Source organism: Mus caroli, unplaced genomic scaffold, assembly GCF_978045245.1.
Source record: "Mus caroli unplaced genomic scaffold, Mus_caroli_1 scaffold_4, whole genome shotgun sequence".
In the NCBI taxonomy this organism is placed as follows: Eukaryota; Metazoa; Chordata; class Mammalia; order Rodentia; family Muridae; genus Mus; species Mus caroli.
In genome coordinates, this window is record NW_028227259.1 from 102,343,746 (window position 1) to 102,415,834 (window position 72,089).

The 72,089-nt window shown below is 42.2% G+C and overlaps 1 protein-coding gene across 1 annotated transcript; it reads left to right on the plus strand.

Annotated features, from left to right (window-relative positions):
- Positions 1–26,341: 26,341 nt before the first annotated feature.
- Positions 26,342–47,092, plus strand: Fgf5 (fibroblast growth factor 5). The gene is made up of 3 exons (XM_021163856.2): positions 26,342–26,690; positions 33,877–33,980; positions 46,751–47,092. The coding sequence occupies exons 1-3, from the start codon at positions 26,342–26,344 to the stop codon at positions 47,090–47,092; spliced, it is 795 nt and encodes a 264-aa protein (XP_021019515.1).
- The last annotated feature ends 24,997 nt before the right edge of the window (positions 47,093–72,089 follow it).

Sequence of the window (72,089 nt, forward strand, 5' to 3'; positions counted from 1 at the left end):
TTTAAAATGTTGATCCTGCCAATCCATGAGCATGGGAGATCTTTCCATCTTCTGAGATCTTCTATAATTTCTTTCTTCAGAGACTTGAAGTTTTTATTATACAGATCTTTCACTTCCTTAGTTAGAGTCACGCCAAGATATTTTATATTATTTGTGACTATTGAGAAGGGTGTTGTTTCCCTAATTTCTTTCTCAGCCTGTTTATTCTTTGTGTAGAGAAAGGCCATTGATTTGTTTGAGTTAATTTTATATCCAGCTACTTCACCGAAGCTGTTTATCAGGCTTAGGAGTTCTCTGGTGGAATTTTTAGGGTCACTTATATATACTATCATATCATCTGCAAAAAGTGATATTTTGACTTCATCTTTTCCAATTTGTATCCCTTTGATCTCCTTTCGTTGTCGAATTGCTCTGGCTAGGACTTCAAGTACAATGTTGAATAGGTATGGAGAAAGTGGACAGCCTTGTCTAGTCCCTGATTTTAGAGGGATTGCTTCAAGCTTCTCACCATTTACTTTGATGTTGGTTACTGGTTTGCTGTAGAATGCTTTTATCATGTTTAGGTATGGGCCTTGAATTCCTGATCTTTCCAAGACTTTTATCATGAATGGGTGTTGGATCTTGTCAAATGCTTTTTCCGCATCTAACGAGATGACCATGTGATTTTTGTCTTTGAGTTTGTTTATATACTGGATTACGTTGATGGATTTCCGTATATTGAACCATCCCTGCATCCCTGGGATGAAACCTACTTGGTCAGGATGGATGATTGTTTTGATGTGTTCTTGGATTCGGTTAGCAAGAACTTTATTGAGGATTTTTGCATCAATATTCATAAGGGATATTGGTCTGAAGTTTTCTATCTTTGTTGGGTCTTTTTGTGGTTTAGGTATCAGAGTAATTGTGGCTTCATAGAATGAGTTGGGTAGAGTACCTTCTGTTTCTATTTTGTGGAATAGTTTGTGAAGAACTGGGATTAGATCTTCTTTGAAGGTCTGATAGAACTCTGCACTAAACCCGTCTGGTCCTGGGCTTTTTTTAGTTGGGAGACTATCAATGACTGCTTCTATTTCTTTGGGGGATATAGGGCTGTTTAGATCATTAACCTGATCTTGATTCAACTTTGGTACCTGGTATCTGTCTAGGAACTTCTCCATTTCATCCAGGTTCTCCAGTTTTGTTGAGTATAGCCTTTGGTAGAAGGATCTGATGGTGTTTTGGATGTCTTCAGGATCTGTTGTTATGTCTCCTTTTTCATTTCTGATTTTGTTAATTAGGATGCTTTCCCTGTGCCCTCTAGTGAGTCTGGCTAAGGGTTTATCTATCTTGTTGATTTTCTCAAAGAACCAGCTCCTTGATTGGTTGATTCTTTGAATAGTTCTTCTTGTTTCCACTTGGTTGATTTCGCCCCTGAGTTTGATTATTTCCTGCCGTCTACTCCTCTTGGGTGAATTTGCTTCCTTTTGTTCTAGTGCTTTTAGGTATGTTGTCAAGCTGCTAATGTGTGCTCTCTCTAGTTTCCTTTTGGAGGCACTCAGAGCTATGAGTTTTCCTCTTAGAAATGCTTTCATTGCGTCCCATAAGTTTGGGTATGTTGTGGCTTCATTTTCTTTTTTTTTTTTTTTTGAGAAAGCTTTTTTTTTAAAGATATATTTATTTATTTATTATATGTAAGTACACTGTATCTGTCTTCAGACACTCCAGAAGAGGGTGCCAGATCTCGTTACGGATGTTTGTGAGCCACCATGTGGTTGCTGGGATTTGAACTCTGGACCTTCGGAAGAGCAGTTGGGTGCTCTTACCCACTGAGCAATCTCACCAGCCCGTGGCTTCATTTTCATTGAACTCTAAAAAGTCCTTAAGTGGATCAAGGAACTTCACATAAAACCAGAGACACTGAAACTTATAGAGGAGAAAGTGGGGAAAAGTCTTGAAGATATGGGCACAGGGGAAAAATTCTTGAATAGAACAGTAATGGCTTGTGCTGTAAGATCGAGAATTGACAAGTGGGACCTCATGAAACTGCAAAGCTTCTGCAAGGCAAAAGACACCATCAATAAGACAAAAAAACCACCAACAGATTGGGAAAGGATCTTCACCTATCCTAAATCAGATAAGGGACTAATATCCAATATATATAAAGAACTCAAGAAGGTGGACTCCAGAAAGTCAAATAACCCCATTAAAAAATGGGGCTCAGAACTGAACAAAGAATTCTCACCTGAGGAATACCGAATGGCAGAGAAGCACCTGAAAAAATGTTCAACATCCTTAATCATCAGGGAAATGCAAATCAAAACAACCCTGAGATTCCACCTCACACCAGTCAGAATGGCTAAGATCAAAAATTCAGGTGACAGCAGATGCTGGCGAGGATGTGGAGAAAGAGGAACACTCCTCCATTGTTGGTGGGATTGCAAGCTTGTACAACCACTCTGGAAATCAGTCTGGCGGTTCCTCAGAAAATTGGACATAGTACTACCGGAGGATCCAGCAATACCTCTCCTGGGCATATATCCAGAAGATGTCCCAACCGGTAAAAAGGACACATGCTCCACTATGTTCATAGCAGCCCTATTTATAATAGCCAGAAGCTGGAAAGAACCCAGATGTCCCTCAACAGAGGAATGGATACAGAAATTATGGTACATTTACACAATGGAGTACTACTCAGCTATTAAAAAGAATGAATTTATGAAATTCATAGCCAAATGGATGGAACTGGAGGGCATCATCTTGAGTGAAGTAACACAATCACAAAAGAACTCACACAATATGTATTCACTGATAAGTGGATATTAGCCCAAAACTTAGGATACCCAAGATATAAGATACAATTTGCTAAACCTATGAAACTCAAGAAGAATGAAGACCAAAGTGTGGACACTGTGCACCTTCTTAGAATTGGGAACAAAACACCCAGGGAAGGAGTTACAGAGACAAAGTTCGTAGCTGTGATGAAAGGATGGACCATTTAGAGACTGCTGTATCCAGGGATCCATCCCATAATCAGCTTCTAAACGCTGACACCATTGCATACACTAGCAAGATTTTGCTGAAAGGACCCAAATATAGCTGTCTCTTGTGAGATGATGCCGGGGCCTAACAAACACAGGAGTGGATGTTCACAGTCAGCTATTGGATGTATCACAGGGCTCCCAATGGAGAAGCTAGAGAAAGTAACCCAGGAGCTAAAGGGATCTGCAACCCTATGTTGGAACAACATGATGTACTAACCAGAACCCCGGAGCTCTTGTCTCTAGTGGCATATGTATGGAAAGATGGCCTAGTCGGCCATCAATGGAAAGAGAGGCCCATTGGACTTGCAAACTTTATATGCCCCAATATAGGGGAATGCCAGGGCCAAAAGAATGGGAATGCGTGGGTAGGGAAGTGGGGGGCGCTATGGGGGACTTTTGGGATAGCATTGGAAATGTAATTGAGGAAAATATGTAATAAAAATATTAAAAATTTAAAAAAAAGTCCTTAATTTCTTTCTTCATTCCTTCCTTGACCAAGGTATCATTGAGAAGAGTGTTGTTCAGTTTCCACGTGAAGTTGGGCTTTCTATTATTTATTTTGTTATTGAAGATCAGCCTTAGTCCATGGTGATCTGATAGGATGCATGGGACAATTTCAATATTTTTGTATCTGTTGAGGCCTGTTTTGTGACCAATTATGTGGTCAATTTTGGAGAAGGTACCATGAGGTGCTGAAAAGAAGGTATATCCTTTTGTTTTAGGATAGAATGTTCTGTAGATATCTGCCAGATCCATTTGATTCATAATTTCTGTTAGTTTCACTGTGTCCCTGTTTAGTTTCTGTTTCCATGATCTGTCCATTGGTGAAAGTGGTGTGTTGAAGTCTCCCACTATTATTGTATGAGGTGCAATGTGTGCTTTGAGATTTACTAAAGTTTCTTTAATGAATGTGGCTGCCTTTGTATTTGGAGCATAGATATTCAGGATTGATAGTTCCTCTTGGAGGATTTTACCTTTGATGAGTATGACTGTCTATTTTAATGACTTTGGGTTGGAAGTCAATCTTATCAGATATTAGAATGGCTACTCCAGCTTGTTTCTTCATACCATTTGCTTGGAAAATTGTTTTCCAGCTTTTCATTCTGAGGTAGTGTCTATCTTTTTCTCTGAGATGAGTTTCCTGTAAGCAGCAAAATGTTGTGTCTTGTTTGTGTAGCCAGTTTGTTAGTCTATGTCTTTTTATCGGGGAGTTGAGTCCATTGATATTAAGAGATATTAAGGAAAAGTAATTGTTGTTTCCTGTTATTTTTGTTGTTAAAGTTGGCATTCTGTTCTTGTGGCTGTCTTCTTTTAGGTTTGTTGAGGGATTACCTTCTTGTTGTTTCTAGGGCGTGGTTCCTGTCCTTGTATTGGTTTTTTTCTGTTATTATCCTTTGAAGGGCTGGATTCGTGGAGAGATAATGTGTGAATTTGGTTTTGTCATGGAATACTTTGGTTTCTCCATCTATGTTAATTGAGAGTTTGGCTGGGTATAGTAGCCTGGGCTGGAGTTTGTGTTCTTTTAGTGTCTGTATAACATCCGTCCAGGATCTTCTGGCTTTCATAGTCTCTGGTGAGAAATCTGGTGTAATTCTGATAGGCTTGCCTTTATATGTTACTTGGCCTTTTTCTCTTACTGCTTTTAGTATTCTGTCATTATTTAGAGCATTTGTTGTTCTGATTATTATGTGTCGGGAGGTATTTCTTTTCTGGTCCAGTCTATTTGGAGTTCTGTAGGCTTCTTGTATGTTCATGGGCATCTCTTTCTTTAGATTTGGGAAGTTTTCTTCTATAATTTTGTTGAAGATGTTTGCTGGTCCTTTGAGTTGAAAATCTTCATTCTCATCCACTCCTATTATCCGTAGGTTTGGTCTTCTCATTGTGTCCTGTATTTCTTGGATGTTTTGAGTTAGGATCTTTTTGCATTTTACATTTTCCTTGATTGTTGTGCCGATGTTCTCTATGGAATCTTCTGCACCTGAGATTCTCTCTTCCATCTCTTGTATTCTGTTGCTGATGCTCGTATCTATGGTTCCAGATTTCTTTCCTAGGGTTTCTATCTCCAGTGTTGCCTCATTTTGGGTTTTCTTTATTGTGTCTACTTCCCTTTTTAGGTCTAGTATGGTTTTGTTCACTTCCATCATCTGTTTGGATGTGTTTTCCTGTTTTTCTGTAAGGACTTCTACCTGTTTGATTATGTTATCCTGTTTTTCTTTAAGGATTTGTAACTCTTTAGCAGTGTTCTCCTGCAATTCTTTAAGGGATTTTTGTGCTTCCTCTTTACTGTCTTCTACCTGTTTACCAGTGTTCCTTTTTATTTCTTTAAGTGTGTTATTAAAGTCCTTCTTGAAGTCCTCTACCATCATCAGGAGATATGCTTTTAGATCCGTGTCTAGCTTTTCCGGTGTGTTGGGGTGCCCTGGACTGGGCAAAGTGGGAGTGCTGGGTTCTGCTGATGGTGAGTGGTCTTGGTTTCTGTTAGTAAGATTATTACGTTTACCTTTCGCCATCTGGTAATCTCTGGGGTTAGTTGTTGTCGTTGTCACTGTTTAAAGATTGGAGCAGAAGCTGTGTTCCACTCACCAGCAGTCTCAAAATCCTGTGGCGGGGGTCCTGGGTAGCTGGCGGGTGTCAGCCGACCCTGCGCTCTAGCTACCCTGGTGTTGGTCCGGCCGGAAGTGGCCTGTGGTCCTACTCAGGCCGTTTTTCTGCTTCCCTAACTAATGCAGTCTCCATATTATACATTGTTATGGTTACAATTTTGATAATAATATACCCACCTTATTATGATAAATAAGAAGAAACTCAAACAATCAAATTGCTGACTTTTATTAGGGTTAGGTATTAGAATGTGGGAGTTTTTGCCCTCCCTTTAAACCATATTATTTGAATAAAACTTTAACATTTATCTTGTTCGAACAAACTACTTTCAAGTTACCGACTCTTTAGTATCAAAGAGACTAAATACTTCAGCGGATAAATTGTGTCTTCGAGCTTCGGATCAGGAAGAAATGTGGTTAAGTTTAGCACGATGTGGTTAATGAAGTGATTGCTGAACTAAGATGACCCATGATGGGAAGCCAAGTGTGGAGACCCATTCTCACACTGTGAATTCAAATGCGTTAATAAAGCCTTCATTAATACCTCCTGGTTCTCACTACTCCAGAGTCCCTGGAAATGCCGTGCGATGGGTACCACATTAGCATCTGTGGCTGTATCACTTCTCCTGGAGGGAGTATAGAAAAGCTCAAGATGGGCTCGTACCATCAGCATGCAGTTACAGAGTGTGACACTTGTGCCAGGTGGTGGAATGACATGAACCAAATGGGAGAGAAGACTGGGTGGTGCTTTGCTGCACCTCACTCTGAAGGTTGTAGTCTATCCACCATGTCCCAACAGCTTTCCCGAGCTCAGCACAAAATGGAGGACTCCCCTTTTTTCATATGGTTTCCTCTTCTCCACCTGATCTGGGGAGCCTGGCCCCTAGCAATCTACCTAAGGATTATCAGGAAATCCTTGGCGAAATTACAGGTCCAACTTCCTGGAATGCTTCTCCTTGAAAACGAGGTTTGCCCATAACCTTTAAACCTCAGCCAGTGAAACTTCACGCTAAGAACCCCTCCCCACTCTCCAAGGGCCATATATGCAGCCTTTGATTCACCCCAATGAAGTGCATGAACACAAGTTGTTTTGTTGACTATCTTCTAGGAGAGCTGTTTTCTTGTTTTTCTTTTTCTTTCCAAGACAGGGTTTCTCTGTGTAGCCCTGGCTGTCCTGGAACTCATTCTGTAGACCAAGCTGGCCTTGAACTCAGAAATCCACCTGCCTCTGCCTCCCAAGTGCTGCGATTAAATGCCACCACTACCGGGTTATAGAGAGAGCTGTTTTCTTAAAGAGCTGTAACACTGAAATCCTGGGAGGAGACACCCCCTACTGGCATTCACTGACAGACCAGGATCCTGTGGACCCACCAGCCCAGACTTTGCTTTATCCTTTTTCACCCCCCCCCCCCCGTGGTGTGTGTGGGGTGGGGGATCTGTTCCATCCTTTTCCACCCGGTGTGCAGCAGCACCTGGACAACTCAAGGAAAGAAGCAAAACAAAACTACACAGAGAAACCCTGTCTCGAAAAACCAAACCAAACCAAACCAAAACAAAACAAAACAAAACAAAACTGGAACCACGCCCGGCGTGGTGGCGCATGCCTTTAATCCCAGCACTTGAGAGGCAGGCGGATTTCTGACTTCGAGGCCAGCCTGGTCTATAAAGTGAGTTCCAAGACAGCCAGGGCTACACAGAGAAACCCTGTCAGCCTGGTCTACAAAGTGAGTTCCAAGACAGCCAGGGCTACACAGAGAAACCCTGTCTCGAAAAACCAAAAAAAAAAAAAAAAAAAAACCAAAACAAAAACAAAACCCAAAGGGCGGGGCGTGGAAACTGGAACCACAGTGCTGCTGGGAGAAACAATGGAAAAATCTTGAAAGATGAAAGCAAGTAAGTGGTGGGTGGATTGAGAAAGGCATTATAGCCAAAGAGATGGTGTGAAGTCAAGAAGATGAGACAGATTTTGACCTGGGGTGCACGAATCTGTGCTTAGTTTACTATGAATGAAGCCATGAATAAGAGAAAAAAGCAAAGGTCAACCCGTGGAAGTATTTTTAGCCTGGATCTCCGAAACGAATTTGTGTTTTATGTGCTGAACATCACAGGAAGTCACTGAGATGATCTTAAGTAGGAGAATGACATAATCGGGTTTGCAATGTGATAACCCCGGTGACATTAAGACAAATGTATTGAGGAGGAGCAAAGCTGGAGTGTGAGAGCAGTGGCAATCAGCTAGGCTGGTGCTGTGGGTGATGGGAAGGGGCAGTACAGGTGGCCACTCCAGAAAAGTGGGAAAATTGTAAGGGGTAGTGTTAAGGTTTTGAGAACTCTCTCTTCTTCTGTGCATAGTAATCATATCTTATAATCCAGCAATCCCAGTTGCACAGTCAAAATAATCGAAAGTATGGCCTTAAAGAGGTATGGCATCCAAGGTCATTTTGATTCTGCTGATAGCAGCCAGGAGATGAGAGGATTCCAAGGATCACCAGTGCTCACTCTATGAACATAGCGAGGTGGTGCAAGAAGCAAGGAGGTCACACCATACAATAAATGATGGGAGAACTTTGAGGACTTAGGCTAAATGCAAGCCAGTCACAAAAGACGCAAACACTATACCGTTGTATTTAGCGAGACATCTCCAACAGTTGAGTGTGCAGAAACATTAAGTATCAGTGTTGAGTGCAGGCTGTGTGGGGGTGGGGGTGGAAGTCATTTAGCTGGTATGAAGTTTCAGTTTTCTAAAAAAGTTCTAGAGGGATGTTTAAAAACAATATAAATATGCTCATCACAACTGAACTGTACACAAAAACAGGGAAGGTGTACTGGTTAGTGCACTGGTTAGTGTTGTTGTCTTATTGTCAACTTGACACAACCTAGAGTTGTTTGAGAAGAGGGAACCTCAGGTGAGAAAATACCTCCATCAGATTGGCCTGTAGACAAGTCTGTAGGGCATTTCCTTGATTAGCAATTGGTGTAGGAGAGCCCAGCCTACTATGGGTAGTGCCATCCCTAGGCAGGTGGTCCTGGTGTCTATGAGAAAGGTAGATAAATACGTACCCCAAGGAACAAGTCAGTAAGCAGCACTCCTCCTGGTATCTGCTTCAGTTTCTACCTCCATTTTCCTGCCCTGCTTAGGTTCCTGCCTTGACTTCCTGTACTGGCTAGCTTTGTGTCAACTTGACACAGCTGGAGTTATCACAGAGAAAGGAGCTTCAGTTGAGGAAATGCCTCCATGAGATCCAACTGTAAGGCATTTTCTCAATTAGTGATCAAGGGGGAAAGGCCCCTTGTGAGTGGGACCATCTCTGGGCTGGTAGTCTTGAGTTCTATAAGAGAGCAGGCTGAGCAAGCCAGAGGAGGCAAGCCAATAAAGAACATCCCTCCATGGCTTCTCCATCAGCCCCTGCTTTCTGACCTGCTTGAGTTCCAGTCCTGACTTCCTTTGGTGATGAACAGCAATATGGAAGTGTAAGCCGAATAAACCCTTTCCTCTCCAACTTGCTTCTTGGTCATGATGTTTGTGCAGGAATAGAAATCCTGACTAAGACACTTCCCATTAGAAACAGACTATGATTCAGATACATAAACAAAACAAAACAAAACAAAACAAAAATTCCTTTTCCTCCTCCAAGCTGATGCTTATCATGGTCTTTGTCACAGCCAAAGAAAGCAAAGGAGAACAGATGATAAATTTTGTGTTAATTCAAGTATTTTTCCATAATTAAAAAAAGTATACAAAAAGTAAAAATTGTTCATATGAGATGTGGGAGATAGAAAGGTCGGGGAACTATATGTTAATTTAGAGGATCTTGGCTGGGGCAGGAGGTAACTGTATAAACAGAAAGTGAATGGGTATGAGGAAGGACTGGACATGGAGATTACTGTAGATCCTAGGGTCCTTCTCACAATCTCCTGCTTGCCCGAATGCTCTCAGTCCTGCAGGGATCCACGGCTTCCACACTGCTGGCAAGGCCCCCAGTGTAGAAAGTGTACTCACTTCTCTACCCCAAGTGTTTCTCATCAAGTCTGGCGTCATCAAGGAGCACGTGGGTGCATCCTGCTTGTAGGAGGAAGTGGAGTTGATAGGTCATGCTCTGACCTCTCATTCTCCTACGAGTCAGTTATTGAGGTAGTTTCTCTATAGTGCCATGAGGTATGCCCAGGCCATCTGAGTCTTAGATGCTGATTCTGGTAGCCAGCTATATAGTCTCTCTGCCCCTCTTCCCTCACCCTCTCTCCATCTACCTCTCCCTCCTTCCCTCTGTCCTTCCGTCCGTCCCTCCCTCCCTTCTCCCTCCCTCCCTCAGTCCTTCTTCCCCTCCCTCCTCCCTCCCCTTTCCCTCCCTCCCTCCCTCCCTCAATCCCTCTTTCCCATCCTTCCTTCCTTCCTTCCTCCCTCCCTCCCTTCCTTCCTTCCTTCCTTCCTTCCTTCCTTCCTTCCTTCCTTCCTTCCTTCCTTCCTTTCTCTCTCTCTCTCTCTCTGTCTCTCTTTCTCTCTCTCTGTCTCTCTCTCTCTCTCTCTCTCTGTCTCTCTCTCTCTCACACACATACACACACACAGAGAGACACACACACACTCACACACTCATGGTCCTCTCCCTCTCTCTCTGACACTGGGCACTATGGTTCATCTTCTTCTTCCCGTGAATTAGTGGTGACCAGACACAGCTCTGGCTCCTTCTCAGACTCTTCTGTCTTTGCAAGCTTTCCATCTTGTGTGAGAAGTAGAATCTTCTCTGCCTTCCTTGAACTTTTATTCTATCAAAATGCAAAGCAGAGAGGTTTTTGGATAGAAAGCGAACAAACCTAATAGAAACGCGTTTGACTCGGTTGGATTTTCATCTTTCTCTGAGAGTTTGCCCCTGTAGCAGATAGGTGGGTTTCTGTGCTGCTTCACGGAGGTAGGACCCCATCCTGCCCAGGTGTCACATCGTATTTGATGCATGAAGTCAGAAATGGGAGTGAAATCTGGAGAAATCCAGGATCTTTGGCACTTTTCCAAAGGCTAAAGGAAATGAAAGGTGTTTGCAACCTGGGAGAAATATAATCTTAAAAACATGAAATCAAAACTCTGTTCTCAAAGAATGACAGATTTAGAGGATGAAGGGATGACTACTCTGGCCTTGAGTCACAGTGTTCTCCCCTTCACGTGTCAACATCAGATCACCTTTTCTGGTGGTCATCTTTCTGTAAGCACACGAAGCTCTCCTGCCAGGCATCATTGTCATTTGCTTTCCATCTCAGATGTATGTCTAATTTCTCTTGCCTTTCCTTAAAAACAAAACTTCCCCTTTATTAAGCTCAGAGGACTTATTACTCTTTGACTTCAGTTTAAAGAGGATCATTGGACACTGAACATCATTTGAAGGACACGAATTAAAAGATTTTTTTTGTCTTAAATCAGTAGTACTTTAAAGCATGAAAGACACTAAAATCCCTTAGAGATGTTGCTGTAAAAGATGGAGAATATGTAATGTGCTCTCTTACATTAATTCACAAGCAAATAAAGGCACATCCTTCTGGGGATACACAGAAAGCTGCACACCGATAGCCACCCCCCTATATCACTATATATCACTATATCACACTGTTTCTCCCTTTAAGGCAGTTTGACTGAAGCAGTGTCTAATATTGTTGAAGTCTGAGATCAGACATGGATGTGGCTTTTTCTTGTTGTACCTGTTTTTACGTCATTCGTTTTGTATTCTAAGGTCCCAGAGTGATCATCTAACGCCTTTTCACCCCAAGATTTTGTCTTTCACAAGCGAGGAGAAGCTGGTACAGGAAAGGGGGACCAGATCCTCCCAACCACATGAATACTCTTTGGGAGCCACTCCCTTATCCAGGCACCATGGGAATGGTGGAGAAGCTGTTTCAGTTTTAAGCTGGAGTATCCTTCTGAAGTTCACCCTGTCCTTCAGTGTATGGTAATCCTCTTACCCCAACCTCCAAAGTGCTCAAATAGCATATATGAGCCACGACCTGGTCGATGCGTTTCTTAAACATCTTCCCTGCTGACTCAATACAACAATGAGCAAAAGCAGAATCCTGACTCCTGTGAGCTCATGTGGATCTCTGGGCTGCTGTTTATTCGTTTGCAGCATAAGAGTGAAAATTTAGTAGTACATATTTGAGGGCCCTGGTCACAGGCTTGGCCTGTTCCTAAAGATTAAGTGTATAAAGGGTTCATGCTCTTTGAGTCCACTTATCTCTAGAAAACTTGACGAACTCAACCACTTTGCACAAACCCACATATGGGAACAGATGTGCACCACCTCGCGCTTGAGCGCTCCTGCCTGTTGTATGTCCCGTTGCCTCTCCCTGTTGGCCTATCCTGTTGCAAAAACTGTGTGAAACCAAACTTTGTAAACATCTGAGTCTTGGCCATATTTCAACCCCAGACATACTTTTAAAAATTAAGTTATTTGGGGATTTTATACATGCGTGTGATGTGCTTTAATTGAGTATACTACCCCCATCCACGTCCCTCAAATTTCTCCCCATTCATCATACTTTCCGTCCCAACTCCATACACTCTTCTTCTAAACCACCTGAGTCCACCTAGCGCTTTACCAAGTGCAGAGTGTAGGACCATGTCCTGGAACATGGGCTAATTTCTGAGAGGCAACATCCCTGACTCGCCCTTGGTACCATCCATTACCAAAAGCTCCTGAGTTAGAGATACGACTTCATGAGTCCTCCCCAGTTCATGCTAAGATTTTGGAGGACTCGGTTTAGTGTGGGTTATGCGCACGCAGTCACAGCTGTTGAATTCAGCGTGCATTGGTCCTATCCCGCAAAGACTGTTTGCCTGCTGCTGTCCTGGTAGTATCTTTGGCAGCCCTCCTTTAACAGGGCAGCCTCGCTTCGAGTTTAGTGCCCAATATAAACTATGAAAAGTCATCCAACTCCAGGTGAAGGGTCACTAATTAAGAGGTAAGCTCGTACCAAAAATAATAACAGATTTCACATTGACTTCATTCCGTCATGATGGGCTTTGCTGCTAGGTTTCTGTCCTCACCCCTACTCCTGACACCCCCGCCCCCACTCAGACCCCTGCGCCCCTGACTCTCGATTCACACAGATTTTGACAGATCGCTGGATGAAATGTAGTTGAGTGTGATATTAAAAATAAAAAAGGCTGTTTATTTCAGTCCAGTGCTTGAAGAAGACATTAGAGCTAATACTGTTTTGGAGGGAGACGAGCAGTACCTACCACACACTCAGCCTGTTTCTTCACTTAGGTGTGTGGGGGAGACAGCATTATGACGATAGAGCTGTGCAGAAAAAGTTCTGTTTGGACGCAACAAAGGGAAATTTTTTAAAGGCTGGCAACCTTTGAAAATAGAGCACGGGAGGACCTAATCTAGATATGGGATGAGTCTGGAAACGCTTCTTAGAAAGTAGATTTTAAACGGAAATAGTGAAATGAAGAAGCAAAAGGAAACTGGCGCTTGTGGAGGGCTCATTTTAAAACTCAGAAACCCAGATACCTTCCTCTAATCTTCACAGTTTGCGCTTCTCGCGATTTCCGTGAAGGATCAAATCTCATATGGCTTCTCCTCAAATTGCATATTTATCATTTTTAATTTATGATTAGTGCGTGTGTGTGAGTGACTAATGGGGTGAGGGGTGGGAGGCACTGGTGCGGTGCTGTATGCAGGGAGCGCGCAGGTGTCATGGCGCATGCGTAGAGGTTGGGGTAACAACATCCTCCCCCCCCCCCCCCACCTTACATGAGTCCAGAGAATTAAACTGAAGCTGCCATGCTTGAAGCACATGACACGTGCCTTTACCCACCAAGATATCTCCCCGGCCTTACATATCTATAGCAGACTAAAACCACGTTAAAGTCTCAGTTCTAGTGATTGTTATATAACTATGAGTTCATCGGAACTCAGTTAAGTGCACTTCAGAAGATGAGTTTTACCACATATACGTTAAAAAAAAAATCAAATCAAAATGCAAATTAACTGTGCAGCTGGCTACTGCCATCAGGTTCCTCCCTCAGCTTCACCCTGAAAGCAGCAAGGAGATGAATGCAGAACTGTGAGTTTCTTGTACTGTGAGCATTTCCTAAACCCTAATCTACACACACACACACACACACACACACACACACACACGAACACACACAGCAGACAGAGGAATGGAATAGGCCCTCTTGATTTGACTCGCGAATTCCTTTATATTTTTAACCCAAGAAGGTTTCTGTAATATGCCTTCAAAATGTAGGCAGGGAAATTCCCAACGAAAGTATGCTTTGTAACTCACTGATTTGACAAATGGAGTGTCAGTTTAAGGCTTTATTCTGGCACCACATGACAGGTGCCTTTGTTATCTGGAAGAGATACAGCGACCCTCACGGAGAACACATGATGTAGGCAACTGAACATCATCACTTCAGTAACGGGGAAGGCTTGGAAGATTGTTTCCTAACCTCTAAGACTCTGCTATGATCGTTGTTACGTTGGAGGGCTGTCATTTCTACACACGTCATCTGGGGTTATTATCTCTGATATTTATGTCAAAAGAAATCCCTTGCGATTTTTACAACTCCAGTTGAATTACATTTTCTTTACAGAATTGAAGGCATCTCACTTAGAAAGGGCAAACCCTTTTGAAATGTGGTCTAGCACTGCCTGGAAAGGGTTTCCAGTCCCTTCTTGTGCACAGGGTGGTCACTACCAATTCACAAGCGACATCATTTTCACATAAACAGTACAGAGAGACAGGCCTGGGTGCTGTTTCTACTTTACAGAGGAGGAAAATAAGACTTAGAGAGCTTAGGACACTTGCTCCATGTTGGGGAGCCAGGAATTTGGAGAGGAAGACCTACCTTAAGAGTTTGTGTGCTTCCTGCTCCCAGGCTGGGGGAGGAGACATCATAGGACAGCTAGCTCATCCAGCCAGTCTTTTATCATCATCAACATCATCATCACCATCATCATCATCTTTTTACAGTCTAGTCCTTATCCACCTCCTGGCCCTCTCTCCTCTCTCTAACTGTTCCTCATCCCATTCCTCCTCCCCTATCTACAAGAGGATGTTCTTACCTCCACACTCACACCTCATCAGACCTCCCCACTCCCTGGGGCTTGAGGGTTAGGTGCATCTTCTCTCCCTGAGGCCAGACCAGACCGTCCTCTCCTATATATATGTCAGGGGCCTCATATCAGCTGGTGTATGCAGCCTGGTTAATGGCTCAGTGTCTGAGAGATCTCGGGGAACCAGGTTAGTTGAAACTGCTGGTCTTCCTATAGGGTCGCCCCTCCTGCTCAGCTCCTTCCAGCTTTTCCCTAATTCAATCCCAGGGGTCAGCAGCTTCTTTTCATTGGTTGGATGTAAGTATCTGCATCCGACTCTTTCAGCTGCTTGTTAGGCCTCTCAGAGGGCAGCCATGCTAGGTTCCTGTCTGCAATCACACCATAACATCAGTAATAGTATCAGGCCTTGGAGCTTCCCCTTGAGCTGGATCCCAAGTTGGGCTGGTCACTGGACCTCCTTTCCCTCAGGCTCGTCTCCATTTTTTGTCCCTGCATTTCTTTTAGACAGGAACTATAATCTTTATGTGTATGCTGATTTCTTCTTGCTGGAGGATCACATCTTGGGTCCGCTCATGTTAGTAGCAAAGTACAGGCCCCTTCCATTTTCATGGACCAAAGTTTCCTGTGATTTCTTTTAAGGAGTTATAAGCAAAGGTCCCTTAAGGCTTTGCTTGGCTAACAATCCTGGCAGGGATAGCAGTGTATTAAATGTCAGAGAGTTACAAAGGCAGGATATAATTTTTTTCTCCTTATCAATGATCAGAAAGGTAATAGAAATTCTTAATAATAATTTCAAATGTCAGTGGCAAACCAGTGTTTAAGCCAGTCTTTAACACTGACATAGGCCATTCCTTTACTTCTCTTCTTCTCTTCTTTGTTTGTAGCAGTTTGGCGCCACCACCAGCCTTGGCCAGCATGATTCTTCTCCTTAAAACACATTGACCATTCAAATTTCTGACTTGACTACATTCAATTTTTTTTCACCAAAAAGGCCTATTATATTCGGCATACAGTGGAGGGTAACATCTGTCCAAACAAACCCCAGGCCATATCAAATAGCATGGTAAAAAGTCCTAATGTACTTTGCAAATATATCCGAGTGAAATTCTTTAAGCTTCAGATTTGTTTCTTGGTTTCTAATCGATGGAGAGACTGGTGTGGGGATGAATGAAGAACTTCATCTCTAGCAACTTATATGACATGAAGTCATTCAACTCAGTCGTGAGGTTCTCTATTTTTTGAACTACCACGGCACGAGAGTGCTTGCTGTAAAATATTCTAACATGGAGACCTGAAGCAAAAACTCTCTTTTTAAAGAGTAGACAGATGTCTCTCTGGGTCCCCACACACTGCAAACTCCTGCAGCAGATGTGTTCACTTGTGGCTCTTACATAGTTGCAGCAACAGAAGCCGATGCTGTTGAAGACATTGGAAAACACACATGGGTCTTTACGGTCATCACCTTCCTTTCCTTTGGTGGTGTCCTTCGGAACAAAAGCAGCTACAGCCCTCCCATGTTCACTGGAGTTGCCTTTAGCCAATCAACCACCCAGCAGGCTGCACACACTTGTAAGGAGAAGCTACATCATCCCCCCCTGCCGTAAATCAGGATGTTTAAAATCATTAATTTTATTTTATTGTCCGCACTTCTCCAAGTCAAATGAATTTAATTAAGACCTTTTTATCATTAGAATTGTGCTTTTTGTGTATTAGGAAACTTTGTTATTTAAACATACTTAACACAAAAATTATATTTGTGCAGTGATTTCACATTCACAGTAACACTGAGGCTCTCATTTTCTGCTAAAAACAAACAAACAACAACAGCAAAACAAAAACAAAAATGAAGATGGCAAGATAAAAATTATCCCTCAGTTTTACAGAAAAGGAGTGTTAAGTTCTGAGGTTTGATAGATGCTAGTCAGTTGCTATGTGTTCATGTGTTGGGGTAGGCTGTAGGATTGGTTCCTAGTATCAACTCTAGTTTTGAAGCACCATGGGCTTCCATTCTCTGCTCACATTTCTTTGCTTTGATTCTGTGTAGGTAGCACAAATAGCCAGAGCCATCTATCAAACTACACTGTCCCTGTCCTCTGGTACCGAATCCAACTGTGTTTGATGTTCCAGTGGCCTTTCCTCTTCAAGTCTCCTGGGACATAAGTTGAGGCCCCTGAGACTAGGATGTTCTGGCATGACCCAATAGAGTTTGTTTATGTATCCCACATACTTATTGGGTGCCCACAGTGTGTCAGGCATGATTTGTGTACATTGCCTACTTTGGACACAGAAAACATTCCAATCTCCATCGAGCTTACACACTAAGCAACAGATTGAAACAGGCAGCTCTCGCAATACTGAAATTCTCCTGTGGCAGGTTAGAGGATGATATACTGCCACGAAGATTCAAAAGCCTAGCTTCTGGAACAAACTCCTGAGCTTGAACCTCAACCTTCCAAACTACACTAAGTGTGTGTGTGTGTTTCTTAGCTCCTTTGTGCCTCGTATGTGTTAGTGACCTAAAAGGAAACAAGACCATGGTTCCTGTTTCTGAAAAAATTTGTGAGCATCTGACAAATTAGTGTCTGACCAGAATGCTTGCCTTACGGTTACAGTCTTTGTAACTGTGAAACGAGAAAGACCATGGCTGCCTGGGAAGGAATCAGAATGCAGCACAGATTTCACAGAGGGGTTTCTTCTCACAGTCTTGCTCAGAAGTGAGGAGAAAACATCGGAGAAAAGACTTAGAGAGGTAAGGGAGTTAACCAGACGCCTATACTGGAAGCCTCAGCCTCAGCAGAGGAAGCAGCCCTGGTGGCCATCTGGAGATAAGGAGGTGGTTGCCGAGTTGGAAGAACTGAGGGGAAGCCAGGGTGGCCTCAGTGGAGAAAACCTCACTAGGTTGGGGCTTGAAGGTCACTCATGACACTTTTATTTTGGATGAAATGAGAATCGATGGGGAGTTTTAAGAAGGAGAGTGAGTTATAGACTGATGGTAGCTTTATAAAAAGATTACTTAGCTATGATGAGATCAAATTGCAATTGCCCAGAGCCCAAAGCAAAGAGACCTGAGGTTGCAAATATCCACAAACAGTATGGTGGTGCATAAGGTGTGATGGCCACTTTATTCTATCTGGGTACAGGGGGAATTTACGCCCAAGTTACATTTTGTAGATAACAGGATTCTTTATATATTGAATGTGGAACATGCAAGGAAAGAAAACCCAGCAATGAACACAAGAGTAAAATCCTCTAACAATTCTTGTCTTCCCTCCTTTCTGTGTGCAATATTTTTTAACTTACCTTAAATTCCCCTTTGGAGTTAAGTGTAAAGAGCTGTCTGAGAGTAGGAAGGACCATGGTGCACGGAGAGGATCTTGGTGTTCTGAGAGACAATGGGGCAGAGGCAGGAAGCATATCTGCCCGGAGGAGGAAGACTGGCTGGCAGCTCCCCCAGAGAGCATCCTGGAGAACAGTTCCAACTGGAATAGGTGCAGAAGGATCCTTAGGAGACCCAGCTGTGTGGGCAGTCCTTCACAGCAGGAGGCAGGCTCCAGAAATTTCCGTGTGCCAGCATGAATTTCTATACATACTGAGCCCAGGCAAGAAAGGTTTAGGGCCCGATAGTGAGCAGTAGTGCTGAAGTCTCTTAGGAAAAGAAAAACCCGTGAGCTATTTATTTTTGCTTATTCTCACTCCCTAACGTCTGCTCCATTTTGACCCCTTCTTTCTCCATATAAGGATATAAGCTGTTGTCAATATCTAACCTGTCCAGGAAGTACTGATTATTAAGGGATTTATTATGTTTTTTCTAGTGATGTGTAGGACAGCATATTTAACTGTCCCTGGAAGCACCAGTCTAGTGCCACCATTTCTATAGAGAACAAATTTGCTGGGCTTTCCTGTTTATATCATTGCCTCCTTTTTCTCTCATAGCCTTTCTTCTTCTCGTATCAGGTGGGTAATCACCGGCAAAATCGTTCCGACCTGCTAAATTAGAGCCTCCCCTAAAAAGGCGTTCTCCCGGACTCTGAGCACGTTCCTTTGCTCATTAACAGATGTCGCAGCCCCAGGCTGCATTTCTCTGGGGTAGACAGAGGAAGGCCAAGAAACTCATGGACATCTTCTGTTAGAAGTCCGTAAGCTGCCATTTGTTCCTCCCAGGGCCTGGGCAGTTGCTCATCCTTTCTTCTGACAATCGAAAAACGTTTCCAAGACCCCATGACAGCATTGAGTGGGTCTCCTAACAGGTGTTCCTCCGAATAACCAGACAACAGGTGTGAGCCTGGAATGGCCTGCCAAAAGCCAGGGTATCCGGAATATAAAACATAGCTCATTTTTGAAAATGATTACTATAATTAAGCTCTATAGTAATGCAAATGATGACCACACACACACACACACACACACACCAACACAGACACACACACACACCATAATCACCCAAATCCCCTGGCCACTTGGTTAAGGAAGTGATTGAGAACAAATTAGGCAGCGTTACAGTATACTTTCAAATGTTAAAAGTTCTTACTGCGTTGGGGGAGACCTTTAAACAACTATTCAGCATCACTAAAGCACATTTCCCATAAGGACCCTACCCAGGGTTTGCTCTCGATGGTGTAGAGCAGGATACCCATGAGAGCACCACAGTATGTTCGTTCACTCAGGAGTGACTGTTGCCACACCCAAGTCTTACTGTGCAGCCTCTGGTCACCTCAGGAACTGCTTCATTCATAAGCAATACAAATTTTGATCCTTGAGGGGCATGCCTTGTCTGCTCCTTACTTCTTTCCTTCAGAATTGTGCAGGAACCTCTAAGACAGGGCAGCCATAATGATTTACAAAAGGTAATGTGGTCCCCCCCCCGCACCCCCATTTCCCCTCCTCCCTCCCTCTTCCTGCTCTTCTTGAGACAGGAGTTTTGCCATGTTGCCCAGGCCAGCCTCCAACTCCTGGGTTCCATGTGATCCACCTCCTCACTGAACAGGGGAACTGCAGGCAAGCCTTGCTGACTACTGTGCCCAGAACTCCTTCTTTTTCTCCCCCCTCCCAATTCCTCTTCCTCTCCCTCTCCCCATCCCTCATTCTCTTCCTCTTCCTCTCCCTCTTCCTTCCTCATACCCCCTTCCCTTCTCTCTTTCCATTTCCCCTCTGCCCTTCTCTGTCCCCCCCCCCCCCCACCTCCCTGGTCTCTCATCCAGGAGCTAGGCTATGAAGGCTGGAAATCCTTCATTGCTCTAACCCAGCAAGCTACAGGGATGGAAAACAAATGTATCAGACCCAGGCACAAATTATAGCAACATGATTTTCTGGTTGTGTATCTATGGTCATAATAATCAAACTGATTCACATGAGTTAGTGCTGTGTTCTACTTTAGATTTCTTGGTTTGCAAGTGAGAGGAATGGGGGTATTGGGTAGAATTCAATTCCAGCTAGTATATACTATGGGTTATCAATAATTCCCACATCACTTTGAATAAACAGTTTGGACGTTTAAATTAGCTGTTACCTACTTAGGAAAGAGTGGCTTGAAGAAACCAGAAGGACTATCCAAGTAAGCCTTGTAGAGGCTGCAGCAGCAGGATATTTTTCTCCCTCCCTCCTTTCCTTTCCTTTCCTTTCCTTTCCTTTCCTTTCCTTTCCTTTCCTTTCCTTTCCTTTCCTTTCCTCCCCTCCCCTCCCCTCCCCTCCCCTCCCCTCCCCTCCCCTCCCCTCCCCTCCCCTCCCCTCCCCTCCCCTCCCCTCCCCTCCTTTTCTTTTCTCTTCTCTTCTTTTCTTTTCTTTTCTTTTCTTTTCTTTTCTTTTCTTTTCTTTTCTTTTCTTCATTCCTTTTATTGATTGATTGATTGATTGTAGCATCTTTTGGCTAAGCTAAACGTCACCATTTCAACTTCTAAAAGGAAGTATGGAACAACTGTTTCTTGAGTATGTTTTGCCTAAACCAGGTATGAGGTGCACACCTTTAATCCCAGCACTTGAGAGACAGTGCCAGGTAGATCTCTGTAAGTGAGTTCATGGTCAGCCTGGTCTACATAGAGAGTTCTAGGTCAGCGAGGGTTACTTAGCAAGACCCTGTTTCAATAAAGAAACAGATAAATAGTGTGTATTCATTTTTTCCTTGGAAGAACAAAAACTACCATCACACCAAACTTAAACAAATATCCACATGTGCTATTGTTGACAGCATCTTTCAAATTTTGTATACAGTCTCCGGATGGCTGCACAGCTATGTCTTCCTCCTTCCCGATCACCTGAGTGCACACTCGTAGTTTGAGAAGGCATCTTCAGAGTCCCTTCCTGAATGAAGCCTTTCATTCAGGTTGGCTGGTGAATAGACAACATTGTGAGTTTGGCACTCTCCAATCAGCTTAGGGCCTGTCGCTGCTGTTCACATCCAACCTTTTCCATTTGACATGTCCCAGGTGACAACTCAACATTTCTCTTTTTCCTACCCCCTTTCCCCATCTTCCTTAATGCTTTCCTGTTTGCCATCACTTGCCTTTCTGGATACAGAGGGTTAGATGGACCTATCTAAAGAGCAGACCTGATTGTCTTCCTTCTCCTTCTTCACAGATGGAAAAAACCTGTGATCTCTCACCCAGTGTCCCATGGTAACCTGCTGAGACCCGGGACACGGAACTTACCCCATGTGCACATAATATGTTCTTTGACGTGATTAGAAATAGATAGGATAGTGCCTGGAACAACAATCTGTCACATACTGCTATTGTGTATGGATCTTGTACAGGGCTGCAGACGGCTCTATATTGAAGGAGGGAGGGCTTGAGTAAACCGAGAGTTATGACTTTGGCATTCATAATAAATAAATAATCCTCTTGACATCTCATCTTCTACTGCTGACCATCTAATACTTTTAGTCATTTCCCCACTGTTGGATCTTGTGCTCTGAGATCATTTGACAGTGTTTGGGGGGAAATTGGTGCATGAATTTATGCATAAGCTCAAACACGAACAGTTGCTAGGTTAGTTCAAAAGCCTAGGAACTGAGATATACTGAGAAAGATATAGCTGACTTCATTGAGTTCATTCAGATTACAGAAGGTCTCTTTACATCTGATGCCACAAATGCCAAAGAGGGCAGCGACCAATTCCAACCGTCACCCCCTTTGTAGAGAGATCAATGGACTCTGAAGACAAGGGAAGAGATCTAATCCTCTTCTGCTCTCCTTGGCTTTCTTCTTCCACCCAAGGCCCTTCCCACCCTTCTCAACCTGTTCAGCCTGCTCCTGTAGCCATAGGCAATTTGACTGCTGTGCTAGCTGCCAACTTGGTTGGTGGGAAGCCAGGCCTGGAGGTGATTGATGGTCATGGCAACAGCATGGTCTGAGGGCCCTACAGGTCAGCTCCTAACTCTTCCCACAAGACAACCTTGTTGCTTTTTTGTCTTCAGCTGTTTTAACAAGACCATTCGAGACTGGATGGCTTAGAAAACACGTAACTGAGCTACACAGTCCCAGAGTCTGAGAAGTCTGAGATCAAGGTACCTTATGGCTAGGCTCTTACTTTCTTACATGGTGGCAGGGGCAGGGAGGGAACCAGGTCTTTTCTTATCCCTTTTTATAAGAACACTGATTCAGGAGGAATTCATCCCCAGAGCCCACTTACTCCTCAGAGTTCCACTACCATGTACCACTATGCTGGAATTTAGAGTTTCAGTGTGAACTTTGAGACAATATATACATGAAGTCCACAGCAAACTTCTTGAAACTTTGTATGGCATCCCTGAAAACCTGGCTAGCACAACATGGTGTGTATTGTTATGTGGACATAGCCTCTTAGTAAGGAAGAGAGACAGAAATGGTGGGAGCCACATAACACTTTAAAAGCAGAGTTAAGACAGCTTTTGTAGGCAAAAAAGATTCTGACTGTCTCCTCATATCAAGAAGAGGCCTTACCTTCCAATTTTATGAGTCACAGACCCTTGAACATACAAACCTCACCAAGGACTTGCATCGCCAGGAGCAGAGATTTGGCTCAAGTGGGGCTTTGGGGCAGAAGTCTAGGCAAGGTCCTGGCACTGGAGTCTACTTCCAGGTAGGAGAGCCTGTAGGATGGCTTGCACTGCCCTGGGTAATGCACCCTTAGCCATTATCTGCATCTTTGCCCACATCCTGGTCCTAGCATGATGCACACTTAGGAGGGATGCCTCAGCAAAGCTAGGCCTTGACTTACAACCAGTTCAAGGTCATTAACAGTGAACCTGTTCCTTAGGTAAAAGGAAGCCTTCACCTGAACCTCTATCTTCTTAGGCTTCTGAGGTCTATACTGTGTCTTCCTTACAGATGATTTCTGGGGCTAGAAACTAGATCAATGATGTAGCTGATATTCTTCTCAAGTAGGAGCGGATTGGAAGGGTCCAGATTCTATGGTCAAGGAAAAGGGAGTCTGAGGTGTTGGGGCTTCCAAATTTGAGGTTTAAATCAATAAAGTGAGCATGTGAGACTGAAGAAACAGGACGGTAGAAGGCCACCATGATGGGATGGGGCCGAACAGACGGCACACCCCTATCCTGGAGCCTAGGTCATTGGTGGAGTCAATCAGCTGCCGGAGCGTTTTATTGCTCTGTTAGGCAGCAATGAGTACTTGCACTGGCTCTTCTAGAACTACTAGCTTTACAATGCAGACAGCTAAGAGCATAGTTTTTTTTTGTTGTTGTTGTTGTTTTGTTTTGTTTTTTCCCTCCAGGTCTAGCCTCTCAGCTCTGAGAGACTGGGAAGTGGGGAATGAATGACACCATGGTACAGGCTATGGGCACAGGCTTTTAGGAACTGTGTCCAGGGTTCAGTGGCTCATAAATAGCAACTGTGGGACTAACACCAGCAGGGGACTTAGGGTAAATGCCTTTTAGAAAACCACCTGAGAGAATGGAGAGAATGTGGTATAGAGTCACACTCATTTTGGGAGCAGCCAAGACGTTAAAAGGAGAGATTGTCGCCTCCAACAGAGTTTCCTCTGAGCCCAGCTCTGGCTGAGACCAGGTAGTCATGTGTGAGAGAGGATGTGAACACTGCAGGTATGCACAGCACTGGTGTGTGGAGCATTAGGTAAGCTGCAGAGGAAAGCTGGCTGGCTTGGTCACCCAGCTCACTGGCAGGTGACAGGCATGCTGTTATTGTCTCAGTTCCTCTGGCTCAGTTTTTGCAGCCCCCCACCCCTTAAATAAACACAATCCCAGTTTAACAGTCTTTCATAAATATTAAATTAATGGCAATTTCTCTATTTGCTTAGATGCAGCGACGGGGCAGGGTTTTAGACGCACATGTACACACTTCTGCCTTCTGAGAAGAGAGCGAAGTTGCTTTGCCAAATTTAATCACTTTCTCCAAAGCAGCTGGGGTTTGTCTCTTTTTAGTGAGCCCCACCCGAACTCTCGAATGCCAGAAAAAGTTCATCTGGCCAGGCCCTGAACTGAGACAGACTAAAGCCAGAGTAGGTGGTAGCCTTCCTAGGTCACCCTTAGATAAGGAATTGACCTTCAACTTGGTTCTTATGAGAGACGAGAGTAACACAGAGATACTGCCTCGGCTGAAATGGAGCTCAAAGAGTAAAAAGTCAAGAGGATGAGTTTCGATTTTAGAAAACTCCCAGAGTCCTCCGCTTTCCCCCACCCTGCAGCAGGGGGATGATCAGACGCCTAAGGAAGAAGGTACTCCGGCTGCTCCTTCCATAGACTCCTTAGGATTGGAGCTGGTGACCCAAGTTAGTCTTAAGGAGTGGATTGAGTGAGAGTCTTACTGATGTCATCCAGAGACACCAAAAGTGGCCTAAACCATGGAAGACTAAGGGTTTCCTCTTCAGAAGGCACACACAGTAGATCAGCATGCTAACTTTTAAAAAGACTTATTTATTGTTATATGTAAGTACACTGTAACTGTAGCTGTCTTCAGACACCCCAGAAGAGGGCATCAGATCTGATGGTTGTGAGCCACCAGGTGGTTGCTGGGATTTGAACTCAGGAGAACAGTCAGTGCTCCTAACCGCTGAGCCATCTCGTCAGCCCCGAAGTGACTCTTCAAATGGACCTTTTGGAAGGAAACTGGTGTTGTTCTCAGAGTTCAGTGCTGTCCTGTGAGAGATTTGGGCTGTGATGCACACCAGGGGCACCGAGCCTCAGGTCACAATCTTTTGTGTTGGATATTCCTTTTATTCCCTTTGGTGACTTCCTGTGTTGATCAGGTGACTGGCTGTCTGCTGCCTTGTCCCCAATCCACGGAAGATTTGCAATTCTGAAAACAAATCTACATCTGTTTTATAGGTTTTCACGATGAAGATAGGAAGCCTGAAGCAGATACTCAGTAATTAATAAAGTCATGTCTTAACATCTCGCATGATTGATGCAAGTTGACCCCATTGGGCGGCTTCATTGACTTGATTTTAAATGACCAATGAGTGATATATCATAGTGTTGTTTAAAGTTTCAAATATGTTTTCAGACAGAAATATTCCAAGAATGCAAGTCAGGTATATTTCTCAGATAAATAACAGCCACAGCATTACGTACGGGGAAATTCTCCCTTCTCAGGTTTCCCTAGGTTGAGATTCAGGGGCCTGTCATTAATCATTCATTAGGGTCGGTCCTCCAGTCAATGGAAGTTGAAGAGAGCTGTTAGCTAACTCCTCCAGGCAATGGATCATGGGGTCAGAGAGGACAACTGGGCAGTCCCAGTGTTCAGACTCAATTCATCCTTGCCTGGAGTTCAAGTGTGTCTGGTGTGTGTGTGTGTGTGTGTGTGTGTGTGTGTGTGTGTGTGTTCGAGGGCATTCACCTGTTCCAACACAGACATGGGTTTTCCTGAAGAAAAAGCTGGACACGTCGTGCATCGACAGAGTTTCTTAGAGGGCAGCCTGAGACCTGGCATAACAATTCAGGGTGGCTTTCTTATGGAGAAATAAACGCACGCCTTAGTTCTTTAATAAATCAATAACAGCAAGAAACCAGTCTTCTCTCCCACCCTGGGCCACCCCAAAGCCTTCCCAAGTTCTGCTGCCAATCAGTTTTTGGTTCCCTTCGGAAAGTGGTTCCCAGGCTCCAGATGGTAGGGGCCAGCAACCTGGAATGCGGGTGCTGGGTAAAGAGTGAGTTGGCTGGGACACATGTGACCACAGAGAACGGGAACCCATGCCCACGTTGCCGTCCGTCCGTGCCCCTTGCGTGGAGAGCAGCGCGCGCGGAGCCGATTCCGGAGCCGCTGGCTCGGGCAGGGGGTGGGGTGACTGGGTGGCTCATGACAACCGCTGGGTAGCATGACCCGTGCATGGTCGCAGCCAGCGTCCCGGGGGCAGCTTCTGAGGGCGAGACACCTCCTCCCACTCCCGGGATCGCATCTCCCTCCTTCTTCACACCCCCGCCCCCGGGACCGCGGCGCTCCCTCCCCGTACCGGCCGTGAGTACACAAAGCGGCGGGTGAGGGGAAGCTTCGCAGGCGTGCACGGAGCAGTGAGATCACTGGCGTTATAAATATCCCGGTGCCAGCGCCGAGATCCGCTCGGGTGGCCTCTCTCTCTCTCTCCCCCCCTCTCCCTCTCCCTTCCCCGAGGCTATGTCCACCCTGTGCGGCCAGGGAGGCAGCGCCAGAGGCACGCAGCCGCGCGGGGGCTACGGAGCCCGGAGCCAGCCCTGCAAGATGCACTTAGGACCCCCGCGGCCGGAAGAATGAGCCTGTCCTTGCTCTTCCTCATCTTCTGCAGCCACCTGATCCACAGCGCTTGGGCTCACGGGGAGAAGCGTCTCACTCCCGAAGGGCAACCCGCGCCTCCTAGGAACCCGGGAGACTCCAGCGGCAGCCGGGGCAGAAGTAGCGCGACGTTTTCTTCGTCTTCTGCCTCCTCACCAGTCGCAGCTTCTCCGGGCAGCCAAGGAAGCGGCTCGGAACATAGCAGTTTCCAGTGGAGCCCTTCGGGGCGCCGGACCGGCAGCCTATACTGCAGAGTGGGCATCGGTTTCCATCTGCAGATCTATCCGGATGGCAAAGTCAATGGCTCCCACGAAGCCAGTGTGTTAAGTAAGTTGCTCACTCTCCAACAAAACCTGTTCTGGGAGGGACGGTCAGGATTCCTTTGGGCCACGGGCACCTCTAGGAGCCCTAGCGTCTGGGACTCTGCTGGTTCTGGAAAGAGTCCGGTAGGGTTTCGTGGAGATGCGTCTACTCAGAGCAAGCAGACGCACCCTTCTGTCTTGGGTAGTAAGCATGGCTAAGCCCAGGTGAGGTTACCGTGGTGAGACAGGCAGCTCTTTTCCAGAATGCCCGGGCCGAAAAGACTAGCCACCCACTCTAGCTGGAGAGAGAGAAAAAAATAATGATAGAAGTAACAATCTTTCTCCTGGTACAATTTCTTTCTACTTATGAACTAGAACCGCATTTTTCTTTAAGCGTTAAGTATATCTCTATTCCCTGTACATAATTTACGTTAGTTTATGAAAAGACCCCATCTGAGTACTTCCATTCTCCAACTACAAATATCCTATATACCCCATATTATGTTTGTTTATTAATATCTCTATGTAACTCCGCATGCATAGGCATCTTTCACACGAATACATACATATGTAGATACATACATGCATACATAAGCGCGCGCACACACCAACTACACATGTCTACATAGAATATACGTGTACATGCGTTTTGGAAGGGCAAAGTTCTGCTTGCAAGAAAGCAACATGATTTGGAAAACCGGACAGACAGTATTATGACTAAGTCCGGTGCTGAGTTTAACAACATTTAGTAGGCTGAGACCCTGACAATACCTTGTTAGCCTTTGGTTTCCAGGGACAGATGGAGTAAAGTTCTTAATTTTAAAAGAATTACAGACGAGGTTGTAAATGGTTGTAAATTGAGCATAACTTTAAAAAAAAAAAAAAAAAAAAAAAAAAAAAAACAACCACCCAACCTGAAATTTTTCTGAGTTCTCTCTTTCTCCTTTCATCTTCACTTCCACCCCCACCCGCGTTCCCTCCACCCCATCTGCTTCTCTGGACCACCACGTTAATCATTCGCACTCCCCTCGCTGCTCTAAGCTGCTGAGGTAGGAGCGGAGGTTTGGAGCTGTGTGCATGCATGGGACTGTAGTTGTAGTTGTAATCCTGCAAGCAGTTTTCTCACTAGGTTCAGGTCGGGTTTCCAGCAGGGCTCAGTCCTCCAGATAAAAGCCACAGCAGGGACCGCTCAGACTCCCATGGAGAGCGGAAATGGGGCCAGGAGATAGTGCTGCGCAGTCACCTGCCCCCTCTTGTCTTCCTGGTGGCTCTCGGGTACACTTCACTAGACCAGTGTCCCCAGAAACTAGAACACTTTTGTTTACTCAGCTCCAAGAACCTCGGGCTTTATTTGTTGGGCTGACAGTCGGCTGGGGCCTGTGGGGAGGGTTTGGAAATTCAAGCACAGGTGGGATGGCTGACCGACCAGCCTCTTTCAATGAGTTAAGAGGATCAGGCTGGTGAGATCCGGTAGTAGCTTCCCGACAGGTGCTGTTCTGAGCCTGCCTGCCGGCTGCTTGCTTTGTCTTTGGAGAGCAACACTTCAGTCGGCTGAGGTGCAGGTGGAGAAGCAATGCACAACAGAGGGCCCTAGTCTCCCATCCCATTGAGTCTCAGGGCTTCCAATATGGTCCACATTGGACCCCTTCTCTTGACGTTCGAAAGAAACTTTGGTCTTTGTGTATGAAGGGAATAGTCCGTTCTGGTAAGGGTGGATTTTCTGATGCTCCTCGGAGATGTTACTTCTGTTTCAGTATTTCTGCTCACTCTCCTCATTTTGCAGGGTGCAGTTCTACCACAAGACAGCCTTTAGTCTCGACCTCAACAATTTTCTTAGCTCTTGTAGAAAAACTTTCTCTACTTTGTTGCTGTGAATGAGCACCAAGTATATACAACCTTTGCTTGCTCAGGAGAGACCCCAATAGCAGGTAGCTAGCAGTAGGTTGGGATCTCCTGTGCCTGGGGTAGCTTTGGAGTGCTAGGGAGCTCTGGTAACAGAACATTTAAAAAGCCCATTGAAGCTAAATGTGGCTGCAGTACAGGCCTTGCTAGAGGGGGATTTTTCAGAAACATAAATGAAGGAACTCGAGAGCAGATCAACAGATCATTTATCTAACAAAGAAACTAGCCAGCTACATATTATTTCCAAGGGCTAATTTATTTTAATTTAAAATCCTCATTGAAATTATTTAAAATCCTCATTGAAAGGTGGCCACAAACCAGAGGAGATGTATCCTAGACAGGGACTAATAAAACTTTGTAAGTAGCTTTTTCCTAACTCCCAACCTTGCAATTTTAAACAGCCATTCAGAGTTTAATTTGTGTCTTTCAAAAGACTGGCGTGCATGCATGCATGCATTCATTCATTCATTCATTCATGTACCCAATGTAGGATGCCTGCCTCAGAATGCGTGTTTTGGCTACTTATGTGCCATGTTTTCTTTTCCTTTTTTTTTTTTTGCATTTTCTCTGGCTTTGCCTTCCACAGACAGGTTTTTCTCAAAGAAAAGCATAACTTAAATCTCATAGTCACAGTCCTTTTGGTTATCAGTACTTCCCAACATAACTCTATGAATTGATTTTATGTGCAGTGGAAAGGCATGGGATTTGGAAACTTAAAATGGCTCTTTACACTTAGGTAGCCATGGAAGAAAAAGCAGCATCTATTTGCAATTGATTACTATAGTGCACTTTAAAGATATATATATATATATATATATATATACCTTAGACTTTGTATTGCTTAGAATATATGTAGAAACGTGTTTGTCTCTCACAAGAAAGACTGAAATGCATTGGGGGAAATAACCCTCAGTATGAAGGTGCTTTTGTTTGTTTTGTTTTTATGCCACAATGAGACTTTTTTTTTTAGATAAAATGTCGATTTTTACTTGATAATAAATATATTTGCCAATCATGAAGATTTGTTTAGTTTTACTATCAAAATCATGCTCTAGCCACAGATACTGAAACATCCCTTTAGGTGTACTTCAACTAGTCAGGCCCTGGTTTGCCTCACTCAATAGTGGGTACTATGCTTTACAGACAGAATATGGTATCTGGCATCTTGCATATGAACCCTTGTAGGAAGGAAATGCTGGGGAAAGATGAAGAATGGACATGACCAGGGGCTATGAGCTCTAACCCTGAAGAGAAATGAACAGCTGCTTTCCCTTACAAGCTGTCAAGTCTAGCTGCCATACAGTGTTTGACTTGACTTACCTGGAGCCATTAAAACTATAGAATGAGATAGCAGTTCAGAGGAAAAACTTTGGGTGACGGCTATTCAAAGCAGTCACACAAAATAGGAACCTTTCATTCATTCACATTTTGACTAGGAGGGTCCTCAATGTTACACTTTGTTCTGAAAAATCTGATTTGAGTATTCATTTCAGGATCATAGGCTCATCAGACATCACCCCAGGCTGGATAAGCCAGAATTTAATGTGCAGAGAAATTCAAGGGGGAGATTTCATCAATAATTTAATCAGCAAAAGACAGAGCTAAATTGGATCATTCAAGACTGAGATTCGATAACTTGGCAGAGGAGCATGTCGGTTACCATGGATGAGAGTAGAAAGACTTCAGTGTCGCCATGTTTTTCTTTTGGGGAAATTTCAAATGCTTTATTGAAAGCTTCTGAACACATGTAATATCTATGTTCTCTTAGCTTTTATTCTCCAGTCTGTAATAATGTGTCCCCCATCATCAATAGCATCTTCTGATATTAAGAGAGCTAAAGAACAGGAAAGGAAACTATGTATGCTTTTTTCTTACTGAGGTAAACTTATTCATAGTGTGTAATCATCCTCTGAAGTAGGCAGATTAAGGACCAATTGTAGAGACACCCAGAAACTTTGTCTCTTTCAACCTTTACATTTTACTAAGAAAGGCTTCTTCCTTCCATCACTGTCTCTCCTCTCTTCTCCTAATCATAGACACCTTGGGAAAGATGACACACCATCTTTAGTACCTGCATATGAATATATCCTGAGTTCTCCACACCCATCCCCAAACAGGAGACAGACACAATAAATAGTAAGAGCAACTCAAAACACATGAACCTACAAGGGGGTTGTCCCCAAGACAGTGCAACATCAAAGATAGTCACTGGTCCCTACAGGAGTCTACTTGGGTGTCCCCAAGACAGCACAGCATTGCAGTCAGTCACTGGCAGGTCTGTGAGACAATCACCTTCCATAATTTTGCTTAAGGACACTGTCTTAGCATCCACAGGGTGAATAACAAATTATTACCTTAAGTTTATCATCTCCAACTCCTAAAAATTAGAGGACAAATAATACTGACTTCATAAAGTCAGCTTTAGCGAAATGCACTTTGGGGTATATTAATTCACTATTTAACACACATGGATTTACAGTATTTCCTAGAATTCTTTAATGAGTTACTGAGATGTGTGCTCTCTTGGAGAGAGAGAGATGGAAAGCCCATTGTGAGTCATGCAGGATTGTGCTGGTATTCTAGAAAACCAGACTGTGTGAAATCATTAATATTAGTTTAGAAATTATGATTTTAACAATGACTCCAATATTAGGTTAAAAATTACATTAAGATTTAAAAGATTAATTACAAAGTTGCCTTGTGAAAAACAATTCTTATGCACACACATATGCATATACATGCTCACTTACATACATACATGCACACACACACACACACACACATATATATATATATATATATATATATATATATATATACTTATTAAGCTTTTAGGAACACTAAATCTTAAAATTACATAGTCTTTCCATTATAGGGCATTATGTGATTTTTATAATAGAGTTTATCATACAAACAATGCAATGTGTAATAACATTACACTTTTATAGGCATTACTTCATCATCTCCCCATATTTAAAATTAATTGCAATGAAAATGTATATAATCAACACACATAGAATAAAATACGCAGTGTATTGAGATGCAAGTTAATTGAGGCAAAATGAGTTCTTAAAAGAAGGTCTTATGGTCAGAAAACAGTCGTTTAGTTAAACAAGGACCTATTTTTTTAAACCAAATAAATATTTATAAAGCCATTTGATTTCAACATCTCAAAAGGTAGACTGAAAATATAAGAATTTGATCTTTGATACTGCTGAATATTTTCCTTAATGTAGGACCAATCTACATTTATAAAAATGAGCACATCCATAAGAAGAACAGAAAAGTCTTCATGTTCATTGTCTTCCTAATTATTAAGATACAGAAAAATATTGAATTTAAAAAGGATCAGAGAAAATGTTTGTTGGTCTACATTAGTATATGAGTGAACGCACCCTTAGCAATCTAGAGGCATGAGTACCCTGAACAACCATGAAGAGCTCATGGTCCAACCCTATTGTCTTCTCATGCCAATCATCCCACGTAGACGAGCTCTCGCCACGGCCCTTCCGTACTTCTGATCACATATGTGGTGTCTACATGTTCATCCCGAATCAGCTAAATATTTGAACTCAAGCTTTCAATATTATTCTCAAATTCTGATTCAAATATAGCTTTTTGTAAGAAGTGATGGCCATATTTTAATAACAATATATCCTACTATTTTTTATAAGGTTAAATCTCATGTGTGGAGTATATTTTAAATTTTAGAATGTTAAATACACCATGTAATTATACCTATTATACTCTATATAAACTGATGTATGTAACTTTACAAAGTATTCTGTGTGCTTTGCCAGTATCTGGTAAAGTGACGATGCTTCTAAGTTCCTGCATGTGTATCTCAATCAATTTTTATATTAGGCTCTACCTAAATAAAAATTAGAAATATTTGAAAGGAAATGATATGTGGAACAGTAGTGTCTATTAACACTAGTGTCCGTTACATAAGCAAAACCAGCTCTGGGTAAGGTGGGTTTTGTTTTGTTTTGTTTGTTTTTTGTTTTTTATGTTTTGTTTCTTTTCATTCTCCCGAAAAGACACAACAGTAAAGTGGTGCCTGCCATGGTTTTCTTATTCTGGGCTAAGACTGTCCAAAAACAACAATAACAAAACTGTTCCCCAGGTGTTCCCTTTTCTCTGTGAAACTTCTGAGTGTTTAAACACGGAGCTGAGTGAGCACATGGTGAGGACTGCAGATGCTCAGCTTGCGCTGTGCAGTAATAAGTCTTCAACAAACTGATTCACCTGTATGCACTCATCGCCCTCGTTGGCAAATTTAACCATTGTGCACAAGTCCTGTAGGGGAGAATGCTACTTCAAGGACACCTGAGGAAAATGTCACCTCCACAGAAGTATTTCCACAATACCCTAAGCAGGGTACATGCTTGAAACAATTGTGTCCAAGTGTTGAGGTCTGCTCTCTCCTCCTCTGAGTTTTCTTTGTTTTGTTTTCCTCTGTTCTAATGAACTATCTTGCTCTATTTCAGCTCTAATGAAATATACTGTTTCTATATTTTAACAGTATTATGTGTATAACTAACAAGAATATATTCTCCCCACTCATGTTTATATATAAAGTCTTTTGTGACTTTATATATTAGCCAGGCTTTCTAGCTATGTGCAGAGCACACACTGAACCTTTTAAAAACCCTCGAGGAATTGCAGTGAACAGTTTCTTGACTCAGCACATGTGGGTCTTGAAATGATTGCAGGAAATAAAGGGACTATGGCTTGACACACAGACTGTGCATCACACAGTCACAACATCGTAGATCATTACACTTTTCTAGGAAATGACTTAAAGCGCAATATGTCTCAAAACGTAATTCATTAAACAATTCACAGTAGTGTAACTTATATTTTCAGCATCTTAGGTGTGGTTTTTATGGTTTTAAAAGATTGTTTTATGTAAGAAATTATAACTTTCCAGGCTTTTGAATTTTTTTATACTTGTGGAATAGTAACAAATTAGAATTATCTAAAAAATATTTTAAAAGCCTCTCTCAATACCTTCAGGGCTTGAGAAGGATCTATTGTCAAATTTACTAAAAACAACCTGCTATGTGCAAATACAGAATTACCGAGGAAGCAGGGTAAAGTTTCCAAATCTTGAAATAAGTCATTCCGAGTGTACACGCAGTGTTAGCCATTCTTTAACATGTTGGAGGTCACAAAAGGTCATTCTATGTTCTTTCATTTAATCTCAGTAGTAATGACTGAGAACAGTTGACGTAGTAGACATTGAATTCTTCACAGTTCTGTATAGAAGAGTCTGTGTTTTATTTTGGGATTTTTTGTCATCCTAGGTATTTTGGAAATATTTGCTGTGTCTCAGGGGATTGTAGGAATACGAGGAGTTTTCAGCAACAAATTTTTAGCGATGTCAAAAAAAGGAAAACTCCATGCAAGTGTAAGTAGAAACCCCTTTGTGTTTGTTGAAAAGTGCTCCACCGGTTGTACGTCTGTAACAAAGTGAAGAGATTGTTTTTGAAATGAGTGGATAAGATAGACCATTTGCCTAAGGAACTTATTTTACCTGGTAAAAATGATATGTATGTATAACCAATTGTGAATCTGTCTGTGAGTCATTATTGGAACATGTCTCTGTTTTGGAAACAAATAGAACCTTCAAGGCTGTAAATGTACTTGTAAACAGCCTTTGCAAACGGATTGCCATTGTTAGTTTTCTAGAGAGCCCTGGGCGAGACTTGTCACAGGAGTGAGCTATTCCGTGGCCTCACATAAACTTTACATTTGGTGGCATGTGTGTTTAATAGACAGAGGGGTTCTTCATTGATTTTACAGATTACTCATGATATCAATTTGAGGTCTAAGTAATATATGTTTCCATGTAAGGAAGTAAAGGACAAAAGCGACACCCGCCAAGCCTCTCACCTCCCAGAGAGAAACTGTGCTCGAGGAAGCAGGGGCATTTCTGTCTTGTCTTTTTTTTTTTTTTTTTTTTTGTCACTTCAATTATAATTACTTAATACTAATCTTGCATTCAAAAGTTTTCTTCAGAGTGCTTACACATTTTATCATCATTTTAAAAATTATTTGCTTCTTAGCTTTTACCACATCTAGATTCTGTTTGTATTAGTGTATATGTGTCACACTTAAAAGTAACTTTGGGCTTTTTTGTGATGAAAGAGATTTTTCTTAACACGACATAAATTTAAAAGGCAATTACTCCTTAAAGTTAGTCCTTTAATTAATAGGAAATGACTAGTTGAATATTTCTTTTGTAATTTTCAAAGGGTACAGGGAAATCTAACTCGAGGATGAAACCAATTGACACCAGCTTCTAAGCCCTCCTTATTCTACAGATCTTGAAGAACCAACCAGAATTCCACACTTTTCTATATGGAAAGCTCCACAATGTCCTTTCCTTTGCATCCAAAGGGATTAATAACTTCTGGAGAACGCTATATCTATTTGGAGTTTTGTGAGATGGTAGATATAAAGTCCTTAGGACAGCAGTTGGGGCCTTGTGAGTTTTTTTTTTTTTTTTTTTTTTTTTTTTTGGTTTTTCGAGGCAGGGTTTCTCTGTGTAGCCTTGGCTGTCCTGGAACTCACTCTGTAGACCAGGCTGGCCTCGAACTCAGAAATCCGCCTGCCTCTGCCTCCCGAGTGCTGGGATTAAAGGCGTGCACCACCACGCCCGGCTGTGAGTTTTTAATAAACAGTGTGAATTATTAAATGCAGGAAGCTAAACATAATGTAACGTAGCAAACCACCACAATCTGGGATTAATGAAAAGCCTTTGTTAAACTCTTTCATCATTAATTTCAAGAATTATAAGAGCAATTTATTTTGTTTCTGTGTTGTTTTACTCCAGTAAGGACTAACACAATTTTTCTTAAAAAAACAAACAAACAAAAAAACGAAGGCTATAACTGAACAAGTAAAAGTCACATTTCATTCATTTCTGTGGGAAAAATCAGACATCTCTCATTTTGTTAAGGATAACGTTTGATCACTAAAAAGTCACATCCAGGTTGGAAAATAATGACTTTTCATTGTTCTGCTTTAAGGCTCTAAAGCCTTCAAAGCCTCAGTGTCCTAAGATACGAGACAAGTAAAGAGATCACCTCTTAAGGGTTTGTCTGAGGAATGAAAAATTGTAACACTGAAAATGTTCTCATCTGCCGTACTTGTGCATACAAAAATAGATGGAACTCGGGCCAGCGTGAGGATAATTGCCACAGAAAGCAAAGTATTATAAATGGATGCCAATTAGAAGGGTCAAGCTGAGAGGTCAGGATATATGATTCCTCCGTCAAATGCAAGTAACTAGTTTCTAGAAATTTGACCCAAATGTCTAAGGACGACTGGTGGAAATAATGCAGATAATGCAAAAAACAGCCATCTGTTATTCTTCCTCATGCTGGCAGGCCAAAGTTATTTCATGGGATAATGACTTTTAAACAGTACAAAGCAAGTCTTGCTCTTGTCACTCAATGGGCTTCTTAGATACAAAAGTCATTCTTGTGACTTTGAGCTGAACTGGAGATAAAAAAAATTAAGCCCCACAATTGTGCCCAAACCTCCATTCTCTTATCTGAGCTTTTATTAGCACTTCCCCCCCCCCCCGATGGAAACCTAATTAAATTATGAAGTGATTTATTTTTAAAGAAGTCGAGTTTAGAAACAGCATTAATCATAGCAATTATCGGCTTTATGCCCAGCCACTTTGTTTTCCTGTTCTCACTGTACTGGAACACGTTAGAAACACTCTTCTAACTTTCAATGTGTTTACCTGCTTTGGTTTTGACGCTTACAGAATGATTATCACCCAAACTACTAACCCACACTCAGTAACACGTAGTTGGTGAGTTGCTTTATAGTAACAACCTTGCAGTGGCCTTGGAGAGCACCTTTCAGCTTCTTCATCCGAACTGAAAGTGAGTTAGACGTGTAAGGTAGCCAGGTAACTCTCGAGAAAATGATTCCCCTAAGGTGGAGTGTCCATTTCAATCCAGTTCTGATAACAGAGCTTAAGCTGGCCACCAGGCTACGGTGATGTCGTTTCACAGTTCTGCAAAGGACCTTCCACTCACATGACCACATCACCCACTGAGGCACATGACCTCATCACCCACTGAGGCAAGGAAAGAGGCTGGAGAGGGGTAGTTATTTCCCTAAGGTTACATAGTTGTAGGATTGAAAGGAAACTGTGTCCTTTTCAAATTCCACCTTTAGATATCCAAATGGTTTGCAGACATAAGTTAGTTTAAAAGATAGCATTGTGTTTGGGAACAAATTACATTGTTTCCATGTGCTTATAGGAATTATTAAGCTATAGCCTTACACCATATGTCAAAAATGAAGACTATGGCAGACCATTAAGAGCATTTATAGCACGCTGTTAACTAGCAAAGAGGGAAGGAAATTCTAGACCAGATGTGTAAAGTTATAAATTAATTTCCACCGTCTCACCTTCCCTTGGATTCATAACATTTATTTTGGCCCTAGCCTTTCCCCCAAACTCTCCAGTACTTGATTTTAGTCTACAGAGGAGGGGATATGTCTGCCACAGAGCTTTACACAGACATATTCATTCGGTGTGACAATGGGTCACTTAGGGAACCCCTCTGGAGGCTAACTTTCAAACAGAAAAGAACTGCTTGGTTCCCCCAAATCCTCAAGCAGTGACTGCTACTTTTTTTGTGGGTGTGGGCAAAGATAGCAGACTGCAATGGTCTGCCTGGAGCAGCATGAAGGAGGCACGCTGGTGCTGACAGAATTGTCCCGTTTGTCAATGTCACAATAGGAGTTTTACTTGAACCTCCAAGAGTGGACAGGTGGTGTTGAAGCTCTCACCCCATCCCCTCATCCACACTTGAGCACCTCTCCTCAAAACCATTCACAGATTCCAAACACACAAGATAGCCATATTCCACTGTGTGAATTTCCCAGCACACTTGAAAAGAATTTAATTAAAAACATATATTTTTCCATACAACCTATTCTGATGTTGGTTTTTCCTCTCCCACCTCCTCACAAGATCCTCCCCACTTCCCACTTCCACAAATCCATACTCTTTCTCTGTGTGGAGAGAGAGAGAGAGAGTGTGTTTGGGCTGAAAGTTTATGGTCTTTTTGTCAAAATGTGTGAGGAGTTCTGGACAGGAGAAGAGCATGATTGCTTCCTAGAGAGGCAGCAGGGTTAGTCAGGGTATCACTGTGGCTCCCATTCACTGTCTTAAACTGTTCTGGATGAAGGCCCTTGCTGTGTCCTCTCAGGCTTTCAGCCTGTTGCCCTCACGTTTGGGGCCACAGGACCTTTCTGGCTCTTCCGACACAGTTTAGGTGTGAAGAGTGAACACCTCTGGGTATGCAGTTAAGCCCAATTCCGCTCCACACTTGTGTCACGTTATCGAATATTCTGTGTTTTGCTTTTATAGTTGAAATAAACAGGAAAACTATAGTGGCTGCCTGAAGTGGTGGCCCTGTTTTCCATGAGACAGTGTGTACAGAGGTCTTGCTGTAGTGCCTGGAAACTATTATCACTGGCCATTTAAACAAATCTTCCAGAATGTGTTCTCCGGCAGCTGGTGGGTGATCTCCAATGTCTCCTTCTGATTTCAAGGTCAAGCAGCTTCGGCTCCTCGGCTATTTAGATTAGCCTAAATCCTACTCGCCATTAGTCCTTCTTCCTTGGGACATCACTGTTTGCCCACACAACAGCCTCTTATCTGCTAGGTTTTCCTTTTGCCAAGGAATCAAATTTGAAGGCAAGGTTTCCAAGCTCACACCCGCAAAGGGGGGGAGGGGAGTTCCTGTTCTCATGGTCTTCTGGTCCCTTTGGAGTCCTACAGTCCATTTTAGTATGGAAAATTATAAATCTTGGGGAAGTTGGAGGTCATATGTGCTTCAGTGTTTTCATGAAGTATACATGGTAGCTTGTTACATATTGGGAAAAAACAACTATCCAGAGAAAGGCATATGGTCAAATGGTTATTTCCTTATGTCTCTGGGTTTTAGGGGATCATGTTTGGAAGGAAGTCTAATTGCAGAGTTTACGAAACAGGCTTGGAATGTGTGCTGATCAGCCCTGAGTGAGGATTAGAATATTCTCCTTTCCTGGGTTCAGAGGGTGCCAGCTGGCTAGCCAGTCTGGACTGGACATCCAGCACTGGGGGCAGTGAGTGAGGAGCCAACAGCCCCCCAAGCTCAGCATGTTTAGTAAAAGGGGAAACAGAAAGACAGGAGCAACACTTACAATTATCTCCTGGAAACATAACCTATTGCAAGCCCCACTTCCTGTCACAATCACGGGTTCTAGGTATAGAAATGTCATTAGCACAGTAAGAGCTCACTTCTATGTAAAAAGGAAAGAGACTGTGATTTGCCATCCAGAATGAGTTTGCAGTTAATTCCTGTACCAGCCTTTAATTTTTCCTTCTGTCAGGTTGATGAGAAGGACTTTGTTGAAGAAATGTGGGGAAAATGAAGGGACTTGTTGATTCCAATTACAAGTTGTTTAAAGCAAGTATAGCGCGCCATCACTGATGGCTTAGGGGATGGTGCTTAGCAGGTATCAGTCTTTAAGGATGGAAGAAATTCAGAGTAAGTCGTCTATATAAATGTGAGGAGACAAGTCTCAGTCAGGAAATGAGAGCCATGTGCCCAATCTGGTACTTGGAACTGTGGGACTTTAGGTGGACAGTGTCTTTACTCTTTTGACTCAAAGCCAAACAATAGTATCTTGATTATTGCAGGAGGTAAATAATGCAGGCTGATCATGGTATATAGAGTAGTGCAGTTTTACAGGGCTATTAAAGACACCAGAAATCAAGCACCCGTTTCCTTCCCCTGGTCTTCAGATACTCTTTTTACCTTGCCTCCATCACTATTCTCTATCTGCTGGTGATTCAAGTCCAAAACTCCCATCTCCCGCTTACTAAAATAGAATCTCTGGAGATACAGCCAGGGGTATAAGCATCTTAAATCTGCTCTATGATTAATTTTTTAAAAGTTATATTGATGTCCTTTTAAGCTGTTTATTTTGAAGCCATCTGAATATCTGTATAAAAATTTTAAGCCTTCTGAGGTTATGGACAACTAAACTATAAATCTGCTATCTGATTGATTTTTAAGACAATTCCTGGTTGGCATTTGCTGCTGTCTTACTGGAATGGTTATTGTTAAACCCAGTAATCCCTTGACTTCTCAGTAAGAATAATGAAGCAGAGAAGGGTGAGATGTCAAGTGTCAAGCAGGAGCTACGGCCCTGCTGGGATAGCACAGCAGAGCTACCATGGACCTCCATGGGACATACATGGTGAAGGGTAAAGGGCAGCTCCTTTGGGCTTGCATCTCCCTACATCAGGACACAGCTATACACAGCAACACTGGTAAAATAAAGGCAGGAGCCAAGCATTACTGAACATGGGCAGGGGAGCCAGAAGCTGGGATCCATGCAGTCAGAAAACTGCTTAAAGCACACCTTGGCTGATACTTGTTTTTATTGCAGCATAGAGTAACATTTTAATTATTTGGGTTAAGTTAGTTCTTTCTCGAATTTATAACTTTTAGGAGGATGAAGGCAACCAATGAAAACATGGTAAAATAGATAAATAGATGAAACGCCTTATAAGCTCTGTGTGTTAGGTGCCGTCTATCCAAATTTACTTCGGTTGGCACCTTGTTCATGCACTGCATCTTCATCTGTCACTGTACATTCTGAGCACTGATATTTGCGTAGCCCTGGCCGGGAGCTAGAGATCCTTGGATTGAGCTTTCCCAGTGCAGAGATTACAGGTGTTCGGCAAGAACCTTTAACTAGCACCCATAGTTTAGAATGGATTCCACACTGGGAGAACACACAATAAAATCTAAACACTACTTATTTATTTGCTTACTGATTTACTTATTTGTTTCTTTGTTTATAAATTAGCCCACCAGTTGCCTCCTTAGCGCAGTAGGTAGCCCATCAGTCTCATAAATCAGCCCACAAAGTATTAGAGTTCACTGTTTTCAAAGACAACTTGTGGTTATTCATTTTCTGTTTCTTTTCTCTCAATCTCGACCCCTCCCTTGTGATCAAGTGCTAACCCCCCACAGCTACTTCCTGTCTCACTTTTGCTACCACGCTTACCTTCTTTAACTCCCTCCCCCTCTTCTGGTCTCCTTTCTAACATGGCCTGTATCCACTTCTACCTCTCACCCACATTAATTTAAAAAACAAAAACAAACAAAAAAAACACCTAAAGACTCAAGAGAACACATGAAGTTAGTCTTTCTGTGTATTGCCTACCTAGCTTGATATAATACTCTTCCACCAGATGTCTGAAATGTTCCTGAGTTCACTACTCTTTACAGCAGAATAAAATTCTACTTTGTGTAAGTACCACGCTTCCCTCACCCAGTCTTCCCTGGATCATCATCTAGAATGGTTGCATTTCCTTGCTAGTGTGGATAATGCAGCAATGGAGATGTGAATGTCTCTATGGTGGGATACAGTGTGGTGTCTGAAGATGCTCAGGGTCATATAGTAGGTCCAGATAGATTTCCATGGTGGCCACATTGGTTTACAGTCTCAATAGTACATAAACTTTCCTCCTTCCTCCATCTCCACTGTCATCTGCTGCCATTTGATGTCTTGATCTTGCCATTCTGAGATCAAACTCAAAGAAGTTTTAATTTGCAGTTTCCCAATGTGCACTTCCCCAATGGCTAGTGATGTTGAATGCCTAAAAAAAAAAAAAATACATATTGATAACTTGTATTTCCTTTTTGGAGAATTGTCTGCTCATGCCCACGTATTAACTGGCTGTTTGATTTTTCTTGGTGTTTAAGTTTTACAGTTCTTTGTGTATTCTAGATACTAACTCTCTGCAGCATTCTGCAGAATCCCTGATAGCTTTCTTTGCTCAGAGAAATGCTCCAATTTCAAATGAGTCCATCTGTTGATTATTGGGGTATACTATTCCATAGGCTACAGGAGTCCTGTTCAGGAAGCTCTTACCAGGAGCTATAACTTGAAATGCATTCCCTGTTGTTTTCCTCCAGGAGCTTCTGCACTTTGGGTTTTGAGGTGAGGTCTTTAACTCACTTCACGGGTATCTTTGTGCAGGGTGAGAGATGGACTTATAACTTATTTCCTTTGCAGGCAGAGGTCAGTTTTGCCAGCACTGTTTCTTGATCCCTTTATCAAAAATTAGGTAGCCATAGCCTAAAGTACAGCGTTTGGCAATAACAAACTCTTGCTTTCCTTAGCATTGTATGTATCCCCTTCCTCTGTGTAATGATTTGGATATTTAAGCAAGCATGATTTAATTGCTTAAATTTTACTTGTTTTGACAGAAACAGTAAATTACAATAAATTAGTTGGTTTGAATATTTCACTTTAATGTTCAACTCAGGGCCTCTTGATTGTAACTTGTTTAGACTCTTGTAAAATGAAAGAGAAATACACAGATAATTTAATTCATTAAGGAAGACTGGAAGGGCTTATATGCCTATATAGTGTTTCTCTGTAGAAGCTGTAAATGCCCTAACATTTGGCTACACAGTCAGCAACAGTTATCAAATCAATTAAAACATATCTGAAACAAAGATGGTGATAATCCTGTTTTCTACTTTTCTTTCTTTGCTGAGACAAAGTCTCACTGAACTCCTGGCCATTCTCTCGGTTTTACTCTCCTGAGTGCTAAGATTACAGCTGTGTGCCATCCTGTCCAGCAATGATAGTGATCTGAGGCATTGCTGCCCTAGTGAGAGACAGTAGGTGAATGCTAAAGTTATGGCTGATTTCAGTGGCTCATTTAGCATTTGATTTACCTGTCTATATCAGACCTTTGATAATGAAAATACCTATGGCAACTTCACTCTTCCCCTTAAGGAAGTAATGCATGCCTACCATTTAAAAACCATAATCTTTATTGGAAAATGTCCTATAATTTAAAGGAGAATGTAGCATGAAATTCCCTTAGAAACGCTCAGAATGTCATCATCAACTTCCCCCAGCCCCAAGACTCAGGGAAAGATGCAGAAGAGGAGGCAGAAGGGGAGCGTAAGAGCTCGAGGGTATGGAGGATATCAAGGAAACAGGGTCTCCAGACACAACAGGACAGATGCACACATGAACTCACAGAGACTGTCAGCACGCATAGGGCCTGCACAGGTTAAAGCCAGATGGGGCCTCAGAGGTGAGAGGGGATTGGACACAATCTCTCATTCCTAACCCAGAACCTGTCTCCAAATGACAGCTTGCTTGCGAAGAAGAGTCAGTTTTCTCTTGTGGAGTCTCACTGGTGTACAAATCACACTTAAGGACAGGCAGGCCTGATACCCCATAGTAGAGTCACACAAAATGAACTCAGGGATACTTTTGTAGGAATTTTTGTTTGTTTTTTTTTTCTCATATTTCTTGTTTGGACACTTAAGAAACCTCACTGGTATTTTGCTTGTGTCTTATGGTTTTTGATTTTGTGTTTTTTATGGGTTTTGTTTGTATGTGTTCCTTGTGCCTTTCCTTTTTGATAATCCTACTCTCTTTTATTTGCTTGTTTGTTTGAGAGAGAGAGATAGGGGGAGAGAGAGAGGAGGCATGGCGTTGGATGGATGGAAGGTGGGGGTCATGGGAGGAAATAAGGGAGGGAAAGTAATCAAAATTATCATTTGAAAATTTTATTTTCAATAAAATAGTTTTTAAAAATATCACTCTAGAAAGTAATTTTCCAACTTTTTTAAAGAGTCGTTGTATCCACTTTGGTAAATGTATATGTATTGTGTTAGGCCCATGTTTTCTGGTCACTTGGCTCTTGAGATGTTCCACGCTAATCATTGCATTAGAGATACTCTGTTTAGTCACCATTATATCTTTGAGAAGGCATGAATAATGATGGCAGCCGTCAGTCCTTTGAGATGAAGCTAGATTTTCTAATGAGAAAGGCCAGGGAAAGATTTGTTTAAATAGTTCTGGTACATCATAGATGGGGGACATTTTTCAAACAAAATACAAATTAGAAGTCAATTAAGAAAACACAAACAGTCTGATTCTCTTTACTCCGGCTTTCAAGTGGAAGGGATAGTGAGCTGCACACAGCGTACAGGGCATCAGCACGGTGTTATCGCTACATGTGACCTCTGAAGGATGGGCTGCTTCAACAGCCAGCACCTTTGAAGGACTTTCTAATGAACTTCAGAGCATGAAACCTTCAGAGTGGAGAAAGTCTCTAAGTTGAATAGTTTTAGAGGCCGAGTAAGTGGATTTTCACTCTAGGATGGAACTGATACATTTTTTTAAAGATATATTGTATATGCATGCTACTATGAACATGTGCATGTGCATATGTATGTGTCCGACACCTCCTAGGAAAGAGGGCGTGTCTTTACTTACTTAGAAACCAGGGGAGTAAACAAGACTAAACAATGCAGCCCACTTCAAAACCCTACATGCCAGTGTGAGCCCTTGTTATCTGGCAACATTGTTAAGTAAAAAGAGTTTCATTGTTTGAGATGCTAAAGGTTAAAACCAGGTCCTCTCAGATACTCAAGAGTCTAGCACCAACCCGTTTGAGGCTCAGGTCTGTTATTCTGTTATTCAAGAAATGCACCACATCTTTCTTGTCCTTTTGTGGAATCACAAACAGCTGAGATGTTTAAAATTTTTATTTTAAAGTGTAACTGCAAGCCAGGTGTGGCAGACAGCTTTATACCTTTAATCCCAGTATTTGGGAGGCAGAAGCAGGTGGATCTCTGTGAACTTGAGTCCAGCCGGGTCTAAAGAGTGAGTTCCAGGACAGCCAAGGCCATGGAGAGAGCCCCTATCTCAAAAAAACAAAAAACAAAAAACAAAAAAAATAACCCAAAAAGAAAAACATAAGAACAAGCAAACAAACAAATAAACAAAATCTACCCTCTGTCAGAAGATAGTTTCTGGGAGTTTAATTTCTGGGAGTTCGAGGCTAGACTGATCTACATAAAGTTTCTGTCCAGCAAGGGGTATAGAGTAAGACTTTGTCTCACAAAAACCAAACCAAACCAAACCAAACAAACAACAAAACATTGAAATCATAAGTATGTTTATTTAAGTGGGAAAGCCTTTTAAAGAGCTAAATAGCTATAGATAAAGTTAAATTGAATTTATAAAGAAAGTTTCTTTAATAAAAACTGGGAACAAATAATGTACAGCATTATTATAAGGGTCATGACAGCACCCTCTCTGCAGACCCTGGCTGGCAGTTTGGGAATTAAAGACAAGAATATATATATATATATATATATATATATATATATATTCTTCATAGCCATTGCTTTGAGCCTAAGTGTAAAGACTAAGGAGACCGCTGGGTCGTTGTGACATAGGACTTTGATCTCGGCACTCTCGAGGCAGAGGCAGAAGCAGGCAGATCTCTGTAAATTTGAGGTCAGCCTGATATATATATATAGCAAGTTTCAGGATAGCCAAGGGCAAGACTTTAATCCCAGAACTCCAGAGGCGGAGCAGAGGTAGACAGATCTCTTTGAGTTCAAGGCTCTGGCCTACAGAGCAAGTTCCAGGCCAGTCAGAGGCTATACAGAGAAACGTGTCTAGAATCCCTGCCCGCTTCCCCCAAAACACAAACTTGGGGCATCTGTTACACAGAAATAAAAATGTTAAAAAACACTGTAAAGTTGGTTGTGTCTTTGGATTTGCAGAGGTAGAAATTTGTTTATGGGAGTGTTATTAACGGATTTGTGTACTTTTCCTTGAGGGTCGAGACGTTCAGACTTCAGTGTGTGATCTTCATTATGGAGAAAAATTGGGTATTATTAGAAAAAGCAAGGCACAGAACATTTTCTACACAGACGCATACCACAGCGGGGAAAGCCACCCGTTGTTCTCAAACCCAAGAAGTCTTTACAAATGGGACTCTCTGAAATTGTGAGCCTTGTTAGTCTGGACTAGTACAGGAACTCCTAAGCCATTCAAGGTTTGGGGTTCTCTTATGTTTGATGGGAACTATCAATCCCTTTCTTGGGAATATGTGTTTGTTCACATAGTGGCCATGTAGGCAGGGCTTCTGTTCTGCATAGGAGCCAAAGGATAAGAGCTTAAACAGTAGTCCCAGGTCATGGTAGGAAAACCGGAGTTCACCCGCACTGTCCCTCCGTCGTATACCTCCAGATTGCTCAACTTAGCAGACAAGCTCTTTTGGGGCTGGCACCCGCTTGCTTTGTCAGCCCCATCTCTTGTCCTTTCTGCCATACATCCCAAGTAGAAATCACACGGCAGCACTAGTAAGTGTTCCCAGTGTGCGCACACACATTCATGTTCCCCCGGGGGCTCTTTCTCAGCCATACACCATTTTACTACTGTCTCGCGCATGACACAGCCACAATGCTGCGCTCCCACCAACCACCTCTGCGGCTGACATTGTACTCCCTGTCCAGAGAGGTCACATGACCTGTTATCAACAGCTGCACCTTGGTGGACTCTTCCTTTCTGGGCATCCAAGCTAGCTTGACTGTGTGGGTGTGGATAAGACTCAGGTAAAATGTTGCCGATGACTCTTTTCTTCCCGGCATCAGCTGTACTTTCTTTCTTGAACCACATATGTGAAGAGATATTTTTTTTCCTAAAGAACTTTAACACATGCAATATTAATAGAGCCATATGCCACCACTCTCTCAGCATCAAGAATCACACTGATAACACTGAAAATGTATGCCTGTTTGAAAAGAGTCACATGACTCTGATAACTACATCCCTTGTGGGAACGTGGCCCTCTGCTAACACAAATGCTTGTTTGATTGGGCAGTTGTTTCTTAGGAATCAACAGATCTATTTTTTTTTTAATGACTTAGAGGGGAAAATATTAAGTTAAATTTTAGGTACAATTTTTAAAAACAGTAACAGTATTTATACATATTAAAATGAGAGTTCACAACGCTTAAGTAGTTCCAAGAATTTGTGTTAACAATGATACTGTCACCTAAGCTTAATGAATAAAAATTGTGTTGCAGAGGTAACTTAGAAATATATAACCCACCCTGAACGCGCGCGCACACACACACACACACACACACACAGAGCTAACTCTAAAAAGAACATATCTTTATAAAAGGGAACAGAATAAGGGTATCCCAAATTCATCCAACTTTTGGATTTTCAAAACTTAGTATTTATTATATGTTGAAATATTGTCACAGCTTAAATGTTCTCTTTCCTCCTCCCCCCGTCCCCCAGGCCAAATTTACGGATGACTGTAAGTTCAGGGAGAGATTCCAAGAAAACAGCTATAATACCTATGCGTCCGCGATCCACAGAACTGAAAAGACAGGCCGGGAGTGGTACGTGGCCCTGAACAAGAGAGGGAAAGCCAAGAGAGGCTGCAGCCCACGGGTCAAACCTCAGCACGTCTCCACCCACTTCCTACCCAGGTTCAAGCAGTCCGAGCAACCGGAACTTTCCTTCACTGTCACTGTTCCAGAAAAGAAAAAGCCACCGGTGAAACCAAAGGTGCCCCTGTCGCAGCCTCGCAGAAGTCCCAGCCCAGTGAAGTACAGACTCAAGTTTCGCTTTGGATGATGCTCGTCCGCCAGGGCCTTGTGGGAAACAGCTCTCTCTACAGGCGTCATCGGAACCCTGAAGGAAACTCTCGGATACAGCATCCCTCTGCTGTGCCTACACGAGTGGAAGTCAGGTCATTTTGTTCCGCTTTGACTGGAACTAAACTGCTTTCTAAAATTTAAATCGAAACAGAAGTGGGATTCTCTGTAGCAATCCAGGGAGTTCATCTCTTCAGATCACCAAGGTTATAAAGGCTTCGTGATTTGAGGATGGTTAGCATTCTGCAATTTCAGACCAGTTCGATAGCCTGGGACTATGTACTTTTCTCATTTTTACAGATCAACCGGAAAGAACATACATGATACATGTTTATTTTTGTTTTCCAAAGAATATTTTGATGCAGATAAAATATTTTATAAACTTTTGTTTTTTTTTAAGGTACCTCAGCATTGAGCATATTTTCTTACTTTTATTATTTTAATTAACGTGACACAGCAGTTGGTTTATTGCTGTTCATGGATTATAAACATTTTGATAGTTTGTGTGGTAGGCTCTGGATCTCCTGTGCGTTTTTCTCTCTACTACAGCATCGTTTACTTTATTTTAGCTATACCTCAAGTCGTATAAATTTAGTTCTACATTTTAAAATTTTTTTAAAATGTGCTTTCAAAGCCCCAAAAGGCTCAGCTTGGAGGTGTGCATGGTGTATGAAGTTACAGCATTATGTAGAATCTGGCCATATTAGTGGCTGGGCTCACGATCATAAGGAGGAAAATATGAGGATGTTTTGATGGATTTAAAGGCTTTATGTAAAGAAAAGGACAGAGGTCACCGCACACTAAGTGTGCAGCGTCCACAGAGATTTAACTCTGTCTTTTGCTTTTTCTCCTTTTATCTGCCCCCTGCCCTCATTCAAGAACAGCTGAAGGAATAAGTTTTATTCTGTCCATCGAGCATACACTAGGAAACTGGAGTGCTTAAAAATACTTCTATAACTCCCTGTTATCCTTACTGTATGGACCCACAGGGAGTAACTAATCAGGGTGTGTGTGTGTGTGTGTGTGTGTGTGTGTGTGTGTGTAGCTGAAGGAGATGAATCACTAACCAAGTTTTCATGTCTCGTCTCATGGTCAAAAATACTTCTATTATTCAGTCAAATACCCTTTGAGCTTTCTACCCTAAAGGTAGTGACTGGAATGAGTGCATCTGCTCTGCTCTAAGAAAACCTGATGTACCCTAGAAGCATCTGCCCTTGTGACCCAGGAGCTTAATCTGGGGATTTGATGAGCTGAAAATGACACTTCATTCTCAACCCAAATTCCAAACCCTGAACAGAAATCACAGAAAGTTTAGCTTACAAAGAGTTACAAAATGTATGTTCTTGGGTAATCATTTTTATGGAGATCTATGAAGAATAAGTGTTCACCTTATATTCCTAAATGCTGCAATAAAGAGGTGTAGATGACCATAGATGTGTGTCTTTCATAGCGCAAAAGAGTTCACGCGAAGTCTGTGCTTTATCCTCTGGGATATTTGAGGGATACTGGTCAGCTCTTTACTTAAGATGAAGTATGGCTTACTTTGGAACACAAACGGTTAAGGCACATCAAAACTGAGCTTAGTGGCACACACAGAAATTATATTATTTTAATGGGAACAAACTGTACTTGAATATGTTATATATAATATGCTCAGAATTAAAGTCAATAAGGTGACTGAATATCACACTCAACACAAAGTAATGAATTGCTACAAATTTTAATTAGCATATATGTGATAATTCTCCTGATTTAAATGAGACAATGGTGTTCTGCACAAAACAGGTTATGTCAAACGCCTATATAACTGCCACAGGACCCTGTCTACACAGGACCATGGTACAAATCCTATTCTAGTTTATTTAAGTGTCTTTTTAAAAAAAAAAAACTGTGAAGTCTTTATTAAGTTATTAGACTACACAAAGAAACAGATTAGTAATCTTGTTACTAAATGGGGAAGGAACAGATGATAGTTAACATATTAGTATATATCAAATCAGCTGAATACCACTGTGCACTAAGCGTAGCTTATCTTGCACTTTGAGTTTGATTTAATTAACATATGAAGGTTAAGTAAGGAGAGCCACCCAATATGTAGCATATACAAGTCAGGACTCATTAACTTCAGAATTTAAAGCTGCACTAAAATTGAAAATAAAGTAAATTACACTTATCTGAAATTTACTGGCACTGCACGGTTACATTTAATTAATGCACAGTTAAGCAGGAAGCTCCTAAGTTAAGCGAATCATGTACAGATAACATGCATACATACAATTCCGTCTTAGAACAGCTTCCTAAGAGAGACCGTGGCCGTGAGGTTTCTGACTATTTTGAAATAACTAGCCTATGTCACCAGTCAATAACGCTGCCTGATTACGATCTGGTTCACCCCATAGTGTTAATAATTTAGGGAGCCAACTTGTGCCAAACAGACATAAACATCATCAGACAGATACATCAGTTCTGCTAGTTGTTTTATGTTTGGTTTTTTTGTTCACGAAATTCGTTGTCTGAAACACACAGAGACGAGAAACCAATTATGAAGAACTGTGAATATAAAACACCTCTGTCCTTTTAGCTGAATTAGAGTGGCCCTGCCAGTGTGAAGTTGTATAACAATAATAAAAGAGGCGGGCAGTGGTGATGCACGCCTTTAATCCCAGCACTTGGGAGGCAGAGGCAGGCGGATTCTGAGTTCAAGGCCAGCCTGGTCTACAAAGTGAGTTCCAGGACAGCCAGGGCTACAGAGAAACCCTGTCTCCAAAACAAACAAACAAACAAACAAAAAACAATAATAAAAGAAAGATACCAGTGGGAGTCATTTCCAGAAGACACATAGTCTAGGGACAGAGAAGAAAGCACAGATCGGATAGGCAAGTTTATTATAGAAATGAGCTATAAAGTGTTTAAAAGAAAGAAATTTTAAAGTAAAGTATAATTGCTCTCAATTTTCTTTTATTATACAATTTAATTGTACAAACCTGTGGTAGAAATAAAATTTTCATCTCATGAAAGCAGAGACAATATTACTACCTCCAACCTTAAGCTCTTTGCTCTATTTGAAAGTTCTGGAGAGAGAAAAGACAGATGTTGGTGGAGCCTGTGAGCTTCCTAATGCTAAGACTGTTGTGGTGACCCTCAACCACGAAATTATTTTGTTACTACTTCGTACCTATAATTTTGCTACTGTTATAATTCCCAATTGTAAATATCTGATATGCAGGATGATCTTAGGTGACCCCTGTGAAAGGGTTGTTTGACACCCTCTAAGGCTCATGACCCCCAGGATGAAAACCACTGGTCTTATCAGTACTAGATCATTCAAGTGTGCCTCAAGTCATCAACCGGCATTTAAAGGGTTACAAATTAAGAAATATGGTAGTTAATAAATAGAGAGCTCTTCAGCATCTTTCAGCTTACTAATCTTTTCATTTTTGACTCATCAAAAACATTACAAGTTACTCAGTCCCAACATGACCCCTACCATTTGATCTTCAACATCATCTTTAGCTTTATTACCATAAACTGTATGGCCTTTAAAACACTGACAATCCTAGTTATGTTTCAAAAAGAGACATAGCTCTTGTTTAGATCTCACTAGTAATCTACATCAGGATGAAATAGGGCAATCACTGGGGCAGGGGGGCAGGGTCAATGAAGTAAGAAATAGACATTTCTTTTCACTTATTCACTTTATATCCTGTTCACTGCCCCTCTCCTGGTCACACCCTCCCACAATCCTTCCCTGACTCCCTCTCCCCTTCTCCTTCTCCTTCTCCCCTTCTCCTCTGAGCTGGTGGGGTTACCCTGGGAATCCCCCTACCCTGGAGCATCTAATCTCTGTGAAGCTAGGTACATTCTTTCTCACTGAGGCCAGACAAGGCAGCCCTGCTAGAAGAACATATCCCACATTCAGGCAACAACTTTTGGGACAGCTCCCACTCCAGTTGTTCGGAACCCATATGAAGACCAAGTTGCACATCTGCTACATATGTACAGGGAGGCCTAGGTCCAGCCCATGTACATTCTTTGGTGGTAGTTCAGTCTCTGAGAACTCCAAGGGTCGAGGTTAGTTGACTGTGTTGGTCTTCTTATAGAGTTCCTATCCCCTTATGAACTGCAAATCTTCCTCCTATTTTTCATTAAGAGTCCCCAAACTCCATCCACTGTTTGCCATGGGTGTCTGTATCTGTCTGGAGTCAGTTGGTCGGTGGAGCCTCTCAGAAGAAAGCCATGCTAGACTCCTGTCTGCAAGCATAACAGAAGATCATTAATAGTGTCAGGGATTGGTGCTTGTCCATGGGATGGGTCTCAAGCTGGGCTGGTTATTGGTTGGCCATTCCCTGAGTCTCTGCTCCATCCTCTGTCCCTGAAAGGTAATACACTTATTTTTAAAAGACAAATTCTTACTTTTTTTTAAAATTATTTGGGATAGAAGTCAGTGGAAGAATGTTGATTAGAATTCAGAGAGCTGTGTGTTTGATCCCTAGACTTAACAACTGGCTAAGATGAAGACTGGATCAATAGACTCATAACATTGAGGTCATACCGGGAGTCCAGTATTTTGTGAAAGATATACAGAAAGCAATGGTTGGAGCAGCATCATTGGGCACAATAAATAGTTCTCAGACCTCACATCATCTTTTAATGTTCCTTTTGTGATGATAATTCCATGTTCTATAAGCCTTCAAGGAATGTATGAAGGGTTAGGAGCCAATATTTCTTGACATCATTGCTCTGAATAAAAACAGCTCACCGCAAACACCCAATCACTTTTTTCCTTCTTTACTGTCATTCAGCAAGTTTTCTCTAATGTTCTAACTTGCAGAAGACACTCAGTTCGTGACATATGTTTGATTTGCCCAATTCTTTTTTTAAAATTTTTAATTTATTTACCCTCCAGTTGTTGCCCTACCCCCAATGTCTATTCCCCCCCCCCACACACACACATACATTTCCTCATCCCATTCCTCTTCCCCCTTGCCTCTGAGAGGGTGCTAGCCCCATTAGATCTCCCTCTTCCCTAGGGTCTCAAGGGTTAAGTGCATCTTCTCCCACTGAGGCCAGACCAGGCAGACCTCTGCTATACATGTGCCAGGGGCCTTGGACCACCCTTGTATGCTCCTGGTTGGTGACTCAGTCTCTGGGAGATCACTGGACTCTATAAGGTTAGTTGAGACTGCTGGTCTTCTTATGGTGTCGCTCTCCCCTTCAGCTTCTTCAATCCTTCTTCCAATTCAACCACAGGGGTCCCCAACTTCTGCCCAATGGTCTGATACAAGTATCTACATCTGTCTCAGTCAGCTACTGGTAGGGCCTCTCAGAGGACAGCCATGCCAGGCTCCTGTCTGTAAATACATCATAACATCAGTAATAGTGTCAGGTCTTGGTGCCCCACCATGAGATAGATCCCAAGTTGGGCCACTCATCTCCTTTCCTTCAGTGTCTTCTTCATTTTGGTCTCAGCACTGCTTTTAAGCAGGAGCAATTCTGGGTCAGAAATTTTGACTGCGAGTTGGTTACCCAGTCCCTCCACTTGAGTCCCTGTCTGTCTACTAGTGGTGGACTCTTCAAGTTCCCTTTTCCCGATGTTGGGCGTTTTGACTAAGGTCACCCCCATTGAGTCCTGAGAGTCTCTCTCCTCCGGGTCTCTGGTACTTTCCAGGGGACCCCCCCCCCCATGTCCCCACCTCCGAGGCTACCTATTTTTATCCATTCTCCTGGCCCTCTGACTTGCCCAATGCTTCTTCAATATAGTCTTTGTGCTCTCTTATCCTTACATTTTAAAACGATATTATCTACACTTATTACACTTTACAATCTGACATTAGGCAAGTCTTTCATCAGAAAGCTCTTGTGAAATTCTCTTAGCTAGTAGTAATTTTGAATATGTTTCTGTGACATATTTTTGTAGAGACTAGTGGATATGCAACTTATCCACAGAGCTTACTCTACACATATAGGTCCAGGTCCCTGACATACGCTAGCTGCTCAAAAATTTTAGCACGAAATTAGTTGAGGAGTAGCATGTATTTGAGGAGGTCTATCCCAGGTAAATGAATTTTATGTTAGGTATAGGATAGCCCCTTCAGTGTGAGCAAGACACCCACTCTCCCTGGCATTTTACTTACACACAAATTGTGAGAACAAACTAAATATGCCAGGCATTAATGAGCTGGTTTAGGTACCAGTACATTAGTTAGCACGTGACATTTCAGTGTCATTGACCATCATAAAAATAGGTCGCTAGGCAAATCCCGATGATTTTGCTGTTTGTAAACCAGAGAAGCTGTCTAGTGAGCTGGTCGGTAGGTATCAGTGGGGGAGTGGAGGCATTTCTCTTTCAGCAATTTATTTCTCGATGTGTTTTTCCCCTTTCTCAGATAAATTCTCTCAGGAAGGACTGAGTTTTTCTGTCCCCCTACAGTGGAGATTAGTGAACGCACAATCACACGGTGACAGGTCCTGTTCCAATGTGTTTCTCATTAAATTCTCTGTCGTTCTCTCTGTGGGAAACTGGGAAATTTATCAGATTTTCATACAGGGAGGTGAATTTCTGCTGAGGAGGCAACGTGACTGCTTTTACTCTCCAGAGAGCAATTACGGCTGTGCATCCACCCACAGCCCTGCGCTTTACGGCGGCTTTCTGTAGAATGTGTGCATTCCACACGCTGACACACGCTATATATTTACATCCTCTTTGTAAAGTTTGATTGTTGTCCTACATCTACCTCCACAAAGGGCCCCTGAGAGCAAGGGGACCTGCATATCTGATTAATTAATGTATAAAATATACTACTTCGGCAACAGTCCCTATTCAATTGGAGCACGTGAAAAAAAAATGAGTTTAAATTTTTGAGAGGAAGCCAGCATACAAGCAACACATCTTCCAATAATGTCAATTCTGATTTTTAGGGTTTTTTTTTTTCATGACGGATGCATTACAATGGGGGTGAAGATGTGGGTTTGTTTAGTGAACATAATTTAAGTCATCTACATGACTTCTACAAATATTCTTTGAGGGCTGGAGTTCCTGCAAATGACAATTCGGAAGGGAAGCCATGCTACTTGTATCATTGAGAATTAAAATAGGGGTTGCCTCTGAAAGCTCATTCTTACCTTGGAAATGGTGTTGTCTAAAACTCAGTTTTTGCTGTGGAAGGAGGGGGAGGGGGCGAGAAAGAGAGAGAGAGAGAGAGAATGCTGAAATAAGCACACGGGTACATAAGGCAGCTCGTGGCACAGATTGTAGACCACAAGACCTCTCTCTTTCTCCACTTCTGAGAATTTAATGTTCAATGTTATAAAATGAACTCAGTCAAACAAAACTCCAAAGTCCAAAGGAGCCAATGGTGTAAACTAAATGAATAATGGTTTTCAAGGTTGCTAATAATGTATGCTAGACACCACTACTACATTTCAAGCAAACACTCAATGCCCAGTTCACCACATACCTGGCATCACAGTGAGGGTTTAGAGATGAAATTAAACACAATACCTGCTTGAAGAAAGCTTGCATTCTTGTTTATATTATCATGAGAGTGAACCCTAGCCTTGGAATGTTATATCCTGTTCTTAGTATATTAAAAAAAAAGCCTTTTTATTTTTTTTTGACTAAGTAATTTAATGTTAAGATATTGTTTACAATGATAGACTCAAAGCCTAAGTAGTAGATTTTAAACTACCTATTTTGGAAGTGACCTTGGTATTCCCTTTTAAGAATGCATAGCATATTTTCTGCATTTATTGACTTACAGGATATTATCAAGGGTATAAGACTGTCCTATGCTCATTTAAAGATAATCAGGTACCATGAGGATATTGAAAATAGTACCTGGCTTTTAAAAGGGTGACTTCAGAGTCCATTTGTTTTAGAAAATAGTTGACAGCGAGAATTAGAAAACAAAACACACAGTTTCTCAGAAAGTGAAAAAACACAAAACAAAACAAAACAAAACCCCGTGCTTCCCAGAAACTCAGTATTTTCAAGATGAAGATGTCTGCAGTGCAGAAACAGGTAGAGAATTAAAACATCAGGAAGTGAATCTGCCCGGGAATCCACTGTAACTTTCCAGCTGCTTTTACCTGCTTGCTGCAGGGGGAAAAAAAATGTTAACAATTTAGCACATTTTAAATAAAACATCACCTCCCACTGTTGGTCTTAGGCAAGGGATTATGTATCAGACTCCCTCTGAGAACAGCTGCTGCAGTTTGGACTGCTGGGGTTAGTGCAAATGAACCTCCCCCAGGACATGAGAGGGGGCTGGCAGATGCTGCTGAGTCTACCATGGGTGTTAGAAGCACCTTACCCCGTGGTTTCCGCCAGCTTTTCTCTCACATTGGCTTGCTGTCAATAAATATTTCATGTCTTCCCCCCCACCCCCCGGGGGTGTGCTCAGAGGACCACCCTGCAAGTAGCTGGCTCTGTGGTCACAGTTTCATGCCGTGGGCGGTGAGTGGGTGTGGAGCCGGAGGCAGGATGTGCCGGCAGGATCCAATGCGGTTAAAGTTTGGGATCGCTAGTCTGGCTTTAGGGAATCTGGAGCCTATTCTGTGTCAACACTTGTTCAAGGAGGAGAAGCATGTCCACCAGAGGATTAGCATCAGGCATCAGCGTGACTCACGGAAGGGCTAATGGAAGGAGACATTCATAAGAGGTGAGGTTGCGGGTTAAAAGAGAAGTAGAGGCCTCCCTAGGAAACATATGACTCTTCCATTTAAGCAGGTGACTCAGTTTTCAAAGGATTTCAAAGGTATTCAAAGGAGGAGAGCGTCTATTTCTTCTCCATTCCTTAAAATAGGCCATGGGCTCTGTATCAGACAACACGAGTGAGCATAGAACAAGCTGAGCAAGGACTGACCAAGTTTGGTTGCCTTTTGCGCAAAGGCAGAAGAGAACAGAAGTGATGTTGTACAGCCTACATTGATCTGTGGCCTGACATTAGGTACCCATCACCCTGTCAGAGGCAAGTGTGGAACACATTGTAATTTGAATAGCTGTTTAGTTGTTCTCTGTTTTCCACAGACATCAGTAAAGACTAATGACGTGCCCAATGAGGCACCAACTGTTGGGGTGCACAGAAATAAGACATGGTCTCTCCCATCTAGAAGCCTTAGACGGGGTTTCTATGACCAAGAAGCAAGTTGGGGGAGGAAAGGGTTTATTCAGTTTACACTTCCACACTGCTGTTCATCACTAAAAGGAAGTCAAGACAGGAACTCACACAGGGCAGGAACCTGGAGGCAGGAGCTGATGCAGAGGCCATGGAGGGATGTTGCTTACTGGCTTGCTTCTCCAGGTGGATGGGAAGATGGACAGTGATACAGACAAGCTCTGCTGTGTGGAGGGGTTGGACTCTGTAGTATTAGTCTCTGACTGTGGTAGTTGCTCCCACCACCTCACACTTGAACAGCCTGTTTTAGTTACAGTTCAGTGCTCTTAAGTTTCCAAATGCATTCAGCCCCCTTGATTAACTACGTGGGTAAATCACTCAACGGAGGCAGAAAGTTCCCACAGTGTTGGCATTCAAACCTTAGATCCTTTGGGGTGTGGTCTGTAGTCCTGTGACATGTGTGCCCCAGTAACAGAAAATGCAACTGCTCTAAGATGTGTCCTTCAACGTTAGGGAAACTGAGAGATGGACTGGACGTACAAGGATCCTTTTCAAGAGGACTCCCCAGTAAACCCTCTGCCATTCTTGGCCTTAGTGTTCCCAGGAAACCAATTCTCCAGGAAAACTTGCTTAGTACAAACAGGGGGTACCCTGGATGAAGGAAAAAAACTTGGAGCAGAGTTAGAAGAGGACCCACGGGGAGGACCCTGTTTTTATGTTTAGAAGGAAAATTTGACATTCTTATACCTATGCTATAGAGTGCGTGTAAGCGAGCATAAATTCAAAAGCATTGTCTGCTGGTCCTAAAATGTTCCTTCCTCAGGCGAGGCGTGTTTCTGAAGCATTTCCTCTGGCACAACAGGAGATTTTATGTATGCCACATGTCACACGAAAGCTTCTGGGTTGTGTTTTCCAAAATCACAGAAAGCATGTACTCAGTTTAGGGCTTATCAATACTTCTAAAAAGTCAGCCAATGTCGCTGGTCTTTTTGCTCCCCTCCCACACGCCCACTCCTTTTCTCTGGTTAATACCATCTCTTCTGGCTGGCCTTGGGGCCTCAGGTCTCTCCTCGCCTCAGCCCCCTTTCCTTTGTCCTGCACTTGCACTCACTTTGTGATTTTTCTCTCTGCCTTACTGTGTGCATGATGATGGCTCCCATGTTTAAAACCCCCATCCTCAACTCCCCTGAGCATGTCTCAAGCTTAACTCTTGAGACCAGATGACCGTAAAATCCCAGGCTTCTACAGGTCAGTCAACGGCATGATGACTTCCTCAGGAATTTGAGCAAGACATCTGGGGGTCATTCTCCTGTCCTTTTCGTTTTGCTCACAACCCTCATTCAAGCTACTAGTGACAACTTTTATCTAAACCCTCAAAAATAAATACATCTGTCCCTTCTGTCAGTCCTTTATACTTGAGTCTAAAATACTCTTGAGCTTGATCTATTGATTCAGTCTTCCACCTGCTTTGCCTTCTTATTATAATATATTTTCAGCCAAAGGGAAATTCGAAGCATAGAAGCTGTTCATTACTTTTCTGCTCAGAAATCATCAGTGGCTTCAGCAGGATGACTTGAGCCCTTACCTCATTCTCCTGTCATGTCTCTGTTTTAACTACAGATGTTTAGGATGCCTCTCCTCTGGTCTTTCACTCACTGCACCCTCTCCCCAGAGATGTCTGCACTGATGGTTCTGTTTAAAGTGTCTCCTCCACCTACTCCATCAATGTAAGTGGTTTGTCTCCCACTCAGCTTCCTCATGGCAACAGTGTTTCCAGTCCCTAGCAACATAGTACAACTTAGTACAAAGGAGGTACCCAAACTTTGTTGACAGAATAAACTGAACACACACAGTCAGTTCTGCTACAACACTTGTTTTTAAAAATGCTCTTTCCTGCGGGGCATGGTGGCACAGGCCTTTTAATCCCAGCACTTGGGAGGCAGAGGCAGGCGGATTTCTGAGTTCGAGACCAGCCTGGTCTACAAAGTGAGTTCCAGGACAGCCAGGGCTACACAGAGAAACCCTGACTCGCCAAAAAAAAAAAAAAAAAAAAAAAAAAAAAAAGCTATTTCCTTCCATCGTGATGCTCTAGAGAGCAATTGGAGCATAGTGTGAGCCCATTCACATGTACCATTTCACCTGTGAGAGTCATTAGCAGTTTCAGTTGGGCTAAGCTGAGTACACATTATGTGCACACATATACCTCACAAGACCAGTGAGCCGTATCTGCCTGGTTTGAATGGCGCAACTCTGTCTACCTGCTTTACCCTTGTGATGGGCTGAGTGAACTGTATCCCTCCTAACATAAGCCCTGGCCACCAGTGTAGATATAATGATATCACAGAGACAACTAAGAATAAGTGAAGTCATAAGGTGGGGTTCTAATTTGAGAGGACTCATGCCCTAAGAAATGTAGGAGGAGAGATAGAGCTTCCTTTTTGTCTTGTTCTTTTATAGCCATTTGCAACCAGTCAGTGTTCCTAAGCACCTCCCCAGCCCTCTTTCTTACTGTTACTGTAAAGAGATTGCCTTTGTCATATTTAATATGGCAATTCATGTTTTTTTTCATCATTTGACATATTCAAAACATTTATCACTATTTTATTAGGCTCCTGTCCTCTTAACATCTGTACTCTTAATCCTAGTTTCTTATATGTCTTATGATTTTCTTTTCTTTTAGATTTATTTATTATTATATGTAAGTACACTGTAGCTGTCTTCAGACACCCCAGAAGAGGGCATCAGATCTCATTACAGATGGTTGTGAGCCACCATGTGGTTGCTGGAATTTGAACTCAGGACCTTCGGAAGAGCAGTCAGTGCTCTTAAGCGCTGAGCCATCTCTCCAGCCCCAGTCTTATGATTTCTATGGAACAATTTTGCATGTAGCAGTGGCTCTCAGAAGTTGGTACGTTGTGCTCTACAGAAAACAAAAACTACTGTCTTTTCTCTTTTTCCTTTCTGAGTTAGAAAAACTTACCGTCCTTCCACACATGGCACAGAAAACGGAAGCCTAAGACCCAGTATCAACTTAAGGCCTATACTCCATGACATACCTTCTGAAATTAATTTCTATTATAAGATTATAGAGCAGCTTTCATCCAGTCATCTCCAAAGTTACCTACTTTGTAGTGAGGTTTACCAAGCATAGGAAATGAAGATGTGTGGCTTAGATAATTAAACCCAAACTCTGCCATTGACAATACAGTTTAACATGGAAATTTGGTAGCACATCCTTGTTGCTGGGTCCAAGAAACTGAGTTAACAATTGCCTGATGCATACTTTATTTTATTTTAGGTCACATATACATTAATTATTAAATCGTGTCAGTTTCAAGTTGTATAGATCAGCAGCAATTAAAAATAAATACATTAATATATAAATAACCAAGTTTTTTTCTTTTTGAGACAGCCTCATGCATCTTAAACTGGCCTTGAACTCCTGATTCTCTTGTCTCTATCTCCCAAGGACTGAGATTATCGGTGGGTCTCACCATGCTAAGCCTTAACCACAGTTTCAAAAGGCCGCTTGTCTTATTATCATATAGTATTTATCCGATTTGCCACATGAAGACTTGCAAAAGGGACTAGAGGGGACTCACAGGTCCTCTGCTGTCTTGTGTGTTTGTCTGGGCCTCTTCCTTATCTAAGCCCCTCTGTTCTGAATGCACTCACTGTAACCGAGAGGAACAGACACTGACTATGCAGTAGTTCTGCTGAGAATTAACTAGCAAGGTCTAGACATCTTGTTGGGGTTCGACCTGATCATTTATAAAACTCTCTAGAAGTTTGAGGTGGTATTTTTTTTTCCTGTTATTTATCCTCCAAGCCAGTTTCTAAATTGGGTCCATGTCACACTGACCTTTCCATTCATGTGGTGCATACGACTGTGGAGAAGGCTTTGCTCCCCTCTCCTAACAGGCTCTCGTTAGAAAAGACCTGGTAAACAGACATGATTAAGAGAAAGTTATGAGTATAGTATACTTAGGTATTATCTATTTAACATAAAATAACAGACTACTATGGGGAAGGGAAAATGCTGATGAAACTTTGTTAGCTTAATTATTCCGGCTATTGAATGAATATAAAGAATAACAAGTATTTCTTCGTCCCCTCTGCTGGTTGGTGCACATTAATTCATAGAGGTCTTTCAACACTCTACTCTGGGTACCAAGAATCAATGATTTTAATTTAAAATCGACTAAAACCTTAAACTCTCCTACTAGATTAAACTTCGCCTTCATCTTGAGTCTCTTGAGCAAACTACATGATGCATTCTAATATGCCTTCTGTCACTCTCTTCTACCAGTGTTCATTTCAGTTCTAAAATGCTTTCAGTCATTCTCAGAGCGAATTTCTTTTTTCTTTTTTTTTCCAAATTAAAAAAAAAGGGGGGGGATGGGTGGGAGGAAGACAGCAATCCTAGAGTCATAGAATAGCTATAAACATGACCATGAACAAGACAAAGTACAGAAGCATTCACACATAGGAAGTTGGGATAGGGTGGTGCTACCACACTCTCTAAATCTAGGGTTTTAGAAAAATATCATGAAAATAATTGTCAGTGCTGTGCTCAGTCACATATGGGACACCCACATTTCTCTCTCCCTACAAAGTTCAGGACCATCTCAAAGGAAGGCATGGAAGGATTGTAAGAGCCAGAGACATAGGAGGAATGCAGCAAGGTAGGAGCTTCTAGACACGAAAGGATCCCTGACCTCACAAACTTGCAGTACCTGTGGTTGTCTGTCCAAAGCCTGAACAAGACCAAGCCAGTAGACATTCTAGCATGGAGTCAGAATGGGTTCACGAGCCTCCGTGCCTACCTGAGGAGCTATGGGCAGTTGATGGCCTCTGGGCAGGGCAGATTTCCTCAAGGGCGTGGCTCATGGTAGGTTGACCGTACTCAAAGGGATGCCCCCATACTTTGGAGTATTTGGCAGGTCAAATGGATTTTAAAATGAAGATACAAAGTTGGTGGGGGAAAGGACATGGGATTGGATTTGGGAGAACTTAGGGGGAGGCATACGGTGTGAATTCAATCAAAATACATTGTATGAAGTTCTCAAAAAATTAATAACATAATTTTAAGACCCTCATTAAATGGACTCACTGGTTGTAAACACCTTGATTAGCTGCTACATTAATCATTATTTAAAGTCCTCAGTCAAAAGCTCACTACAGAGGAAAATCATGGCAATAGTGCTCAGAAGTGACCTTATGATGTGACCTTGAGACCTTAAGATTGAATGTTTCCATGACATGACACACATTCAATAAGAAGTTATTCACTCAGAAAACTTGGTCTTGACTCTAAGAGGTTTGGCCAGACTCATTTCTGACATTTCAAGAGTCGCAAAAAAAAAAAAAGAGAGAGAGAGAGAGAGAGAGAGAGAGCAGTATTGTCAGCAACAACAATAAAATGAGCAAGACTGTTGAACTCTACAAAAGATGGCTTGTTTTGTCTCCAAAATCCAGTCGGAGGCGAGCAAAAGGTCACTTGAACAAGGACGTGCATATTTTTAGCAGAAGTTATGACCACTCATGATTCAGTGTGAAGTGTGTCACATCTGCCTGATAGACTCATATGGCCATTGTGCTAACTGCGCTCTGTGTGTGTGTGTGTGCCTTTGGTGCGTTCCAATTCGTGCTAAAGTGCAGTCAGAAGTGGTGGAGGCGCGGTCATGGCAATGGGACACACTAGGTATCTTTCTTCTAGGACTCTGAGTCAGTCTCCACAGTGGATTACTAAACACATTCCAGAAATCTCATAAGTTACTACTGCTCTAAAAATGGACATAATTACAGATGAGCAAACCTACCGCAGAGCTTGATGTAATCTTTAAGCTAATTAACACAAACTATTTGCAACTGGCTTTTACTCCACTTTTCTAAAGATTGCATATATGTTACTACAAGTTCATAGACCTTCCATTACAGACAGGGCCCCTTCCCCAGCATACTGAGACCCACAAAGTAGAGAGTGACATTGAGGGATAGACAGAGCAGACAGTTCCAATAACTGGAGTTGTTTACTCCCACCAGCACCAGCCAGAGGTGTGGGAATCCTTTACAAATCCCATTATTTTAAGGGTTTACCAGTAGATTCCTCTGGGTGTGGGAGTACTAAGTTCTGGAGCACGCAACACCTAAGATCCCTGAGTGCCGCAACAGCATTGTTTTTATTGCTATGCAACCGGCTGCTTGCTATGGTGGTGAAGACGATGATTCACCCCCAAAATTCTTCTTTTTGGGACTGACTGAATGTTACTAAATTCTTGAAAATAAACATTTTTTTTCCTGTCCAAAGGTGCTCTTAACTCAGATATTATAGCCATAGCAAGGCTCTCAGGTCCGCAAGGGTTTCCTGAAAGAGCTTTTTACTGTAGAGTGTCCTGTCTTTATGTTCATATGAAGGTGGTATCTGATATAAGCCAGAGAGTGTGTCAGGTGCTTTGACTGCAGAACCACAGATTGTGTAGTTTTCCTTCAGGTTGGACCTGAGACTGGAATACTGAATCCAAGATCTGGAGGCAAAGTTTACAAACTGGATTGTCTTTTTTTTTTTTTTTTTGTCCTGTCTTCTTCAATGCCATACAGAGGTTATTCATTTCTGTTTTAATTTCTATAATATGCTTATTCTTGAGACTCTATAACACATACAATTCAAAACCTTAATTTTCTCTTTTCTATTGAGACAGCTATGGGAAGGGAGGCTTTTGAACCAAGGTTCAGAAAGGATGGGGGGGGCGGAATTAGGAATTAGATGTCAATTCGGTTAGCTGAACTGGAACACAGAAAGTCTATGGTTGGAATGCTTGTATATACAAGAGATGCCCGGGCACTGAGGATGAACTTGACCAAATGAAAGGCTGCTAATGGATCGTGGACACTCGTTTAGTTACTTACATCTGTGTGTACCCTTCAGTGAGCCTTTGATGGCACTGAATCCTTTTGTTCATTCTGAGATATATATATATATATATGTGTGTGTGTGTGTGTGTGTGTGTGTATGAATGAGAATGTTTCTTTCCAAACTTAAACTTACAGCCATGTTTACATATGATTTTATATCAGGGATTCAAATCACATTTACTTTTAACATCAAAGAACCAGAAAACAAATTGCAGGCATCAATTGTCACAAAGCCCAGCACCCGAAGCCCCTATCTTTGAGATACCTCCGTCTCATTAGAATTTGACCCTGGTCTTACTTTAGGAGTAGTTGAGAGAATATTGCTCATTTTTCTTAGCTGTCAAGATTCAGTTTGATCCATCGCAGATCCCTAAAGCTATGTAGGGAGCTCTCTCCTTAATTCCAGTGGTTTCATTTCTAAGCATCTGTAATAGTCCCTGCTGGGTTCAGGGAGAGTTTTGCTTGCTCTGAGTGTGAGATCACGCCCTCAGTAATTACAGTGAGCGTGCCGTGAAAATATGTGGTGAATATAATGTCAGGAAATCATGCAAATTTTATTATCACCCGTGAAGTGGTGGCTGGTGGAGAACTTGTCAGTATTTTCAACGTGAAGCCTAATTACCTTGATTTACTTGTACTGCCATTCATAACCTTGCTGCGATGTTGCTCCTGACAGCGCTTCTGCATTTTACAAGGAAGGAATAACGCCATGTAAATAATTTAAAAACAATAAATCATTTAGAGTGGCTTTAAACCAAAACCTAATGCAGTAGCTGGCTGAGTATTTGCTACACTTAACAGGTAGCTGGCACGCAGAATTCATCTGTGTCTAGGAGGTATTTACTCCTAAATTCCGTAAATGCGGAAAAGGCAGGTCGGAAAAAGACCGGAGACCCGAAGCCTATGAGCGTATCCGCCCTTTTACCTTTTGGACACCGTATGGAAAGTGGAGAAATCAAACTCTAATCTGGGTCCTCCTACTTCAAACAGAGATTTGCTGAGTTACGCCAGGCAAATGACTAATTAAGGCTGCTTCTCTGAGCAGAGCTGGCTGAGCTTTGGAGAGGGGGTATCTGACTTGCCCCGGGCTGCATCGCCACCTCCTCCTCCCCCGTCCCAGAGTTGCAGGGGAAAGGACCTGAAAGGTTGGGAGCAGGGGAAACAGAGCTGGCAGGTAAACAGCTGGGGGGCGAGGGGGGGGGGGAGGACACTCTTTTCTCTCTGGTTATTTCTCCACACAAAGCAGATAATGAAAAGCAAAAACCCATCGGACAAAGCTTCTACTTAAGAAGAAAGGTAGGAGGACTCGCTTTATGCCGGAGGGAGCGTGGGGCTGCCAGCTGCTTCTGGACAATTGCGTTCCTACTGGGTGCCAAGCAAGTCATTATCTCTTTTAATCCTCACAACAATTCTCTGAGGTAGGTATGACTATCCCCTTTTACAGATAAGGACAAAATCAGAGTTAGATTAAGTAATTTGCCTGAGGTCACCGGCTAGGGAGTGACTATCAGGATTAAGTCTGGATCTCTCTGACTCAGGCAACACTCCCTCCATCCGGACTCTTCCCTCCCCCACAAGCCGACTTCTTAACTCTGGGAATTCACATATAATTTTGACATGCCTTTGACATTGTCCTGTGAACATTCAGACGAGTGGAACCCTTCTGGTGATAAAGCATCCTGAAGGCCACCCGTCCCTCTCTGCCTCTACTTCCCAGAAAGCTGTCTTGGCTGATTCTGCCCTCTTACTGCCTAAGAAAGGGCAAAGGTATACGTGCTTGATACAGGTGATAACACAGTTTCTTCTTCGCTGATTCCATTGCTTAGCACCCCACCCCCACCCCATCCCAAGTTCCTGGGCAGCTGTTCCTCCTTATCCATTTTTCTTCAGGAAAGACAGAGTATTTTTGCTGTTCCTTTCAAAGCACGAACATTTGAATAATTTTTACCTTAGACTACCTTTTTTGCCTTGATTCTGAGTTCTGTCTGCCTAAGACCCACCTAGAGTAGAGGGCTTGCTCTCTGGTCAATCAAAAATCCCAAGTGCCATGCTTTGGCTCACCCTAGGGATTAATAAATGTTAGTTCCTTTTACATGGAAAATCTTCAGCATTGTACATATTTCCCTCACAGAAGCAGGTGATCCCGGCCTCTTAGACTTGAGGATTTAGTCTGCTTCCGTTTACCATTAGTGGTTTCCTTGAATAGAGAAAATTGTGGGTTTTTTTTTCCTTAATGTTTATTAATCTGTAATTTTGTAAGCAAAACTCTGGCGTATATGTGCCTACTCCTGTCTACATGGCAAACGAAAGAACTATGGGTAATCATGGTTGTTCTACCGTTATAGAAAGCACTTCATTTCATAAACATTTGAAACATTTTGAGGAAGAAAGTTTTGTTTTTAAATAAAAATTCCCCATTATCTGTTTATTGTTACACATTAATTGTTCAAAACAATGGGTTTCATTATGAAGTCTTCATACTTGTAAATAATGTACTTTGACCATGCTCATTCCATATTACCTTCTGTTACGCCCTCTCTCCAGGTATCTTTCTTTTCCTAAGTCCTTTGTGGTAAAGGCTCAAAAAGGCAACTGTTACTTGTTTCCCTCATATGCAGGATGGAGATTTATTTGAAAGAACTTCACTCCTAAAGAAGGAAGGCGAAATGACAGGGTCTGTCAGTGCAGACTTGCTAATGCTCTCAGGGTCAGCGTTTACTCGTTGTCAGTCACTGCTGAGGGCCTTGGAGCTCCTTAGAGAGGACTCTTGACTTCTGTTGTACAAGACCTTTATAGAAAGAACCTGGTGAGCTTTTATCAATGAACTGCCCTTCTCAAAGTCCCATGCTAGGACCAGCTTGTAGAGTACCTGGGATCTTGTTGGAAATGCAAATTCTCAGACTTACTCAATCAGAACCTGTGGGCAGGGAATCTGTCTCAGCAAGTCCTGCAGAGGGTTCTGGTGAGCAAGGAAGTTGAAGAAGATGGTCCTGTGGCAACTTTTAAAAGGAAGTATCCAAAGGTTAGAATGAAGGGCTTAGCGAGAGGGCTCAGCAAGGGAAGGGGCCTTCTGAAGGACCTAACGGCCTGAGGTCAGTGCCTAGGACCCAGATGGTAAGAGAGGACTGACTCTGGGAGTTGTTCTGTGACTTCTATGTGCACAGGATGCTACTTATGTGTGTCCAAGCTCATACGTGTGTAGGTGGATGTGTGTGGGCACAGATACACTACACTAAACACACACACAGCATGCACTCACACCACACCACTGCACACACACACACACACACACTACACGCATACACACTGGGTACATTGGAGTGGGACATGTGTGTGTGTGTGTATGCAGAAGTGCAGTATAGCCTATTTACAATAGGCTAATCAACCAGTAGATAGTCAACCTTAGGGGAAATGAAACTGAAGCAAAATATGCTATAAAGAGACCAGGTAAAGATAAGAGGTTTGAAGCTACTTCCGCTATAATATGCCATGCTCTTTTACAGTACAGTTAAAAAAGTAAAACTCTCTTAAAACAAAAAATGATAGTGAATTATTTATATATATAATATATTTATATTTATATATAAAATGATACTGTATTATATCTATCTATATCATCTATATCTATATCTATCTACTGACCTCAGGCCGTTAGTCCTTCAGAAGGCCCCTTCCCTTGCTGAGCCCTCTCGCTAGCCCTTCATTCTAACCTTTGGATACTTCCTTTAAAAAGTTGCCACAGGACCATCTTCTTCAACTTCCTTGCTCACCAGAACCCTCTGCAGGACTTGCTGAGACAGATTCCCTAGGCCTCCTGCCCACAGGTTCTGATTGAGTAAGTCTGAGAATTTGCATTTCCAACAAGATCCCTGGTACTCTACAAGCTGTGTATAGTATTATAGTGTAATATATATATATATATATATACATACATGCATATATATCACAGTTGCTTAGTCTTATCATCTTATACTATCCCTTGTGTATGAGTGTCCCTGCTATGCTACCTTTTTATACAAATGACAGCAGAGTACATTTATTTATAGGAATAATTATACGTGTTATCATAGCACATGAGTGAAGAGTTGCAGGTCAACTTGGTGACTGCTATGATGTCATCAGGAGGCCCAGTAGTCAACCCATTATAAACCATGAGACTATCATAGATGTAGTCTGTTATTGATCCTAGAGCCATCAGATGTTTCCTGAATGTCTTATCCCAGGTCACTTCCCAGACACTGCTAGTTTATTGCCCTAAGGTAGCACCCCAGACTTCTGCATTTTTCAGAGATTCTCAGCTTATGTAGAGTTCATACATTCTTAGTCGTAACATACAGCTGTGGTTGAGACGCTGTAATCATGCTGACCCGTGTGTCTTGAGTTTGACAGTCACTGTTGTAGATGCATCCAAACTGGGACATTACAGAATTTAAAGCACATGAGAAAAAGTTACAGGTATTTTCTTTTTTTTTTTTTTTTCCTTTTATGTATGAATGCTCTATCTGCATGTACATCTGCGTGCCAAAAGAGGGCGTCAGATTCACACTAGCGATGGTCATGAGCCACCGTGTGGTTGCTGGGAATTGAACTCAGGACCTCTGGAAGAGCACTCAGTGCTCTTAACTGCTGAGCCATCTCTCCAGCCCCTACAAGTGTTTTCTTAAGATACAAATTTATTAAGAATAGGAAGGTAATTGTGTCCACTCAGCAGAGTCCATGGGACTTTTATTGGTTCTTGAAGCAATGTTTGAGCTCTCCAGACTGTAAGGACACTGCCATTGTTCCTACATGACCTGTCATGTAGCCTTCATAAAATTGATGGGTACAGATGTTCATTCTTAACTTAATCCAAGTGCTTCACCGGCACCTCTCCTCTGGGTGTGGGGAGAGAAGCAGAGGGTATAGAGGGAAGTCTGAGATTCAGAGTTAGAATATCAGCATCGGAGGGCAGCCATGCTCTTCCACTAACAAGCTCCACAACTGGGTCAAGTAACATAGATGTCTTGCACCTCTTCCCATATCTGTACTGCATAGCAAATTTCCTCCCAATTTAAAATAAAAATTGTGTTCCTAGTTCCCTTTGTTCCATGTAAAGTGGCCACCGTATGCTTATATATCCAGTGTACATGTATAACAATATACCTATGGATATTGTACATTAGGTAACTGCACAGTCCGCTGCCTGGTAGATCTTGCATCTTATGCCTTCGGCTTACACATTTATTAAAGCTGTCCCTCACTTGTCTGTAGGTAATGCTGATGTTCCAGGGCAAACACAGAAATGGCCAGAATTATGTTTACACTGTGAACCGAGAGGCCCCGCTTCACCTCTTCCAGCAGGGAAAAAAAAGAAAAAAAGAAAAAAAAACCCAAAAGCTATCAGAAGCATTAAATTGCTGCTAAAACCAAGTTTTCATGAAACAAATAGTGCTGCCCATACAAAGTAAGACATTTCTCAAGCTTTTCCCCCCTGCTGTTTGATTTCATGATATGTTTTTATTATGAAGCCAACGTAGAAGGAAGGCTAGGGAGGGCTTGGCTGCTGCACATTCTTTCTCTCCCATAAATGATGCTGCAGATGCGCTGCGACTCTGAAAGGTACCATATGAACCGTATCACACGATTATTACACGCCGTTCATCATGTGGGTTTCAGATGCTGAGTTTGGAAACCATGCAAGGATCAGATTCTAAATGGAGTACCTAGCAAGAAGACAGATATAGCCTCTATCTTTATCATCCCGCCCAACGCCCACCTCCCCCATACACAATCCCTCTTACAGTTCATCTTGTAAATATTCTCTCTGTTACAGTCTCTTATATTAATGTTTCTGACATAAGCTCCAAGAGCCTATTTCAAAGTTTCTTGCAGACTTTTATTGCTCTCAAAGCGAAAATCAATCCATAAACACCGATTTTTCACTTACAAGATTTTTTTTAAAACAAATTTTGATGTACATTTGTATGTCTCTGCAGCCTCCATAGCAGATAATCCCCTTCTCTTCAGCAGAAGTATGGCAACAGAGTTCCTTAGCAAAACTGAGACCAGGGAGAACACGGCTTCCATCAGACAGAGGGGCACAGGACCTTTTAATTAGCATGAAAAATAAGTGCTGGTTCTCAGGGAAGAGAGAAATTTTACAAAAAAAAAATGTTCTATATAGAAAGGTAGAAGGTGCAGTAAGATGCTTTATATAACAGGAATGTCGAATGAAAATGTCAGTATAGTCAGTATAGTAAACAGAACCCACAACTTACCAATCTCATTTAGATCAATAGACTTTTGTAAAGAATTTTTTTTTGAGGGTTAGGACAATTAAAATAACCCTGAAACATACTAAATTTAAAAATATTGCTCTCAATTGTTAAAACATGACAGGCAAACCAACTAAGTTTATAAAATCACATTGCTTTCAGTATGATGTTAACATTCACAAGGGTGAAGGAATCTTAGCTATTGTCAAACATTATTTAAAAAGAGAGTATTTTATTTAATAATTTTCAATTTCTATATCATTTGTGTTTTAATGCTGGTATTAGTTATAAATGTATGTTACATACATAGCTATTGAGGGGAGATACCTTTCCACAGAGTAGTTGATTACGGAAAACCAGGAGGATTCTAGGTAGATAAATTACAGTATTGAAGTCATCAATGATCAAAGTCAGCTACACACACACACATACACACACACACACACAAACACATACTCAATAAATAATATTTTTTTCTTTTATTTATTTTTTTAAATAAAGAAGCCAGGGATGTTTGGGGGAGGTGTGCCTCTTGTGAGCCCATGCTGAGGCATCCCTTCCCCTAAGGTACCAGCCACAGGACAGTATGGTATAGTAGAGTTTATTTAGGGCATGGGGAGGGGAGTTGAGGGTGTAGAAGAGACAGAGAAAGGCAGAGTGATGGAGGGGAGGTAGAGAAGAGGCCAGACATGAACACATGGAGTGGGGGGGGGGTAGGGGAATGTGGAGAGCAGGGGCAGAGGGTGAAGAGGGTAAAAGAGCAAGAGAAGAGAAAACTCAAGCTGGACGTGGTGGCGCACACCTTTAATCCCAGCATTCAGGAGGCAGAGGCAGGCGGATTTCTGAGTTCGAGGCCAGCCTGGTCTACAAAGTGAGTTCCAGGACAGCCAGGGCTATATAGAGAAACCCTGTCTCGAAAAACCAAAAAAAAAACCAAAAAAAAAAAAACCCAAAAAAAAAAAAAACCAAAAAACAAAAAAAAAAAAGAGAAAACTCTTCATAAAGTAAATAAATTTAATAAAAATTGAAAGCATTTCAACCAACACACTCAATTCTTATAAAAACGATGCTTATAAATTACACATGTTATGATAGCAACATAGTTACCAGCAATACATATTCAAAGGCAAAATATTTTATATTCGTTTCTGCCGTACCTCACAAGACATTTTCCTTATAATAGCCTACATTTGAATTTACTCTGCTATCTTCTATTTTTCATTAGAAGGCACAGTGATTCTAGGTCACTGTATCAGTCAGGGTTCTCTAGAAGAACAGGATCAATACACAGAATATATAGTAAAAGGAAGTGTTGGATTGGTTTACGCGATCCAGTCTGGGTTGTTCAACGGAAGTTGTTTTTACTCTGGAGAGGCTGAGACCCTGTAACTTCTCAGTCCACGTGAGGAAGGGAGCCTCAGCAGTCGATGCCTCGTGTGGAAGGCCTGGAAGAGTCCTACAGAGCCATTAGTTTTCAGTCCATGCTAGAAAGCCAAGGAAGTTAGGTTCCAATATCAAGTCCAAGGATGGAGACAGCAGCAGCGGGGACAGCAACAAAGTTGATGTGCTCGACAGCAAACATCAAAAGCAAGCAGGCAAAGAACTCTAGCTTTTCCCTTGAACCCTGTACAGCCACTACTGGCAGGTGCTGTCCACATGGAGGTGGGTTTTCCCACTTCAGTTAACCTAATCAGGAAAATCCTTTACTGAATGTACCCTGAGAGCTGTATCTCAGTGGACTCCGGACCCAATAAAGTTGACAGCCAAGATTAGCTTCACAGTCGTCAGAGCACCCCTACGGGAGTCCTATGTGCTAAGCTGAGTTATGTGGGTGACACAGGAAGCAAGATGGTCACAATCAATCTTAGTGTCTAGTGCCTCTGCAAGAGACACAGCTGTTGAATGCTAAAATATGATGTAGCCTTATGGTTTTGTTTGTTTGTTTGTTTGTTTTTCGAGACAGGGTTTCTCTGTATAGCCCAGGCTGCTCTGGAACTCACTTTGTAGACCAGACTGGCCTCGAACTCAGAAATCCGCCTGCCTCTGCCTCCCGAATGCTTGGATTAAAGGCGTGCACCACCACTGCCTGGCTTAGCCTTATGTTTTAACGCCTTATGTGGTTGTTCCTATCTTCCATCCATAGAGTACTGCCAACCTGGGAGTAAAGCAGCCAGAAAATCAAATGCTGAGGTAGGAAAGTTGGAAGATAGTTTATATATTTACATAGAATATATATATTCATATATGTATTAATATATTACATTTAAAGTGTTTCATTAATATCAATGATGGGCATTGTCAACAAGTAGAATTCACAATACATTCCTATTATATTGCAATTATAACTAAACTCAGTTAAAATTTATGTATAGATGATTTATATTTTCAGGGAAGTAGGCTAAGATCAAGAATAGAATTCAAAGTTATTTTGAGAATAATGTACCATGCCAATGTGTTACTTTCTATATACATTTTCTTATTTGTTATTCTAAAACATCTCATAAAGTAGTCAATTTTATTGCTATCAGTTAAAAAAAAAAACAAACCAAAACAGGCACAGGAGATATTCCATAATTTGCCCAGTATAACAGTCATGGAAGGCAGATCTATCTTTCAAGAACAGATCATCCTTTTAATAGCTGATGTCTAGCTAGAGTTGATTTGAGATCTGTTTCCGACCACTGTACTAATG

Bases quoted from the DNA above. Each gene is read 5' to 3' on its own strand.
- Fgf5 (XM_021163856.2), top strand. From the start codon at position 26,342: ATGAGCCTGTCCTTGCTCTTCCTCATCTTCTGCAGCCACCTGATCCAC. The intron at 26,691-33,876 runs GTAAGTTGCTCA...TTGTCATCCTAG, and splicing joins CCACGAAGCCAGTGTGTTAA to GTATTTTGGAAATATTTGCT. The intron at 33,981-46,750 runs GTAAGTAGAAAC...CCCGTCCCCCAG, and splicing joins AAGGAAAACTCCATGCAAGT to GCCAAATTTACGGATGACTG.